A 72,089-nucleotide genomic window follows, 5' to 3' on the forward strand; every position below is an offset into this window, starting at 1 on the left:
GGTAGAACATCAACCCCACTTCCCTAAGGGCCTGCATGTAACTGGTAGAAGCATCAATTCAACTCTATTTCAAGGAAAGGGCCCTTAGAGAACAAGTGTTGTGTTATACAAGAGTAATTTGCTCAAGGCACATGAAGCACGTACATGTTCACACAGCTTCTCTCATTATAGAGCTTTCACATTCATACATAAGTAGCTACTTCAGTCATCCTTTGCTAATGCATACAGAATTTTTTTTATGCTTTTACATTTCAACTACACATTTTAGATTTATAAGTGGTTATGGGCTGTATGTTTCTCAATCTGTCGCTTCTGGTAGTTATGTCTGGCAACTGTACTTGTTTTGAAAATTTGAAAAGGAATATGAGGAATATGAGGCTTAACAAACCTAAATGATATTTTACCTGTTTATGCGCATGCATTTTCTCTTTTCCCCCCTTTTGGTTTTTATTTTGGAAAACCAAAAGTTAATAAATTCAAAGATACATACACAAGTTACTATCACAATATGCCAACACAGTTTGAAACTTAGCATTCCCCATAAGTAACCAGTCTAAGCTGTAATTATTCAGTTTTTGTCCATCCATTTCTGGTAGCTGCTTTTTGCCCTTAATAGCAAATTTAACAAACATGTTAATAGCAATTTAGACAGTCCTGGGTGGACAGTGTGGAAGAAACAGATGTGAAGGTTAGGCAAACGCAGTTTCTCTGCAGTTTTGTCCAGGAATGGCTTTTGGTAGCTAAAAGCTTGAAATAAAAAGCAAGAAGTCATTTTATGGCTTTTTAGTGTCTTTTTACTTCAAAGTTGAATGTTGAAAGGTGATATTTGAAGCAAAATCAATGTCATTTTAATGTCTTTTTAATGTCTTTTTACTTCAAAGTTGAATGCTGTATAATCTTCTCTTTCGCAGATCTGTTCTATTGTTGGGCTGATGAATTTTTTCTGGAGCATTTTGCAGTCCTACTTCTTGAATTATATTGGTTAGAGCAATTATAGTTAGCTTTAACTCAGTCTCTAAGCAGTTATGGTTCACAAGCAGCTATTTTTGCTGACATTATGCACACCCTTCTGGGACAATAACATCTGAATGTATTAATTAGCAAGGTATGGAGATGCTAAAGACTTTTTAAACACGTTAATTGAACTAAACTGTCACATTAACTGCTTCTATTCAGATGCATTTGAGAACTTAACAACTTAACTTTACAACCTTAACAATTTAAGCAAAGTCACTGGGGAACTAATGAAAGAGTAGGAAAAACCTTAAAGCTTCAATGTTCTTATCGAAGGTTTTCAAGACAACAACATACTATGTTAAATTAGTTCTGTATCTTTCTCGGGAAGCTCACAGCATGACACTGTAGCTGTGAGGTGTGCAGGAGGGAGCTTAGCTGTTTGCAGCTCAGCCTCTCTCCTTTCCAGCACAAGGCCCTGGCTTTTGCTGCTTATTTTCCACCGCGAGCTGCAGAAACCGACCCCTGCAGGGGGTCTCTTGTCAGCGCCAGTTAGTGGCTGTGCCGTCTCTCTCTCTCTGCCTGCAGCAGAATCCGTGCAGGGCTCTGCCGTTTGCTTACAGCTTGTGCTGTCCCAGCTTCACATAATTCCAGCACTCCACTGGGGAAGGGGAGGTAGTTTTTGCCCTGGTTTCGGGCGGCCCCGGTCCCGGCCCTGCTCGGCGGGGCTGCATACAGCCGCTGCCGCGGCCCTGGGCCGCCGCTCGTACGTCCCCCAGCATGGTGGGTTATTGGGGTGAGGCAAGACTCACTCCTGCCACCCGTCCCCCCCCCGCCAGGGCTCCGCACGGGCTGCAGCATCGCCGCTCCCCCGTGAATGCCCACACGCGCCACGAGCCTTGTGCACGATCTGTCCAGCCGTGGATGGCAGGGCAGTTTTCGACAGGGACCAGTGCGGCTCCGCTCCTCTCTTGGCCTCACCGCCGCCACGAGCCATTTCGGCATCCCTGCTACAGCGAGCCCTCGCCGTGAGCCTTTGCAAGCCCCGTGGTCGACTGCCCGTCTTTTTTTGGAGGAGGCAAAATTGACCCTCCCCCAGTGTCCTCTGTTGTTTTACTGTTTACCGGAATAACATGCTCTGAGCACGGTTCCTCAAGCTGGGACACTCGACAAGCTGGTTGTGGGCAAGATGGTAATTTCCAAACCGCGACGTGGCCGCCACGTGGCTGCAACTCGGCAGTGTTTCGTGGACCCAAGGTCTGTCTCTCCCCAACAACCACGCGGTCCGCACCACATGCTTGCTCCTGCCCGCGCAAAACCCAACTCAAGTCCTTTGTTAGGGTCTCTTCGGTTTGCACGCGGTTCTCTCCCACCCGGGCATCTGCTCTCGGTGTCTGGGGGAGTCCTTTGCCTGTTAGGGCTGGTGGGGGAAACAGGAGGTTTAAAGTTTTTCTCCGTGGACAAGTTTAAGTTTCTTTGTGAGATTTTTAAGGTGTCCACATCTTCTATCTCTGCTTTCTCTCAAGCTGTCTTTCCAAATTTTTTCCAAACACTCACACTAAGGATTCTGCTTAGGAGAAATCCTGCTACAGTTATTTCTATCATTTCCCTTGAATTTTAACTTCCCATGCCGGCTTCTTACCTTGGCTCTATTGTAGCTTTGCCTTTTCTTTCTTTCAAAGCTTTACTCTGTCAAGTCTCTTGTGTGCACAATACTTAGATTTTCGGAGCTCCCAGGCGGTCCCTATCACACGACATCCCAGTCCTTTTTGCACCGATATTAAATGTCCTCTCTTTAACGACGTTCTCTGCCCGCTTTTAGCTCGGTATGCGACGTCTGGCTTTTTTTTCTGGAGAGCGCTCCTGAGCTTTAAAACAAGCTCATTCGAACGCTACCGTAATTTTCCTTGGTGCAAGGCAGTTTCTAATCATCCCTGATACAGGGAAATGCCCCAGTTCAGGGAGCCAGATATAGCTTATTAATATAAGTAAATAAACCATAGGGACCTGGCTAGCTTGAGAGTTCACTGCCAAATTCTCTTAATTCAAATGAGACAACAGCTTATATATGGGTTTGAATAGTGACACATCACACCATGTGACCTTAACAACTAATCACCATGGATATCACTGCCCATGTGATAGAGTACTTCGGGACTTCATTTCCCAGGATGCTTCATCCAGCATCCTTCCTAAAACTGGACTCCTACAGGAGGGCACCTTTCTCAGTCAGCTCTCCTAGTACCTGCACCAAGAAGTGATCTACAATGTGCTTCAGAAATTTTCTGTACCTGTTTGTGTCTGCTGTATGATGTTCCCAGTTGATGTCCGGGAAGTTAAAATCACCCATTCTTTGATTTTTATTTTTACTACTCCTTGTTTATGTAGCTGCTTCCTTTCCCTTAAGGGTGGGTCGTCACAATGTCCTAGTAGAGTTTTTGCAACTGTAAGAAGGTACTTGTCATAAAAGTCTTATACACCTAAATATATCAGGCCAAAATGGGTAGTTTTCCTCCCTGGTTCAGAAAGCCAGGTCCCTAGTGAGAAAATGTCACTGACCTGAATGTGAATCTGTGGGCACAAATAATGGCGAGTAGGTCTGATGCAGCCATGATCCAGATGAGGAGAGCTGAACTGCTCCCCGACCCCGTATGTTGCACTGGACAATTAAAAGAGGCCTGCAGTCCACCTGAACCCTTCATCTTGGTGCTCTGTTTATTGGCATGATGTGATGCAATTTGCAAAACCTTCTTCCCCTGTTAGACTAGATTTAGCTGTAGCTCTAGTTCATCTTGGAGTCAGACAGTAATAGTGCCAGGATCAATGAATTAGGCTACCTTATTTAGCACTGGAAAACCAAGAGGCAATAAAGGGATTCTTCATTATTTTTTCACTCATGCTGCATTCACTTTGAAAGTTGTGAAATGTCTGTTGTTCCAGAAATTAACTGAATCCAAACATAAGCCCAGCACTGCATATGTAGCATCTCCTGTAGCTTCTTCTGTGCTTATGAGGGAGACAGTAATTTCACAGGTATCTAGATCTCAGAATCACAGAATCTGTTGAGTTGGAAGGGACCCACAAGGATCATCAAGTCCAACTCCTGGCCCTGTGCAGGACCATCCCCAAGAGTCACACCACATGCCTGAGAGTATCGTCCAAACACTTCTTGAACTCTGGCAGGCTTGGTGCTGTGACCACTGCCCTGGGGAGCCTGTTCCAGTGCCCAACCACCCTCTGGGGGAAGAACCTTTTTCTAATATCCAACCTAAACCTCCCCTGACACAACTTCAGGCCATTTCCTTGGGTCCTGTCACTGGTCACCACGGAGAAGAGATCAGTGTCTGCCCCTCCTCTTCCTCTCATGAGGAAATTGTAGACTGTGATGAGGTCTCCCCTCAGTCTCCTCTTCTTCAGGCTGAACAGACCAAGTGACCTCAGCCACTCCTCATACAGCTTCCCCCCAAGGCCCTTCACCATCTTCATTGCCCTCCTTTGGACGTTCTCTAATAGCTTAATATCTTTCTTATATTGTGGTGACCAAAATTGCACACAATATTCAAGGTGAGGCCTCACCAGTGCAGAGTAGAGTGGGACAATCACCTCCCTCGACTGACTGGCGATGCTTTGCCTGATGCACCCCAGGACATGGTTGACCCTCCTGGCTGCCAGGGCATTGCTGACTCATTCAACTTGCCATCAACCAGGACCCCCGGGTCCCTTTCTGTGGCACTGCTTTCCAGCATCTCATTCCCCAGTCTGTACAAACATCCAGGATTGCCCCATTCCAGGTGCAGAATTCGGCACTTCCCCTCGTTGAACTTCATATGGTTGGTGATTGCCCAGTCCTCTAATTTGTCAGGGTCTCTCTGCAGGGCCTCCTTGACTTTGAGGGAGTCAACAGCTCCTCCGATGTAGGACTCCTTCAAGACTTCAATCTCAAAATGTTCCATAGAATTAGTTCTTAACAAGCATTCTTGCCTACTCTCCATTTATAGGCTTAAAAATTTGCTTTCTGTTTGCTATCTGCCTGTTCAAACCAGAGAACAGATCATCACTTCCAAAATCCATCTGCCTTATTGGGTGCATTGTTTCTGCATTATATGAGGCTTTTATTTTCTGAAGGAATGATAACTGCCTTTTTGGAGTGAATTTATTCCTGTCTGACTTCATTAAATAATTCTGCAAGACAAGCCAGAAAAAATAGTACAGCCTTAAAGACTTGAAAAAACATTGAACGCCAATCAACCTGATCGTTTCTCTGCTTTAGTTCAACGGGTTATCAAGTCTCCTTTTTTTAAGGCTACTTCAAAATATCAAGGAATAATGTTTGACTCTTTCTGGATCCCTTTCCCCACCCTCGACGTGGGAGAGCCCAGTTGTGGTTCCTTCTCCATCTGAAGAACCATTCCGACGTCTTGAAAGGACGGGGAAAGGGGACTCCAGCGACAGGGTTTTTCAGGCCCCGAGCCTGGAGGGGAGAGGTGCTCCCCCCTCCCCCCACCACCCACGTGGCCCCATGGCAGGCACAGAGACAGCACACCGGGCGTGGAGAGGAGGCAAGAGCGTGTTTATTGTTGGGGATGTCACATTTATAGGGTTAGGGAGAATCACAGGTTAACCAATTAGAAGTCTCAAGGGGCTTACAGAAACACCCAATCACAGGAAGGGGTTAACAAGGACCAATGGGACACCTCAGGACACCTTTCCCAGGACATTCCTGCATGGGAGATAACAGTTGCTGTGGGGGGTGTTGGGAAGAAGAAACATGTGTTTACAAAGAGACCACAAAGAGCCATCCTAAGACATGTTCAAACAAGTTTCTCATCAGACTTAGTGCTACATCCCACCCTTTTTTATTCCTTAAAGATGAATATGTCTTTATTGGTATATGGATTTTAAATTTACCCCATTCTCTTAGTGTCTGAGGGTGTCCCTATAAAACAGAATTTAAAAAATGTTTTTATTGATGTATTCGTAAACAAGTTTTTCACTTACACAAACTTCCAATTTACTGCTGAACCAAACAAACTACTTATTGCTGTTAATTTTAGTTTCATTAGAGTCCAAATGGTTGTTTTCTTCTGTTTCTCGGAGGCAGTCCTGGTGTCCAGAGGGGCTGCGGCGGCGGCTGCTGCCTCGGCCACATGGCGGGACGGGGGGTGCTGTGTGCGGCAGGAGCAGGGCGCAGGCGGGATCGGCGGAGGCCAGGGCCGCCAGCAGCGCCGGGGTCTCGTCGGGGCGGCGGTACCGCGGGTGTCCGGTCCGGTCTGTCGTGGGGCGGGGTGCGCCCCGGGCGGCTCGGCAGGTGGGAGCTGGAGCGGCGGGAGCGGGGCCGGCTGATGTCGGGGCTTCCCCAGAGCCGCGGCACGGCGGGGCCGGCCCGGGGCCGGGAGCCGCGCAGGGGGATTGCTGCGGAGCTGTTTCTAGCAGCTTTAACCCTTTTTTCGCCATGCTGGCGTGGTCTAAGTCCCTTGTTAGAAACGGGACTATCTTTCAGGTTAGCAAAACAGTCTTATTAGATGACTTGCGGATGGAATTAGATATGTTCTTTAAGCTTTCTTTTTCTCTCTTAAAGAGGCATGCACGCTTCTTGTAGTTACAGGTTTACAGGGGGAGAGGTTTAGGGAGTATGCCGAAGTCTGCTTATAAGGGAATATGCCGGGTCTGCTCCTTACCTGAATGTCCTCAGGAAGGTTGAGGTATTCAAAACAGGCTGCTCTCTTGTGGTGATGCCGTCTGCTAATACCTTGACGCTTAGACTCCGGTCCACCGTTGAGCACGACTTCGCCCCAGTCTGTGCGTTAGGACTGCTCTAATCTTCACAGAAGAGTTCAAACAATCTTGGCCTTCACCACGTGGCACCAATTACGGCGGATTGAGGGGGATTGGGGAAGACTTCGGGGCGTCGGGGAACACAGATGTCGCATCTGCGCCTTAGGAATCACCTATCTTCATAGAAGAGTTCAGTAAATTCGTTTCTTCACACGGTGGCACCAGTTCTGGATCCCTTTCCCCACCCTCGACGTGGGGGAGCCCAGTTGTGGTTCCTTCTCCATCTGAAGAACCATTCCGACGTCTTGAGGGACAGGGAAAGGGAACTCCAGCGACAGGGTTTTTCAGGCCCCGAGCCTGGAGGGGAGAGGTGCTCCCCCCTCCCCCCACCACCCACGTGGCCCCATGGCAGGCACAGAGACAGCACACCGGGCGTGGAGAGGAGGCAAGAGCGTGTTTATTGTTGGGGATGTCACATTTATAGGGTTAGGGAGAATCACAGGTTAACCAATTAGAAGTCTCAAGGGGCTTACAGAAACACCCAATCACAGGAAGGGGTTAACAAGGACCAATGGGACACCTCAGGACACCTTTCCCAGGACATTCCTGCATGGGAGATAACAGTTGCTGTGGGGGGTGTTGGGAAGAAGAAACATGTGTTTACAAAGAGACCACAAAGAGCCATCCTAAGACATGTTCAAACAAGTTTCTCATCAGACTTAGTGCTACAACTCTTCTGCAGTTATCAGTTCTTGGCTTGAAGGTTGGACTGCTTTTTAGCCTTGTAATCAGTGACGAGGGTTGCTTGTTTTGAAACTTCACCTCAGTTCAGCTATTTGCTGTTTTTAGTTAAGCTTTTTAATATGCTTCCTCTTTCATTCTTGTTCATAGAAATATGTGTTGTTATCCTTTTAAATATATTTTATGCAATTTAAGAAGAAAAAGTCAGTCGTCAAGCATGAAAAACTGTGAATAAAACCAGTTTTGACCATCTAAATGTTCAGTGAGTGATGCTGTGCCAAGTGTCCTACTTGATCACATCACTAATACGTATTCAAAGGAAGAAATTTGTTTAGATATTGAGGTATATCCCCATAGATGTCTTTACTATTAATTCTACTGATGCCATGGGAGATGTAGGTGCTAAAAAATCCCTCCCAATTTAGCGTCATCAGCAAATTTGCTGATGATACACTCAATCCCCTCATCTAAATCATCAATAAAGATGTTAAACAGGACTGGGCCCAACACAGACCCCTGGGGAACACCACTAGTGACCGGCCGCCAGCTGGATGCAGCTCCATTCACCAGCACTCTCTGGGCCCGACCCTCCAGCCAGCTCCTAATCCAGGAGAGGGTACACTTGTCCAAGCCATGGGCTACCAGTTTTTCCAGGAGTATATTATGGGAGACAGTGTCAAAGGCCTTGCTGAAGTCTAGATAGACCACATCCACAGCCTTCTCCTCATCCACCAGGTGGGTCACCTGATCGTAAAAAGAGATCAGTTTGGTCAGACAGGACCTGCCCCTCCTAAACCCATGCTGGCTGGGTCTAATCCCTTGTCCATCCTGAAGGTGCTGTGTGATTGCACTCAGGATGATCTGCTCCATAACCCTGCCAGGCACCGAGGTCAGGCTGACAGGCCTGTAGTTGCCAGGGTCCTGCTTGCAGCCTTTTTTGTGGATTGGGGTGACATTCGCCAACCTCCAATCATTTGGGACCTTCCCAGAGAGCCAGGACTGTTGGAAGAAGAAAAAGCTTTATTCACTGGAAAAAACAGCATCAAGAGAGCACAGACAATCGATGATTATGAAATATTAACAGCATACTTCACAAACTTTGTGTTTCTCTGAAACACAACAAAGGAGTTTTGTTTCTTTTGGTATAAATACTTCGCAATATCCTACTTCTAGGATTGAAAGACCCCAACCCCGTGGCACACATTTGTTTATAGAGAGAAAAATTTTAAAGCCCCTCATCCAGGGTTCATAATGTTCTGAAATGTCAACCTGCTGATTTTGTTTGAGTGAACAATTTCCTTAGTCTCTGATGGCAGGGAGAAGACAAACATACTAGGAGCTACCTTTGAACCACACCCATGGATCTGAAGGCAGCACAGTGTTTTCTTGCCACAGCATGCCATGGGACCTGAGGAATTTGAAAATTCTGCAATCCAAATCTAATTCCAAGTCACTTCCCTCCGAGTCTTTTGACAAAAGCACTTACAGTGTAATTTCTTATGGGAGTGTTAATAAAATATTTTTACTCTTGAAGTTCAACAAAAGTATACCGTATTTCAGTGTTAGCAAACGAGTTGATTTTTCTGATTAACTAAATTATTTTTGCAAAATTGACTGTGCAGCATGTAATCACAGATGTCACAAACCAGCAAGTAGGCTAGAGGTGCACAAGAAATTGCGTGGGATACAGCTGGGAGAGCTGACTTCAACTGACCAAAGGGATATTCCAGCCCCTATAGCATTGTGCTCAGCAATAAAACTAGGGGGGAGGTTGGTGGGGGGACTGCTGCTCAGGGACTGGCTGGTCAGTTGGTGAACAATTGTTTTCATTTGCATCACCTGTCTTTCTTGGGTTTTAGTTTTCTCTCTGTTATTTTTTCCTTTTCCTTAATATTATTAAACTGTCTTTATCTCAACCCTCACGTTTTCTCACTTTTAGTCTTCTGATTCTCTCCCCTGTGAGATGGGGGAGGAGTGAGCAAGTGGCTGTGTGGGGCTTAGTTGCCAGCTGGGATTAAACCACAGCAGTCAGTCATGGAGTTAAATAAAAACTACAGAAGCAAGCAGCTCTGTTCATAGAAAGAAATAATATAGATGGGAAATAATTCTACCAAGGAGAAAACAAAACTTTATTCATCCACTTTCTAATTGCTCAAATTCTGCTTTCTCACAGCTAGGCAATGGCTGAGATAAAAACTGAACCAACAAAGACAACAGTGAAGAACCATAAATAGATTGTTAATATTTGATTAAAAGAAGTTAAGATGCTGTCTTTAAAGCAATTCTTAAGGAACATAACTTTAAATCTACACATTTCCATCCAGACAGGATTTAATCAAAGGGTCACAGGTCCTGCTAGTAAACCTGCTCCAGCACAGGCTTCTCTCTCCACAGGTCCTGCCAGGAGCCTGCTCCAGTGCGGGCTTCTCCCAGGGTCACAGCCTCCTTTGGGCAAGTGCACTTGCTTCAGGCATATGGTCCTTAATGGGCTGCAGATGGACAACCTGCTTCACCATGGGCTGCAGGGGAATCTCAGCTCTGGCACCTGAAACACCTCCTCCCCCTCCTTCTTCACTGACCTTGCTGTCTGCAGAGCTGTTTCTTTCATATATTCTCACTCCTCTCTCCTGGCTGCTGTTGCCCAGCTTTTCTCCTGCTCCCTTCTTAAAAATGTTATCCCAGAGGTGCTACCACCATCACTGATTGGCTTGGCCTTGGCCAGCAGCAGGCTTGGCCTTGGAGCCAGCTGGCATTGGCTCTATTGGACATAAGGGAAGTTTCTGGTGTCTTCTCACAGAAGTCACTCCTGCAGCCTCCCCATACTTGCCACGTAAACCCCCTGCAACCATAAAGCAGTTCTAGAATACAGGTCTACTTCTTAAATTCAGTAGATTACAAAGTATCTTAGGAACACAGTGTATGTGCTCTGACCCACAAACACTGGGAATTCACCAAATAAGTCTTAAATGCGCCATTATGCACTGAAAATTTTCCTAGAAGCCAGTTTTCTAACAGAGCAAAAAGGAGGATGCTCTGAAAAAAAAGCAAGACCTTTTATGATTGCTTAATAGTTAATGGTCAATTTTTTTTCTTGCTTTTCTGACAAAAAGCCACACCAGAAAGATCATTTTATATTTTTTATTGTATGCCAAAGTTCATTAAAGATGGGGCATTGCTTGTATACAAGTTACTCAAAATTTGTGTCTAGGCAGAGACTCATGAGATTCATTAGCAATCTGACATTTCAAAGCATAGGCTTGTTCAACTAGGCCACAAAAACAATACTGTGTACAAGCAATAACTGAAAAAGAGTTGCAGGTTCAGGAGTTTCCAAATATTACACATCTTGACATCTCATCAGGAAATAAAAATAAAATTGAATAAAAGCAGTCATAATATAAAATAGCAGCTTCATATAGCTTTTTCAAGTTTTAATTTTATTCAGAAACTGTCAGTTCAGTTTGCCTCATTCTTTGAAGCTTCATCAAAATTTTCAACAAGATCTAGAAAAAGAAAAATGTTAAAATTCAAGTCTGACCCACTTTGTCTTTGCAAATTTCCCCCCCCAAAAAAGTTCCAGTTCACATCGAGTGGTTACATAGCAAAAAAAAAAATAAAATCAGCATATAAAATACAGACCAAACATCTAAGAGCTTCATGGTTCATTCTTCTTGTTCAAACCAGTAAGTTTGAAATGGTTCATTATAAAGCACAATTCTAGGAGCATTTAACTTTACCATACCCACAACAGGGCAAAGTGATACTGAAAAGGCAGTTTCTTAGCACTCTTCTTACTGAATATTAAATAATTATCTTAGTCATAGCTATTATTCCTAAACAGGACAAAAATGCTAGCTCAAACCAGTGGTCCGTCTAAGTCTCATATGGTGTCTGAAAACAATGCCCACAGAAATTCTATAATAGAATCACAGAATGTCCTGGGTTGGAAGGGACCTTAAAGTTCATCTCATTCCAACCCCCTACTGTGGGCAGGGATACTTTCCACTAGACCAGGTTGCTCCAAACCCAGTCCAACCTGACTGAACACTTGCAGGGATTGGGCAGCCACAGCTTCTCTAGGCAACCTGTGCCAGTGCCTCACTATCCTCTGAGTAAAGAATTTCTTCCTAATCAAAGAATTACAGAATCATTTAGGTTGGAAAAGACTTCCAAGGTCATCGGGTCCAACCTTTGACCGAACACCACCTTGTCAACTAGACCATAGCACTAAGTGCCATGTCCAGTCATTTCCTGAACACCTCCAGGGACGGGGACTCCACCACTTCCTTGTGCAGCCTGTTCCAATGCTTAACCACTCTTTCAGTGAAGAAATTCTTCCTGATGTTCACTGTGAACCTCCCCTGGCACAGCTTGAGGCCGTTTCCTCTTGTCCTGTCACTAGTTGCCTGGGAGAAGAGGCTGACCCCCACCTCCTTTCAGGTAGTTGTAGAGAGTGAGAAGGTCTCCCCGAGCCTCCTTTTCTCCAGGCTGAGTCACCTCATCTCCTTCAGCTGCTCCTCATAGGACTTACTCTTCCAGACCTTTCCCAGCTCTGTTGCCCTTCTCTAGACACGCTCCGGCACTTCAATGTCTTTCTTGAAGTGAGGGGTCCAAAACTGGGCACAGTACTCAAGGTGCGGCCACACCAGTGCCCAGTACAGAGGGACAATAATTAATATCTAATGTATATCTACCCTCTTTCAGTTCAAAGCCATTCCCCCTTATCCTGTCACTCCATGCTCTTGTAAAAAGTCCTTCTCCAGCTTTCTTTCAGCCCCCCTTCAGGTACTGAAAGGAGTGACTAGTCAATACTCTTATCAGCCCAATCTTATACTGCACATATCTCTCAGCAAAATTAACTTTTCTTCCACTGCATGCTTGTTCTTACCTGGAACTTCATCATCATCATCATCACCACCAGTAGTAAGTGGTGCTTTTTCATCCACAGCTGCAAGAGCAAGTAGTTCAAAAGCATCAGTCAAGCTCACCATAAGCATCTTGATTACAAAGCTGCTTTGCTTTGTGTTTTTTGAAAATATTATCAAAGAGTCTGAGCTAAACTGCAATGCTTTATCCAGTTCCCCTGATGAATAAAAATCTACAACTAACTCTTTGTTACTAATAATGTTCAAACAGACTAGCAGAAAAATGAGAAGATTCATGCTAAACCAGTTTACTAGTCACCATCTTGGTTCTAGATATATAGAGTGCCTTGAGTGGTGTGGAATGATGGATAGGGTTAAAAATTAGAGGAGACTAAAAATTACAGGATAAAATGCAGCTGCTGTTCTTTGGATGGAATGCAGTTGACATGCCTGTAGTGGGTTGACCCTGGCTGGATGCCAGGTACCCACTAAAGCCACTCTGTCACTCCCCTCTGCAACTGGACAGAGGAGAGAAAAAAAAACAGCTAAGATTCATGAGTTAAGAGCTGGGAGAGGTCACTTACTGATCACCATCATGGGCAAAACAGACTCAAAGTGGGGATATTAATTGAATTTATTACTAACAGGATCAGAGCAAAAGAGTGAGAAGTAAAATAATCTTAAAAACACCTTCCCCCCACCCCTCCTTCCTTCCAAACTCTACTTCCTCCCCCCCAGCAGTGCAGGGGGATGGGGAATGGGGGTTACAGTCAGTTGTTTCTGCTGCTGCTCAGAGAGAGGAGTCCTTCCCCTGCTCCCATGGGGTCCCTCCCATGGGAGACAGTCCTTCACAAACCTCTTTGACATGAGTCTGTCCCACGGGCAACAGTTCTTCATGAAACTGCTGCCACATGGGTCACTTCTCCATGGGGTGCAGTCCTTCATGAATGAGCTGTACCAGCATGGGTCTCTCACAGGGGCCACAAGTCCTACCTGGGAAAAACCTGCTCCAGTGTGGGCTCCTCTCTCCACAGGCTGCAGGCCCCTGGCAGGACCCTGCTCCATCATGGGCCTCCCACGGCATCACAGCCTCCTTCAGATATCCATTTGCTCCAGTATGGCCTCCTCCATGGGCTGCAAGTGGGTCTCTGCACCCTGATGGTCCTCCATGGGCTGCAGGGGGACAGCTGCTCCACCATGGTCTTCACCACGGGTTGCAGGGGCCACAGCTCTGGCACCTGGAGCACCTCCTCCCCCTCCTTCTGCACTGACCTTGGTGTCTACATTGTTGTTCCTATGTTCTCACTCCGCTCCTCCCTGGCTGGAATTTTCACCTGCGCAACAACCTTCTGTTCTTAAATATGTTATCACAGAGGCGTTACTATCATTCCTAATTGGCTCAGCCTTGGCCAGTGGCAGGAAGCCCGTCCTGGAGCTGGCTGGCATTGGCTCCACCAGACAGGGGAAGCTTCTAGCAGCTTCTAACAGAAGTCACTCCTGTAGTCCCCCCCCACTACCAAAACCTAGCCACAGAAACACACTAAAATGCCCCACAAAGGTTCTCTAAACAATAATAAGCACCTGCTATGGGAGATGCAACAGAGGAGTGGAGTCGAGACGCCGCGGCCTCCCTCCATAGACATCCCTGCAGGGAGGGGAACATGGTGATACTTTGTAGTTCAAAGACACTACAGTATCTGACCACCAAGGGAGATAGATGCCAAGGATGACTACCCAATTAAGTACTTATGACTAGAGTCACTCAAGCTCCACCTAAACCTGAAGAGATAGTATAAAAGTAAGTTGGGAATAGGGGGAAATTGGAAGACTCCACTGAAACTGTTAGGATCAGTCAACAGGCTGAACATGTCTTCCCCCCCAGAGGGACACCTAGTGGGTAAGAAATTCATTCTATGTGCACTAAAAGCTGTTATTAGCACTAGAGCTTGTGCTTGTTTGTACTATTAGTACATTGCTTTAAATATGTTTTTGCAGTCAGACACTATCACTGATGACCTATAAACCTTATTGTCACAATTTGTATTAATAAAGAGTGTTATTCCATAAACTGTTAGAGTAAGTCCTTTATAAGGTGCTAGCAGTTGCCGGCAGCGGTTAGCTGTAGTAGGCAGCTTTGACCTTGAGCTACAGCTGTGGTCTGGTAAAGGAACAAGTAAAACATCATTAAGGAAGAAAGTGTGAGAAAGAGAAGAAAAACAGTTGCAAATAGAAGAAGTATTGAAGATGTAGCAAAGAAAAGGTCATCCAATCATGAACTGTTTGTCTTTGAGTGAACCAATTATGTATGGACACACATTCTTAAGAAAGATATAGAAAGGCTGGAAAAAACAATAAAGGAAGCTTTTTGGGCTTTTGGCTTGTGTGCACAATTCCTTGTGTGTTGTGCCCGTCTCAACAGCGACAGTTAGCCCCCCTGAAAAGGGCAGTCAAACCGCGCTCCGATCGGGTGAATCTGTTTGGTGAAGAGTCCCCCTTATGGGACACGTGACAGACTGGTCGGACATAAGGGTTTTCGCTTCCCTGGGGCATTGACAGACAAATAAAACACTAGGGGTCAAGAAAATCTCCCCTAAGGCAGACTCCCCCCTTTCTCATGACATTAAAATTGGTGCAGTAAAGCAGGGTCGTCATGGATAATCTGCCGCAAAAATACAAATGTGCCCTTTCCCAGGCTGGGAAGGAGTGGGTTCAAAGGTTTCAGAAAGTTAAAGTTGTGGAATGCATTCAACAATGTCGGGCTGAGCAGAAATGTAAGGAAGGAAAGGGTAAAGGTGCGATTTGTGCAGTTTTAAGAGCTTGTGTGCCTTGTGCACAACAAGAAGCTAAAAATTCACCTGCTTCTGAACAGATTTCTGATGTTGAGTACACTGTTTTTAAATCTGAATATGAGGTGTTGAAGTCATCGTTAACCTTTGAGAGGGAAACAGGAGAAAATTGGAAGCTCGAGTTGGTAAAATTGTTGCTGAAAATGAGCTGCTTAAAACTGAGGTTGACCACCTTAAAAGTCTGCTCGCTGCTGTGGACCACGAAAAGAAACTGCTGCTAGAAAAACAGCCTCCCACTTCAGTCAGGCAGTTTCATAAATCAGTGTCTTATCCTGACATCAAGACTTGGAAATGGGGATATTTGATGCCTTAAAACTTTTTGGATGTTTTTAGCTTTTTATAGATTTTAGAAGTAGTTGTGTAGTAAATGTAGATTTTAATGTAGCTGTATAATCCCTTACCCTTTAGCATAGTAGTTTACAAATACCCAACCCTATTACCCCATTTCATATCAAACCCCTCTAAATTCCTTTAGCATGTTTAGTCTTGTTTTCAAGGTAGAATTGTAGAAAAACACCTCTGTTTAAGAACATTGCACCCTAGGTCTGGACAACAAGATACAACAACAGACAAAAGCAACCTTCAAGCCCAGAACTTTGGAGGAGCTCCAAGGACTGTATGTGCTGTGAAGAAGATGAAGATGAGAAAAAAGGGGTCCCACATGCCCCCAGACCCAGTTCCTGAAGGGGCGTGTTGAAGGGGCAGAACTGGGCAGAACCGGGGGGTGGATAAATCTGGGATTGGACAGACCATATTATAAAATCATAGAACCACTGCTTGGGTGCGTGCGCATCGCGTGTATTCCTGTGGTCCTGAGGGCCTGATTACACGACCCGCTCTTTTTATCTTATACACTAAATTGGTCTGGAGTTTTTTTCTCCGCGATCTCTTTAGGTTACACTATGATTGTGATTATGATGCAACCACAGAGAACCCTAATTCTAAATCTGATGAGAGTAAGAAACTAGGAGACTCTAAAGTTGAAATTATGTTTATACAGACTCCCGAATCCCCTAACATTAATGATAATGAACTAAAGGAAAATTATTCCTTACCCCCCTCAAATTCTTTTGTGCATGAAACTGAATCCACTAAAAAAAACTCGGGGTGGACAGGAGAACCAGACCCAAAAAACAACTCAATCTGATTCAAGTGGCTGATTTGCAAAAGTATTATGGCAATAAGCCAAGCAAAATTAAAATCCAGCAAGAAGAATCCTATCAACACATACATAATAATGACACGTACATTGGGATTCCAGTTGGTTCTTGTCAGAAATTAATAAAATTTCTAATAGATACGGGACCACAATATTTAATATTAACACAGCAAAATGCTGAGAAGCTGGGATTACAACTCAGACAGCAAAGTGCTAAAATCACTGGAGTAAAAGAAGCAAGCAGTATCTGCCAAGCTGCTAAGATTAATTTATGGCCTCTAAGCAAGCAGTGGATGTTGACTACTCGCTTTGCAATTAAAGATCACGATGAAAACATTTTGGGCTTTGATGTTCTGAATGGTCGAACCTAGCATCTGCCAGATTGTGATGTGTGGTCTTTTGGTTCAAATGTCGACTCCAGCCCCAAAAGAAATCGGGAGGCTGTAGTGCAGTCACTTCACACTGCACCTGCATTCCTTGATACAAAAAATTCCTGCTGCAGCACAAAGCAGCACTTCTGTAGTTGATACTAACTTGGAAAAACAATCAATATTTACTCTTGATTACCAGCACTTAAATGTCAACACAGCCCCACTAACAGCTGCAGTGACCAATATTGCAAACCTAACAGCTACAATACAAGAAGCCGTGTGCTTGGGTATTGATGGGGTAGAAAAGAGAGATATTATCACTTGCTCACACTCTGCTAATTCTCCTGTCTGGCTGGAGAAAGAGCTGAACAGACAGCTGTGGTTTACAGTGTTGCAGGGGACTGCATGCCAATATTGGGCTTTTAACTCCTGATGTTCTAAATTTTGTGGAACTGATAAATCAAATTCAAAAACTGTACCAGTCATGGATGTCAGCCCTGAATCCAAAAGATATGGGTTTATAGAAGAGGCATGTCTTTTGCATCCAAGGTTTTCACTTCTGGAACACAACAAAGCACAATTCATGCCTGCCCAGAAAGGAGTGCAATCACCCATAACTGCACATGTTGTGCTTGCCAAAATCTTAAAAACAGTCTCACTCTCTCTGATCGGAGGAGACCCCCCCCAAAATTGTAGGTGAAGCTGCAACAGCTATGTGGCAAGCACTTTGTAAAGTAGAAGTTGAGATTCTGCTTGAATGTCAAACCCCTCTTTAAATTAACTCTGCCGGTTGCATTTTCAGCTGAGCATATTTCCTTTCTTTTCTGTTCCACAGGAACACCAAATGAACTACATGTGTATCAGGGATGTTGATACTTTTGGTCAGTGTTTGGTCCAGCCACCTGTAAGAGTTTATATTTTCCCTGCCAAGTTCACTGATAAAATGGGAACTTCGTCCTTGGAGAGAGAGCTTCTTGTATAAACTGTATTAATTGGTGTTCTGTGATTGGTTCATCGTCTGCCAAGGACATTCGAAGGAGAAACCGAAGGGGAGTTGATGAATTAATGCCCCCAGACTCAATTAGGAAAGATCCCCGAAGCATACTTGTGCATGTGGAAGGGAAATTCCAAAGTACTCACACATGCGCTGAAGTGATGCCCTTGCATAACCAAGGGGATGGGACTGAGAACCTCTGGCGGGGCGGTGCTGGCCACACCTGCCTAGGCAGACGTAATCAGTTGATTGTATAAAAGCAGACAGGCTGCTTTTTGGGTGAGCGTGCTCCACACAAAGGACCAAGTTGTCTTTAGCGGGGACGCCTGCTACGTGTGAGCCTCATAACCCTCCGAAAAACACAGCTGCTGCAGAGGATTTTATGGCATTTGGAGTTGGTAAGATACCCCCATAAATGACACCTGAGTGAGTAGGGTGTTGTATTTCCTCATTGTTTTCTCTTTCTCTCAGGTTCCTGTTTACTTCAGCCACTTCTTTGCAATAAATATTGTTTTTATGTTGAGCTTTCAATGGTATTATAGTTTTCAGTTTTCAGTATGTTCCGAACCCTCCCTAATACAACGTGGATGGATGAATTAACCCACACCAACTTTGAATACATACAAGGAATACTGGCATTAGTTTTGGATGCAATACTGTTTCTGCTGTGCATCATTATCTTGAAACCTGAAGTTTGAGGATGGCAAATCAACAGGTTGTATTTATGTACTTCTAAATATACCTATGTCTAACCTAGATTTGTCTGCAGTAGCACTGCACAACAACATCACCTTTTATAAGCAAGAGTGGACCATCACAGACAAGAGTGAAAATCAACACATTCCATCTCTAAAAGGAATTAAAGGAGACATCATTTCGATAGGATGCCAAATTCAAAATAACACTAAGTGCATGACGACAGTCTTAAAAAACAACAAACATACCTGCTCTTTTAAGCATGAGTGCTAGCACACCTTTAAAATATCTCATCCAATGATTGTAATGTGCCTTTGGACAGACCCCCAGCTCGAGTGAGCTTGGGCCTTCAATTCAAACTTGTTGAAGAAACATATTTAACATCTCAGTCTCCAACAACTCAGCATCCTATCAAACTGTGTCCTCACATCTATAATACTGGTCCTTACTTAGATAAAAATACAGGTCAACAACAAATGTTAGTTAACCCCACATGGTCCCTCAAACAAGTTAAGCTGTTGATGCAAAATAATGTTTCTACAATCCAACCAGCTTGCTCACCATTCCTGAAAACCTCTTATGCAGGATGGACAGCATGGTTGAATAAACTAACCCTCTCTTCCTCCAGGCGAACCAGGAAGGATGTGACTGGCATCCTGGGAACAGGATTGGGAGTTCTAAATAGCAAGGACTCTGAAGTATTAATGAACAAACCAGTCACAATTACCAGGGACCTAAATAAACTAGAATCATAGAATCATAGAATCATAGAATCAGTTGGGTTGGAAGGGACCTCCGAGATCATCAAGCCCAACCCTTGATCCACTACTGCTGTGGTTGCTAGACCATGGCACTAAGTGCCACATCCAGTCTCATCTTAAAAACTTCCAGGGACGGAGAATCCACCACCTCCCTGGGTAGCCCATTCCAATGCCTGATTACCCTCTCTGTAAAGAATTTCTTCCTAATATCCAACCTAAACCTCCCCTGGCAGAGTTTAAGACCATGCCCTCCTGTCTTGCTGATAGTTGCCTGGGAGAAGAGACCAACCCCCACCTGGCTACAACCTCCTTTCAGGTAGTTCTAGAGAGAGTGATGAGGTCTCCCCTGAGCCTCCTCTTCTCCAGGCTGAACAACCCCAGCTCCCTCAGCCTCTCCTCATAGGACTTGTGCTCAAGTCCCTTCACCAGCCTTGTTGCTCTTCTTTGGACCTACTCCAGCATCTCAATATCCTTCCTGAACTGAGGGGCCCAGAACTGGACACAGTACTCCAGGAGTGGCCTCACCAGCGCTGAGTACAGGGGAAGAATCAATTCCCTGGACCTGTTGGCCACACTGTTCCTGATACAGGACAGGATGCCATTGGCCTTCTTGGCCACCTGGGCACACTGCTGGCTCATGTTCAGCTTCCTGTCAATCCAAACTCCCAGGTCCCTCTCTGCCTGGCTGCTCTCCAGTCACTCTGTCCCCAGCCTGTAGTGCTGCATGGGGTTGTTGTGGCCAAAGTGCAGGACCTGGCACTTGGTCTTGTTGAACCTCATCCCGTCAGAATCAGCCCAACTCTCCAGCCTATCCAGGTCCCTCTGCAGAGCCCTCCTGCCTTCCAGCTGATCAACACTCCCCCCCAACTTAGTGTCATCTGCAAATTTGCTGATGGTGGACTCAATCCCCCCATCTAACTCATCAATAAAGATATTAAATAGAACTGGGCCCAACACTGATCCCTGGGAGACACCACTAGTGACCGGCCGCCAACTGGATGCAGCACCGTTCACCACCACTCTCTGGGCCCAGCCCTCCAGCCAGTTCCTAACCCAGCAGAGTGCTCCTGTCCAAGCCGTGGGCTGCCAGCTTTTCCAGGAGTATGGTGTGGGAGACGGTGTCAAAGGCTTTGCTGAAGTCCAGGTAATTACCTCAGTGGGAGGGAATTAATGAAAAAGACCATGAATTGATCACAAATGCACTTAACATCGTCCAAACCAATGGCTTATCCCCCTTGAAAAGGGCAGCTGAACCACCCTCCGATCTGGTGAATCTGTTCAGTGAAGGGGTCCCCTTATGGGACACTGACAGACTGGTCAGACATAAGGGTTTTGGCTTCCCTGGGGCACTGACAGACAAATAAAACACTAAAGGTTGAGAAAATCTCCCCTCTCTAAGGATTGGGAAAATCCCCCCTTTCTCGTGACACGTGGTAATCATTTTCAGCTAAAAGCACAGAGACTGATTTTACCCATTTCTGAAAAGCAGCTTGGTTTATTGATTACAAGCAGTTCTTGAGGCTTACATGTTTTACAACATTAGCAAGTTATAAGGAAATCTTGGGATCTTATGATCTTAGGCCTTCAAGAAAAACTAAGGTGTAATTGTGAAGCTGCAGGTAGACACATATAACTAGAAGCACTTAAAGATATTATTCTTCCCTGGCAAAGCCAGAGGAATGTGGAACTGGATACACAATTTTATACTTTGGTGGTTGAGGTAACCACATGTCCTGGTCCACATCTCTACTCAGTAATTTCTTAACTATTCCCATTATATTTGCCAGTGCTAGTGAGACAACAATGTCCATTGTAGCAGACCAATGAGCATCTGTAAGCAGTATAATGCTAAGAATAGATATCTCAAGTCCCTGGGTGCCTGTGCCACTACTTTTACTACTATTCTTAGGTGTACTACCTAGAGAGTATGAGACATCTTAGACCATGACCTCCATTTTATCCTAATTAATCCTTCTCAGTTTTCAAGAAAAGCATAAGCAAAGAGATGGGTTTATGCTAGACTTCTGAAATTGCTGTACCATGATTTCTAGAGAATCAAAATAAATTAATGCATAAACTTTGTTCAGAAAGGGTTTAAGGACAAGGTCACCACTGTCAGTGACCCATGGAGGCCCATGGTGGAGCAAAGATCCACCTGCAGCCTGTGGAGGACCCCATGCCAAAGCAGGTGGATGCCAACAGGAGGCTGTGACCCTGTGGAAAGCCCATGCTGGAGCAGGCTCCTGGCAGGACCTGCAGAGAGAGGACCCCACACTGGAGCAGGTTTGCTGGCAGGACCTGTGACCCTGTGGGGAAATCATGCTGAAGCAGCCTGTTCCTGAAAGACTGCACCCCATGGAAAGGGACCCACTCTGGAGCAGGAGAAGAGTGAGGAGAAAGGAGTGGTAGAGACAAAGCGTTGAGAACTGACCACAACCCCCATTCCCCGTTCCCCTATGCCACTCAGGGGTAGGAGGTAGAACAGTTCGGAGTGAAGTTAAGCCCAGGAAAAAGGGAGGGGTGGGGAGAAAGGGTTTTAAGATTTGTTCTTATTTATCATTATCCTACTCCAATGTGACTGGTAATACATTCAATTAATTTCCCCAAGTCAAGTCTGTTTTGCCCATGATGGTAACTGGTGAGTGATCTCTCCCTGTCCTTATCTCAACCCACAAGTCTTTTATTGTATCTTCTCCCCCTGTCTTGTTGATGGACGGGATAGAGAGCGTGGCTTGGTAGGTACGACGGATTAGTGGGAGGGGGAGACCTTCAGGCCCTGGGATCCAGCCCATCACCTGGAGGTGAATGCTCTTCCCCCCTGCCCCCCGCCACGTGGCCGGCCACCCCGTAAGGAGCCACACAGACCACCAGGGAGGGACGGACGAAAGAGGAAGTTTATTGTGGGGTAGGGGCTTATAAGGCTTTTAGGAGGGTCAAAGGGGAACCAATTACAAGTTCAGGGGCACAGAAAAAACCAATCAGGTAAAAGGTTAACAGCCAATAGGAAGGGGTTAACAAGGACCAATGAAAAACACCTCAGGACATCTTCTCAGGACATTCCTGTATGGGAGAAAATAGTCCTTCACAGGGGGTGTCGGGAACACGAGCAACGACTTTGCAGAAAAAGCAAAAGCCATTTTAAAACCTGTTTAAACCACATTAAAAACTTCTGTTTCTATAACATTTGAACTGTTTTCTTCTTTTTCTTCACTAGTCCATCTCTGACAGGACTTCTTCCATCCTACATATGGCAAATCCATTGCCACAGGTAGGCACCTGGCAGCCAGCCAAAGTCAACCCACCACAGCAATCTGCAGGCAAGTTTGATGTGCCAACATTTAACCAGGCTTCTAGCACAGTTGAAAAATGGGCAAGCTCTGGCTAAACCCTATAAATCCCTGCAACTGCATTTGTTGCCATTAAGATATACCTAGCTTATCTTAAGCATTATAGCCTAAAGGGTTCAAAGAGCAGTTGCTTCCAAAAATGCACCACAAAAGCAGCTTGCATAGCTACTCTGCATCTGTGGTATGATGTCTATCATTAACATTGCCATTGACAAAAAGGTTTTTGTTTAAAAGTGTTAAGCTTTTCTGCTCACATAAAATGACAAGGTTTCAAGTAGATCCACGTCCTCCTAGAAAATATACTGGCGCATTTTTTGTGCATTAATAGATATATTTTGAAGGCTCAAGTCCCCCTTGGAATTCAACTGACATATTTTATCAAATATACTAAATTTCCTAATGAGACTAGAGAGCTACAGAAGTGGTACATAACTGAAAAAGAAAAGGTAAAAGCCGTTCCATGTTTTGAAACAAATCAGTGCTTAATTTACAAGGTACAAATAATTAAAATGCTAAATATGAGGAGCAAATATAATGAGGGTCTATTCTACAAATGTGAGCAGGTTGACACACTAAAGCAGAATGATAATCTATCTAGTCTACAGTTCCTGACAGAGGTCAGCCTAGACACCAGTGTAGATGTGCATGAGGTCATATCTAAGGAAGTCTGAATCTTGTATGCTGGTGGAAGAAGAGGACTCAGTGAATCCTGGGACCTGTAAGCTACTCCAGCTTCTACCAACAGTAATGTGATGGTTTCAGTCTAGGCCTTCCTGGAAACCAGTTTGTAACCAGGAAGGAACTAGGAAGGTGACCAAGGAAGTATTCCATGCTATTCCTTTACGTAACCTAGGGTATAAATAAGGCATTGATAAGAGAGTTCACTCTCTTCTCTTCCGGCGAGGTTGGAGAACGGTGGTCCCTGTCTGGGCCTGGCTTATCTGGAGCTGAGGCCTACAGTAACTGCTGTTATCGGCCACGCGTGAGGGGGGAGTGCTGGGCCGTGTCCAGACGTACTGCTTTCTTTCAAGGGAAGTGGTGAGCTCTTGCCAATTCTTCAGCTTTGCTGGGTTTTTAGACTGTGTAGATCTGTTTTATTATTTGTCCCTTTTCACCCTATTTTATCCTTTTCCCTTCTCCCTTCCCCCCTCTTCCCTTCGACTTCGGGAAGCTATTTGGGGTCATAGATTCATATATATAATTCTCATTGTATATCTCTGTTTTATACATAATATATATATATATTTTTGCTAGAACTTTGGCTGCCTGGTTTTTCGTTTTTTTTTTCCTTCCCTCTCTGGGAAGGAGACCCTGTTGTCGAGTTTCGGAGATTTGGCAGGAAGCCAACTCCAAACTTGCACAAGTAAAAACACATACAAAATCTTCAAGACCATCATTCTTGGGTAGAATTACTGAAGCATGAAATGCTGCAGATGTGCATGGGGATTGTTTATCCAAATGCCATCGTCAACATACACTGCTGACAAACCCTGGCTGCATGAGCTAGCTATGATGGTTTCACACTATTCTGAAACTTCCCTAAACCAGAAAGAACTGCACCATCTCCTGATGCCTAATGTTAAGTGGTGTAAGGCAGCCACAGAAGGGGAATAAATGAATTTTCACAGGGCTCAAGTGACCAAGCAGGGCAAGAGTGTCCTGGACAATAAGCTGTCTGGATTTATAAACAGAGCTTTAAACTAGATTTATTGGGGGAAGGACATAGTGTTCTAAGCACTTGAAAAGAGCTGGGGCTGCCAAGGCATTAGGAAGCAACAGGAAACACCTGTGGATTGCCTGAAGGGAATTAGGGTGAACTCCTCTAAAAAGGAGATGTGGCTGATAGCCCAGCTAAAGTGCCTCTATACCAATGTATGCAGTATGAGAAACAAACAGGACGAGCTGGAAGCAGCTGCCCAGATGGAAAACCATGACCTGACTGCTATCACAGAAACTTGGTGGCATGAATTGCATGATTGGAGCGTTGCAATTGATGGCTAAACCATTCAGAAAGGACAGACAAGGAAGGAGAGGTGGGGGAGTTGCCATCTATGCCAAAACCAGGATTGATTGCATGAAGCTATCTTTGAAGAACAGCAATATGCAGGTTAAGAGCTTGAGTGAAAATTAGAGACCAAGCCAAGAAAGGAAACTTTGTGGTTCAACTGCAGGAAGCATTATGCTCGCATGCCCTGATCCTGATAGGGGACTTTAACCACACAGATATCTGTTGGAAAAACGGCACAGTGAATTGCAAGCAGTCCAGGAAACTAGTGGAGTGCTGTAGTGAGTTGACCTTGGCCAGATACCAGGTACCCACCAAGCTGCTCTATCACTCCCCTCTTCAGCAGGACCAGAGAGGGGAGAAAAAAAGATAGAACAAAACTCATGGGTCAAGATAAAGGCAGGTTAATAAAGCAAAAGCAAAGGCCACACATGGATACAAAGGAAGACAAAAGATTTATTCTCTACTTCCCATCAACATGTGATGTCTGACCACTTCATGGGACAAGGGCTTCAGTATGTGTAGCAGTTGCTTCAGAAGACAAACACCTTTATAATGAATGCCCTCCTCCCCTTCCTCCTCCTTTCCCTTAACTTTTATTGCTGAGGAGATGTTAATATCCCTTTTGTCAGCTGGGGTCAGTTGTCCTGGCTATGTCCCTTCCAAAGATATTTGCCCACCACCAGCCTACTGTCCTTGGGAGGGTGAAGGGGGATATTGTTGGAGAGACAGCCTTGATGCAAAAGCACTAGTATGTTATCAACACCTTTCTAGCTACCAATACACAGCACAGCACTGTGAGGGCTGCTATGGCAAAAGTTAACTCCACGTCAGCCAGACCCAATACAAGTGGCTTTAAGGACAACTTCCTAGTACAGGTGATGGAGAGCCCAACCAGAGGAGAGGCACTGCTGGACCTATTGCTCACTAATGCAGAAGAACTTATGGCCTTAAGCTGAGGCAGGAGAGATTCAGATTAGATATTAGAAAAAAATTTTCACTGTTGGAGTGGTCGGGCATTGGAATAGGTTGCCCAGGGAGGTGGTTGAGTCACCATCCCTGGGGGTGTTTAAGAGGCATCTGGATCTGGCACTGGGTGATATGGTTTAGTGGTTACCAGTGGTAGTGCTGGGTTGATGGTTGGACTTGATGATCTTAAAGGTCTCTTCCAACATTGATGATTCTATGATTCTAAAGTCTTTCTAACTTATTGGAGAGGTCAAGATTGGAGGCAGCCTGGGCTACAGCCATCATGCCTGGGTAGAATTCTCAATTTTGAGGGGTACTGGATGGGTAAAGCAGTAGTCAGGACCCTAAACCTCAGAAAGGCAAACTTTCAGCTGTTTAGAGCGCTACTGCGTGGGATCCCTTGGAAAACTGCCTTCAGAGATAAAAGAGCGAGGAGATATTTATGTTGTGCTTACATTAGCCTTAATTCAAACCACAGGAGTTGCATGACTTAAACAAGTTTCTCCACTCTTTCCCAAGAGCAATGACTTGCGCCATGACAAACATGCTTGTCAAGTCAGACACAACCCACCCTTTCCCAGACACAAGTACAACTTTGTCATAACTATAGCAAAGCTATTATTTGGAACAGTATTATTCCACATAAAAAAATGTGATGAAGTGAAAAAATATCGAACACTTGTAGCAGAAGAGTGGCAGGCACATTGATATGAGGCATCTGTTACAAGCATTTGTCCCTGGGACAGGTGGCATCCAAAACAACAGGGAGGAATTAACGTGAATCACAGAAACACAGAATAGTTTGAGTTGGAAGGGACCTTAAAGACCATCTCGTTCCACCCCCCTGCCATGGGCAGTGACACCTTCCACTAGACCAGGTTGCTCCAAGCCCTGTCCAACCTGGCCTTGGACACTTCCAGGGATGGGGCAGCCACAGCTTCTCTGGGCAACCCATGCCAGTGCCTCACCACTCTCTGAGTAAAGAATTTCTTCCTAATATCAAATCTAAACTTGCCCTCTGTCAGTTTAAAACTGTTACCCCTTGTCCTATTATACGCTCCCTGATAAATAGCTCCTCCCTTAAATAAATAGTTGACTCACCTTGTTATAAGAAGAGAGATCTTAAAAGGTTCATTTTAAATCCTTCAAGTTTTCTTTCTTTCAAGCCCCACTTCTACCATTAGGAAGCCACACAGCTGACACTAGGAAGGAGGGACCTGAGCTTCATTGGGAAAGCGGTTCACCTCCTGAAGGCTACTTCTAGCAGAATTTTTTTCAGTGGGAAGTTGACAGACAAGAAGCATCACCAGCTTCAGGAATTGAAATAGAGTCTATCTTTGCTGGCAGCAAAGCAGAGAAAGAAAAAATGTAACAATCAACTTTACACAAGTAGATAGGAAGACCCTACATGCAGGACATAAAGAATGGTCCCAGTGTTGACAAGCATGTCTTTCACTCCCAATTCTTACCCTGTAGCAGTAGCACCTTTTCCAAACACCACATACACTTGAGTCCCTCCTCTACTTTTCTTACATAGTTTTAGGGAGAACAAGTGTTCAGGTTCTTTTACCAATTTAAGGATAGAATATGAAGATGGTGTATCTAGCTTAATGGTCATGCCAGTCCTGTTCTCTACACTGTTCTACACACACAGATATTAATATATTTCCTTACAAATACTGTATAATTCCCTCTTAGCTATCAAAAAGCCCATGCAAGAAAAATTCCTTCACCACACCTGTGAGGGATCAAAGCAGTAGCAAGATGTCTGTCCTCAAGTCCCTCTCCCTATTGTTTATGTTTCCATTGAAAGTGTCAAAACAGACATACCTTTTTTTAAAACCTAACTCCCAGAGTAACTTTATCTAGCTTTAACGAACTAGGTATGCCAAAATATGGTAGCCACACCATGAAATCCAGTCTGGCTACAACTTTCTAGTCCTAGACCAGCTGCAAGATATGCTAAGAGACAGGTGCCTCTGCTTTATTCCATTATATTCACTGTTGGATTTGAGCTATAAATAAGATTTAAGTCTCATTTCTTTAGAAGCATTTTATAATATGTTTGCAGACAGTAAGAGAGCACTGAATTTCACTGCAGCTATATACAAATAAGCCACATGTCAGCTGCCAGCAGGAAATGCATTTAAGTTTTAACTTACATTGCTTGGGTAGGGCTTCTGCCAATCTCCTCAGGCTAGTCAAACTGTCAGCTCCAAGCTGATTTAAGATGCTAGGAAGCATTTCTGTCAGCTGCTTTGTCTCAGCGTGGCCAGTGATAGTGAAAGTATTAGCAGCCAGGGATGCCTGAACTTTAGGGTTATTGAAGTGAATGACTGCTCCTTGGTTGGTAAACATATTTACCTGCAAGAAAAAAAAGAACACACCACACCACCCCCCCAGTATTTCAGGTAGTTTAGAATGATTTTTCAATTTAACAGGAAACTAGCTAAAGTTCCTAAAGCTCAATTAAACATCTATAGATAATTTACAGGCAAATTTAAGATGTTAATTATCAGGAAATTAAGTTTAATACGTTTTATATTTCTATATAGAAAAGCATTTTTCCCTTTGAAGTAATTACCTCTTCAATTCCAGATATATTGTTGACACCCAGTTTCTTTAAAGAAAACTGAAGTTTCTTGTCATCTGCTGTAGTTGTTCTGTGGACAACCTTCTTCTTTCTGCGGGCAGTACCCTTTGCAAAAAAAAAAGTTGTGAATTAATATTTAATTAGTTCTTTGCAAACTCTAATCCTCGTGGCCATATAACTACTCTGCAGCCATCTACAAATCAACTTTGTAAACAAATTTCTACTTTTGTGTTACAGCACACACAACCCCACCCCTTCAACTGCACTGCAGCAGTCTTTCCCTTGCTATAAATAAAGCAAGCTTTGCACACTTGTGAGAAGTGGGAGATTTTAGGAAGCAATGCACCAGAGAAGCTTTACTTTCCAAGTCTCATGGGGATTCTGCAACATCCTACTTAGAAAAGAAAAACTGCAAGCTTATCCTTGTCTGTTACCATAGGCATAAAACTGAAAACTGATCATCCCCTGAAGACTGACATGCTCTACAGTCCTGTATGCCTAAAGAGTTGCTAGCTTAATTTGGTGACAAATCAACCTCTACGGAAAGATCTATTCAGACATCATTCCTAGGACTAACCCCTAAAAATATCTTTGATCTTTAAAGTTCCAAGTGACTGAATTCTTAATTCACCTGGTTATATATGCATTGTCAGACAGAGCAGCATACTTCCTGAAAGTGTATGTGCTGCACAGCAGGAGGCGTGTGCAAGTGTAACTGCTACAGCAATACTAATGATGATCAGTCTAGTGACAGGTCATGTCTGCACTCCAGTGATTTATACCACTGTAGTAAACGGAAAAAAAGAAAAAAAAAAAAGGTCTCCAACAGTCAGGAAAAACTCTGCTGGAATGCCCCTAACCATCAGCTTCCTAGTGAAAAACGCTCAACAGATTTTAGTCTATCATCCCAGTAAATACAAAGTCTCTTTTTTTTTTCTATCCCTTATCCTTTACAGTGTCAAGACAATACGGAGTTGCATCTGGTTTATGTTAGGGATTATCTAGAGCTGTGAATGTTAACTGTTTAGGTGGAACAAGTTACCTGGAATTAGGATAAACTTTCATGGTTGCTCTACTTCTGACATTTTTGTTCCAAGAAGTTATAAAACAGTTGTGAAAAGTAGAAGTTCTGGTCACAGTTTGCAACTGTCTTTTCAGGCTGCAACTTACATAACATCATCAGAGTTTAAAGAAATGAGCTTCAAGATTGCTTAAAGGTTACTGGAACAACGTAAGACTAAGGCATAATAAAACAGCTTTAAAAATCCAAAATTGGGGCATGACATGAGTAGAAGTTTGGCTATGTTGTTTCTCAGTTGTTGGGAGGAAAGGGTTAAAAGTGGAAGATTTGGTGAGGAGGATGATAGATTCGCTCAAAGTGACCTTGCAGCTGAACTGAAGAATATCAGTGTGGGAAACAATATATTATGCCTACTGCTGTTTATTCTCTGTCTGTTTTGAGAAGTAGAATTTTTGTGTAGAGATGACATAGGTGTTTACAGAGACTTGGAGGCACTCTCACGGACATGCTTGAGCTGTTGGGAGAGAGATCAAAGCACAGAGGAGACCACAGCACAGGCCCTTGATAAATTGGTGCAAACAGCAGGCCTTCTACCTGCTAGGGTAGACTAAGCGTAACAGTGCCTGCGTTCCTGCTTTTGTGGTTTGGTGGTCACCCTGGTTACCTGCATATATTTGGTTCTCATATCAGTCAAATAAGAATAATGCTGAACAGCTGATTCTGATACTGAAAAAGTCAGAGTTTGCCTCTAATACCACAGGGGAAACACTTCTGAGCAGTTTTCAGTAATTTATGAAGCCCATTAATTTTTCCTTAGACAATCTTTCTTAAGTTGTAGTCAAATTTTGACAATAAAGAGTCAGAGACCATAAAGCTATCAAAGTATAATTAACAAATGAAAATGAGAAAACGCAAAACCCAAAACACATCTCCATCTGATGGACTTACACATTTGTGCAAAATTTGAAGAACACTTATTTTCCCAAAATATTTTATGGACAGCATCTTAGAGGTATTTTCAAACCTAAATGATTTTATGAAATATATTCTTTAAAAAAATACTTCTACATAATATTCCAGACCACTCCTTTTTAGAAAGCAAAACAAGCAAAGGTTAAGCTTCCCTACAGACACAGAGTTCTAGATTTCTCTAGGAAAAAGGTTTGGAAGAAACGACATGACATTTAGCTGTATCGATATCCTACACAAAAGCATCAAATTTTACATAATGAAATACTACAATAGCCTTCAACCTAAATATAATATTTATCTTGTTTTTTAAGATCTACAGGCTTGCAGTGTTATGAAAATCTTCCAGTGGAGGCAATGTGCAACCTTTTCTCACAAGGAAGAAAAAAAGCCAAAACAATACAGTGATAAAGGTTAAAACCCTCTATAGTCAATTGCACACATGCTGGTAACATGCACATAATCATCAATATAATACAGCAGTTCTCTGCTTAACTAGTAAACCATACAAAGAATACACAAAATCCCAAAGCCAGTTAATTACTTGATTAATCCTGATTTAAGGCTGCCTAAATATCCATGTAAAGACAAAAAGCTTCAACAGGGGAATAAAAGCTATTGGAAACTGTAACAAGTTCTGTTGAATAGAATCACAGACTGATTTGAGTTGGAAGAGACCTCAAAGATCATTTAGTTTCAACCCCCTGCTGTGAGCAGGGACACCTTCCACTAGACCAGGTTGCTCAAAGGCCCATCCAACCTGGCCTTGAACACTTCCAGGGATGGGGCAGCCACAGATTCTCTGGGCAACCTGTGCCAGTGCTTCACCACCCTCTGAGTAAAAAGTTTCTTATGTCTAACCTAAATCTACCTTCTTTCAGTTTAAAACTGTTGCACCTTGTCCAATCACTCCATACCTTTGTAAAAAGTCCCTCTCCAGCTCTCTTGGAGTCCCTTTAGGCACTGGAAGGGGCTCTAAGGTCTCCCGAAGCCTTCTCTTCTCCAGGCTGAACAGCCTCAGCTCTCTTGGCCTGTCTCCATAACAGAGGTGCTCCAGCCTTGTGATCAACTTAGTGGCCTCCTCTGGACTCACTCCAACAGGTCCATTTCCTTCTTACGTTGGGGGCCCCAAGAGCTGGCTGCAGTATTCCAGGTGGGGTCTCACAAGAGTGGAGCAGGGGGCAGAATCACCTCCCTCGACCTACTGGTCACACTTCTTTTGATGCAGTCCAGGACGCGGTTGGCTTTCTGGGCTGCAAGTGCACATTGCCGGCTCATGTTGAGCTTTTCGTCCACAAACACCCCCAAGTCTTTCTCCCCAGGGCTAGTCTCTATCCATTCTCCACCCAGCCTGTACTTGTGCTTGGGATTGCCCTGACCCAGGCACAGGACCTTGCACTTGGCCTTGTTGAACTTCATGAGGTTCTCATGGGCCCACTTGTCAAGTTTGTCCAGGTCCTTTTGGATGGCATGCCTTCCCTCCAGCATGTTGACCGCATCACACAGCTTGGTGTCGGCAAACTTGCTAAGGGTGCACTCAATCCCACTGTCCATGTCGCCAATAAAGATGTTAAACAGTGCTGGTCCCAATACTGGACCCCTGAGGATGCCACTCATCACTGCTGTCCCCTTGGATATTGAGCTGTTGACCACAACTCTGAGTATGACCATCCAGCTGATTCCTTATCTACTGAGTGGTCCATCTGTCAAATCCATGCCTCTCCAGTTTAGAGACAAGGATGTCATGCGGGACAGTGTCAAATGCTTTGCACAAGTCCAGGTAGATGATATCGGTCACTCTTCCCTCATCCACCAACACTGTAACCCCACTGTAGAAGGACATCAAATTTGTTAGGCATGATTTGCCTTTAGTGAAGCCATGTTGGCTGTCACCAATCACCTCCTTATTTTCCATGTGCCTTAGCATAGTTACCAGGAGGATCTGTTCCATGATATTGCTGGGCACCAAGGTGAGACTGGTGGGTCTGAAATTCTTTATGTCTTCCTTATTTCCCTTTGCAAAAACATGGGTTATGTTTCCCCTTTTCCAGTCAGTGGAAACTTCACTGGACTGTCACAACTGCTCAAATATGATGGATAGTGGCTTAGCTACTTTCTCTGCCAGGTCCCTCAGAATCCATGGATGCATCTCATCAAGCCCCAGGGACTTGTGCACCCTCAGGTTCCTTAAATGGTCTTAAACCTGGTCTTCTCCTACAACTGGTAATTCTTTGTTTTCCCAATCCTTGCATTCACCTTCTACAACTCATGTGGTGTGGCTGGAGCACTTGCTGGTGAAGACTGAGGCAAAAAAGTCATTGAGTACCTCAACCTTCTCCATGTCCTGGGCAAACAGGTCTTCCGTTTCCTTCCAGAAAGGGCACACATTTTCCCTAGTCTTCCTTTTATCACTGATGTACCTATAGAAGATTTTCTTGTTACCCTTGACATCCCTGGCCAGATTTAATTCTATCAGGGCTTTAGCTTTCCCAACCTGATCTGTGGCTGCTTAGACAATCTCTATGTATTCCTCCCAAGCTACCTGTCCTTGCTTCCACCCTCTGTAGGCTTCCTTTTTGTGTTTGGGCTTGTCCAGGACCTCCTTGTTCATCCATGCAGGCCTCCCAGCATTTTTGCCTGACTTCCTCTTTGTTGGAATGCATTGCTCCTGAGTTTGGAGGAGGTGATCCTTGAATATCAACCAACTTTCTTGGGCCCCTCTTCCTTCCAGGGCTTCATCCCACGCTACTCTACCAAGCAGATCCCTGAAGAGGTGAAAGTCTGCTCTCCTGAAGTCCAGGGTAGTGAGCTTGCTGCATGCACTCCTCGCTGCCCTAAGGATCTCAAACTCCACCATTTCATGGTTACTGCAGCCCAGGCAGCCCTTGAACTTCACATTCCCCACCAGCCCCTCCTTGTTGGTGAGAATAAGGTCCAGCACAGAACCCCTTCTCATTGGCTCTTCTATCATTTGGAGAAGGAAGTTGTCATCAATGCATTCCAAGAACCTCCTGGATTGATTGTGCTCTGCTGTGTTGCCACTCCAACAGATATTAGGGTGGCTGTACTCTCCCATGAGGACCGGGGCTTCTGAATGTGAGGCCGCTTCTATCTGTCTGTAGAGGGCCTCATCCACTCAGTCTTCCTGGTCAGGCAGCCTGTAGCAGACCCCCACTATAACATCACTTGTCCCTGCCCTCCCTTTAATCCTGACCCATAAACTCTCAGTCAGCTCCTCATCCATCCCCAGGGGGAGCTCCATGCACTCCAACTGGTCACTGACAGAGTGCAACACCTCCTTGTCCTTCCTTGTCCTGCCTGTCCTTCCTAAAGAGCCTATATCCGTCCATTCCAACACTCCAGTCATAGGAGCCTCCCACCATGTCTCTGTGATGCCAATAAGGTTATAGCCCTGCGGGTGTGTGCATGTCCTGTTTATTCCTCATGCTGCGTGTGCTTGCATAGAGGCATTTAAGTTGGGCCCCCAATGAAGCTGACTTACTGACTGGAGTGGCTGGAATTCCTTGATGCTGCTCTTCCCTTGGTGCTCTCTTGCTGACCTGTGATCCCTCTCCAGGCTCTGGGCATCTCTCGCTGGCCCTGGCATCTAACTAGTAGGAGTGGGATGGATTGAGTTTCCCCTCTTGGCAACTTTAGTTTCAAGCCTTCTTCACCAGCTTGGCAAGCCTATGACTGAAGATGCTCTTCCCCTTCTCTGACAGATGGACCCATCAGCCCCCAGCAGACCAGGTTTCTCAAGGCAAGTCCCATGGTCTAAGTAGTCAAACCCCTGGCTGTGGCACCAGTCCTGTAACCATTTGCTGATTCACCAGATTCGACTGACCCTTTCAAATTCCTTCCTTTTGACCAGGATTGATGAGAAAACTACCTGCACTCCAGAGTCCCTTACCACTGCTCCCATTATCTTATTTTAGAACAGCTTGTATCCTAAAATATTGTGTGCATGTTTCCTCAGATGTAAAAAAAAAATAATTTACTAACAAATTCTTGTATTAAAACTGAAATTGTAATTAACATGTTTACTAGCATACAACTATACTCAACATACTTTTTTATTTTCAGATTATAAGTAATCACAAAGCTACATACATTCAGATGTTATAATAAAATAAAAAGGTCTTCTGAGCATGTTATTCTACAATGATAAGAGTATGACAAGTACAGAAACTCCAGCTTTGTTCTAAAAAGCAAGAAAACAGCCATAGGCATCTTAAAGATTTGTGATAAGAATTTGGAACATAGCACTCTAGTCTATTATGGAAACTATACCCATGATCACGTGCTGTAAGATCTAGTTACTTCAAATTCTAATCATAGAATATCCTGAGCTGGAAGGGACCCACAAGGATCATTGAGTCCAACTCCTGGCCCTGCACAGGATAACCCCAAGAATCACACCATGTGCCGAGAGCATTGTCCAAATGTTTCTTGAACTCTGGCAGGCTTGGTGCTGTGACCACTGCCCTGGGGAGCCTGTTCCAGTGCCCAACCACCCTCTGGGTGAAGAACCTTTTCCTAATATCTAACCTAAACCTCCCCTGACACAACTTCAGGCCATTCCCTCGGGTCCTGTCACTGGTCACCACGGAGAAGAGATCAGTGTCTGCACCTCCTCTTCCCCTCATGAGGAAGTTCTGAGGTCTCCCCTTCTCTAGGCTGAACAAACCAAGTGACCTCAGACAGTCTTCATATGGCTTCCCCTCTAGACCCTTCACCATCTTCATTGCCTTTGTTTGGACACACTCTAATAGCTTAATATCTTTCTTATATTGTGGTGACCAAAACTGCACACAATATTCAAGGTGAGGCTGCACCAGTGCAGAGCAGAGCAGGACAATCACCACTTTTGACCAGCTGGCGATGCTTTGCTTGATGCACCCCAGGACACGGTTGGCCCTCCTGGCTGCCAGGGCACTGCTGACTCATATTCAACTTGCCATTGACCAGGACCCCCCAGGTCCCTTTCTGCAGTGCTGCTCTGCAACATCTCATTCCCTGGTTTGTACATACATCCAGGGTTGTCCTGTCCCAAGGGCCTTTTAATATAGTCTATACAAGAATATAGGCTACAAGTCAGCTATAATATAACAAATCCAAACAGAAAAGGCTGCAGGTTCAACTCCTCCTACATTCTGCTTCTACTGAACTGACTAGAGACCCCTACAGCAGTGCAGCTTCCCCCAAGGACAGTCCAGCCAAGCCAAGAGTCCTTAGGGTTGCTCCCCACCCGAGTTTTCAGGATCCCATATCCATGGCCCCACATATGGACAGGGACTCACATTCCCGAGGGAAGGGATGGGAGACAATTCCTACCTTGCCACCAATGCGCACTTGGGCCTGGAGCTTGGCAAGCTTTTCTTGGTTCATGATCGTTTCTTTCATCTGTGGAAACAAGAGCACCCATGGAAAACAGGTCAGGAAGCGCCCGGCAGCACAGGCCACAACAACCCAGGCCCGACAGTAAGGTAGGTGGGCACGAGTGGTTCTGCAGCTACCCCTCTCCCCACACACACCGCAGGCGGGAGGACGTCCAAGTCCTGCTGGAGCGGGGGGGGGGGCGGTCTGCTCACGCACAGTGCCACCGAAGCTCAGCTCAGCTACCCTCAAGCCCTGCCCGTAACTGCCTTGCCTTGTTTTCCCTTCTCCCAGCCACGGCCGCCCACTGACCCACGGCCCTCGGTCGCGCAAGAAATTCCACCCTAGTCCCTCCCCACCGTCTCCTTTGTACCTTCTTAGGGCGGAAGCAGCGGCGCCAGAGCGTGGAAAAGGTGAGGGTTGTGGGCGCGGGACGAGGACGGAGCACAACACACGGGATAGAACGAGATGGCGGCCGGAAGGAAGGTGAGGCACACCGCGCTGTCGCTGCTTGGGTCAGGAGAGTGCGCCCTCCGCGGCGGCAAAATATGGAGTGGTGGAGCCACCACTGCGGGAGGAGTTAAAGGAATTGTTATAAGTAAAATCAGCACTAGGCTCAAATCTCGTAACAAAAAGTTTTATTATAGATTTATATAAAAATCAAATAAGCAAAAACAGCGCTGGATGACTGGATGAGCCTTCTTTTCTCATCCAAGGCACACTTTAATAATTGCTAATCTGTCTTTTATAGGTTTGTAGCTGCACGTCTCTTTCAAAATCCCCTCCTTTGTTCTGAGTCATCAGGTCTATCTGCGCAGGCTCTGTTCTGTTGCCAAGAGGCTTTACGCATGCGTTATCTTGTTGCTAGGAGACAAGCTCGGCTCTGTTCACTTCATCCTTTTGGCGTAGTCAGCTTTTCTGCGCATGTGCTATCCTGCCGCTGGGAAATAGTTGTTCTCTTTTTCGGTTCTTTTTCTTATTACATAACATAACAAAATATCACTAATTATGGTAACATAACATTATGGTTTGGGTGATATATAAATAATTGTGATTCGTGAAACAAATGGGTGACTACATTAAAACAGAACAAATAGATTCTAAAACTCAACTACACCCCCACAAGGAAACAAAACAGACTCTCACAAGGTCAAAAGGCCTAAAACTTTCTCACTATCCTAAGAATGAAATATAGTACAACTTTAAGTCTTTAGGCGCCTACTTGTCCAAGAATACATGAATTATGACTGGCTGCAGAGATAGCTCCTTTAGCCTTAGCTGTAAATATAATAGAACTTTAAATCTTTAGGCGCCTGTTCGTCTAAGAATACTGGTTGTAGAGATAACTCTCAGCTTCAGCTGTGAGAAAACTTACACATTAAACATTTAGCCAAAAACCCACAGAATATACATGTATATGATACAATCAATGTGCATGAGGTAGTCAAGACAAACACTAAATGAAATTATTACTTGAAACTTATAGAAACTTGAGACTTTGTTTATCGCAATTTGTAATCACAGTGTTGCAAATATAATTTGATAAGCAAATTATCTCTCCTTTGGTCTTTATTGGCTATCACAGTATGAAATGGGGAGTGGAAGTTGCCCCACTTGTAGAGTGTGATGGACTCTAGTAAGCATGCTGTGCTCCACAAAGTAAATTTATTTGTGTGGTTGAGCTGGTGTGCAAGGTAAAGCCCGCGCCTCTTCTTCACCTCCCCCCCTCTTTTCCTCCCCCCGCCCCTTCTCCTCCCCCCCCCCCCCTTCGGCCGTGTTCGTTTCTCTGCGATCTGGTTTGGTGTGTGGCCTGTCTCCATTCCCTCCCTGCTTTCCCCACCTTTTGTTGCTTGTAGCCTCACCTGGCAGTGTTTTTTGCTACGAATGGATCTGTCCTCGTTTTGGCTTTTTTTTTTTCCTAGAAGACATTTAAATGTTGTATTTTCTTTCTTGTTTATGTAACTCAAACCTTGTCCCCATATCTATGATTTTTCTTTTAGATCCAGTTCTTCATGAGCTGCTCTAGTGTGGGTCTCCCATGAGGTCACAAGTCATACCAGCAAATCTGCTCCAGCGTGGGCTCCTCTTTACACCTGTCCACAGATCCTGCCAGGAGCCTGTTCCAGTGTGGGCTTCCCATGGGGTCACAACCTCCTTCAGGCACATCCATCTGCTTCAGCCTGGGGTCCCCCACAGGCTGCAGGTGGATCTCTGCTTACTGTGGATCTCCATGGGCTGCAGGGGGACAGCCTGCTTCACCATGGTCTGCACCACAGGCTGCAGGGGAATCTGCTCTGGTGCCTGGAGCACCTCCTCCCCTCCCTTCTGCACTGACCTTGGTGTCTGCATAGTTGTTCCTTTCACATGCTCTCACTCCTCTCTTCTCTGGCTGCAATTGCTTTTGCGCAATAACTTCTTTACCTTCTTAAATATGTTGTCCCAGAGGTGCTACCACCATGGCTGATTGGCTCAGCCTTAGCCAGCAGCAGGTCTGTCTTGGAGCCAGCTGGCATTGGCTTTATCAGACATAGAGGATGCTTCTAGCAGCTTGTCACAGAAGCCCCCCTGCTACCAAAACCTTGCCACGCAAACCCAATACAATTCTTCAGATTCACAGTCTGACATCAATAGAAAAGAAAGATTTCAGAATTATAAGGTAAATTGATGATTACAAACATACAAACATACAAAATGTTTTAATATGCTGAAATACTGAAGTGAAAATGAATCACAAAAAGATTATTTCAAGATAGAAGTTGTAGAAAGTGCAGTCCCAGCTGTCAGCCTAGGATTCACTGGGCTGGAGGTATGATATAATATTCCCTCATGTGAGGTTTTGAAGACAAATTATGCTGAAAACCACATCACTGAGTTGTATCAGAAATCAGTTGAAGCAATTAAAGAACTACAGCTTAAGGGAGTCTGTAAGATTTGGTTACATTTCCTGTAACAAACAGCAGACCTTCAAAAAGCAAACTTTGCATCAGAGAAAAAACATTTTAGAATGCTACGATACTATTGGCTTCTTTTCTCCAGTCCTTTTTGTGTAATTGCATCATAGGAAACATAAACCTAAAACTGTTTTTACTTGTAGCCGAAGAACTTCTGTTGAGAAATGAAACAGATCTAAAGCCTGTAGTACTGAAACAGTATGAGCTCAGTGAGCATTTTTTCAGTTTTGAAAAAGGATGAAACTTAGGATCTCAAAATCATCAAAGAATATACATTGCTAAAGCAAAGTTCATTAGCTGCACAGAAGCAGCATAGAAATGGAAAAAGACCATTAAAATGGTTACTCATGAAAATTGTCCCCTAAATTATGTGAAAGGCAGAATAATGACAAAAGTTGCTGTTAAAGTGCCAGTGGAAAATCTCTCCTGAAAGACATGTCCAGTGCTGTGTAAGTAATAACAGGGTATGTTGAAAAGAGGTGTTAAGTTAGTATCATATTCAGGAAACAAATCACAGATCATAAACATAAGTGGTTGGGCTAAAGTGAAGTAATATTTGTCCTGATTGCCAGTGATCACAAAGAGCACATATTCAATGTATTTTCAGGCAGTGAAGGAAATCTGCCCAATATTCAGTCTCTAGGGAATATTTATTCAAAAGAATGCCGTATTCAACAATCAAGAAAGCAGAAGTATATGGTACATCAACAAGGCATCACAGGGAATAATAATAGTATCATTCCTAATGTAGATGCTCCAGGACATTAGGAGGGAACTGCTAAGTTTTTTTGAAAAATATGAATATATGTAAATAATCTAATGAAGGAAAATAGCAGCATTATGGGGTCCAGGAGCAAAGGTGTTGTGAGAGATATGAATGGAAAAGAAACCATCTCTGAAAGTCTAGACATAAGATTCACTAAAGAATTCTTAACTTTTGAAGAGATAATAAATATATAAACATTGAATGGGAGCCCAAGAAGAAGAAATTTAAGTACAGTGCTATTTTCATCTCATATATTACAGTGTTGTACTATGTACTGGTGAGTTGTATGGAGTAAGACTTCAGTGTCTAGGAAGAGATAGAGCTCCTCAATAAAGAAACAGTGCCCTTTTCTCACCATGCCTGTAACTCTTAAACTCAGCAACCCAAAATACCTGGCCTTCAAGCCACGTCACAAAGCCTTTCATGAGCTATGGGATGTCACTCTCTATAACACCCCACAGAGGCCGACCAGAGAGTAGTCAGAGAAATGCTGCATGAAGAATCCCCTGACTTCTTTACCAAATACTTCAGAGTTGATGTTAATCAGATTGGTAAAAGTTTGCCCAGAAAAGCTTTCATGTTAGTTGTGGGAACAAGTTAAGCCAGCAGCACCTGCATTCAGTTAATTAGAATCAAAAGGGAGTGTTTCAGCCTTGGAGCTGAGAAGGAGTATGTGAATCAAAACAGAGTTTGCAAAAAGTCCTGGGAATTCTAATTAACTGAATGACACCACCAGGTTCTGTTTACCAAAGAACCCTAATAAAGGGGAAATGCAGAGAGAGCTCTGTGGAGAATCACAAAAACTGAATCATGATGTGTACAACCTCATTTCTTCATTGTCTATATTTGGTGACCCCAATGTGATATGCGTTACAGGAGTTTTCAATGACCATGACCTGACGGGGGTAACGGAGTTAGTTATGCCTGTGTCCTGGGGTAAGCAGCCCCCCTCTGGGGGGCCTTGAGTTAGAAATGGTTAATTCCAGTTGAGATTCCGGCCAGGAGGACCAATAACAGCTGTTCTTTTTTGCTCCTGTGGAATTTGATATCACAACCGCCGGAAATGAGTTGGCAGAGTCAGTCTGCTGCTGTGTCTGAGTGAGTGTGTGAGAGAGAATAGCTGAGGGGTGGACGGAGGCCGCCCCCCCCACTCGGGGGGGCCCCGTGCCCCCACAGCTCTGGCCAAGCTAGGGCTGAAGGCAGGATGTAAGAATGAGTGTCTGTTGTGAGGGAAGGGACTCACAGCAGCTGAAGGTAAGTGGGAGAGAGAGGCAAGCTCCTTGCGAGGAGGCCAGGCCCTCTTCCCCCCCCCCTTCTAGCCAGACTGCAGAGCTTGGGACAGTTTATAACTGGACCGAACGCTTGTAGCAAAAAGCAGAGCAGGGGCTTTTTCCCCTCTCACTGTAAGTGGGAGTGGAGGGAAGGCCTAGTATTTTGAAGCTGAGCCAAAGGAGAGGGGCTGTTGACGAACGCAGCTCGGCGCCAGGGAGAAAAAAACCCCAGGCGAAATTGGAGACGGACCGAGGCAGGTTCGGCGGTGCCTACTAGACATGGCTACCGAAATGGAAAACTACAGCAGCTACGGAACAGAGAGAGAGAGAGTCACAGAGCAGAGATTGGCTTGGAACTAAGGAGCATGGACTCAAACTACTTTCTTGGACTTCAGTAAACAGCTAGAGGTTGGCGGAGAGTGGATTAGAGGAAACCCTTTTCCCTGAACACTCCAATGAGAGAAAGACTCTTTACCTATCAGCCTGAGGGCTTCTCCTGGACTGAATTAAGGGAGGGGCTTAGAGGGATGATAGAAGTGTGTAATATTGTATATATATAGTTGCTTTTAGCTTGTACAGTATTTATTTGTGTAGAATAAATGTATATATTTTCCCTTCCCCCTACAGAGGTGTGCTTGCCTGAAAGTTTCTCTTCAGTGTTGAGGTAAAATTGTGGGAAGGTGGGGGAAACTTGGAGATTGGATTTTTTTATTTTTGTGGGGGTCAAACCACCACAGCCTGGAAAAAGTCTGTCTCCTCTTGAATTCATTCATTGCAGTTAGTCTCTTGTCGTAGAGAGCAACAATGAAGATCTTGATAAAAGTCAGAAGTCATTGTATTTCTCACTGGCTGTATATGAAAAGGATGGTACCTTATATTTATGCACAGATGACAGGCTCAAGCAAACAGATTATTCCTGTAGACATCCTTTACCCGGAATTCAAGAAAACTTGATCATTTAAGCCATGATCACAGAAATGCTTTGACCCCTGCTGAGTTGCATGTCAAAAAAGTTAAGATGTGACCCCAAACCAGCATAGTCCTACCCAAGGATGGCACATTTATAGATTGAGATGAACCAGGACTAAATTTGCCACACTTTCAGATGTGTAGCTTTCAACATGCCACCTTTGACTAATGTCTTGGCAGCTGAATGCTTCAAGCAACAGCAGCTCTCGGCACCTGAGCTGCTGCTGCCCACCATGAACCCTGCCACCTTCCTCCCACAGCCCCCACCCCAGCCCCCACAGCAGCCACCCTGCTCCTATGGACCCTATTGCTGTGGCTACAGCCTCCAGCTTCAGCCCTACCACCCTCTTCGCCTTCCGCCTCTCCTCCATGCCAGCCTGCCAGCCCCTTGCCACCCCCAGCAGTGTCCCCAGATCAGCACTGCCTGCAGTTGCTGAGCTGCCAGGCCCCTTACTGCCAGTGGTGGAGCTGGCACAGACACCCTTCTGCAACATGCACATCACTAAGCCTGGCAGTGGCGTGGTCCTGTCCTGCTCGCCCTTCTCTATTGAGAGCATCATTGGGAGAGGGCCTGGCCCTGGCACAGGCAGGAGCTGTGCCTCACGGTTGGACACAGCACTGGACCTGGACCATTTGCTGGGGAGTGCCAGCGGTGGCCTGTCTCCCACCACTGCCCTCCCTGCCGCTCCAGCTTCATGGCCCAGATCTCTAGCTGTTAAGAATTTTGGGGTCTTTCTGAAGGTAGGAGCTGGGCTATCTTGTTTCTTCATCTCTCAGATTCCTGACAGACGCCATGAGCAGTGGAGATGAAGGGTTTGCACAGTGGGGCTTGGCGGCCATCTTCCATGACCAGTGGACTGCCTGGGGCCTATATTTATGCAAAGCCAGATCAAAATGATGCATGGGCAGATGGTCATGCTAATGGCAAGTTACTCATTACTCCTTAAAAAAAGAAACAAGAAAAAACCAACAAAAAACCACCTACGTGTATAACCTGTTAAATTTCAGAGATTCTCATGTCTATGAGTGTAAAAAGAGTAATGTACAGGAAAAAAATGCTTGATGGAGCACAGCAAAGCAATTCATTTTAGTACACTTGTCTCATGTACTTTATAAAAGAAAAGTTAAACATGTTTACACAGAAGGAAGTCAAGATCATAGTTTCTTATTTTAACCTTTGTTTTGTATTATAATACTTACAGAGCTTTTATTTTGTACTTTATGAGTATTCTTTACAAAGAATATTGTTTAAAAATTAGTGGTAAGTATTATTGTACCATTTTATTGTAAGATTTTTACACATATTCCAAAAATAAAAATTTTAATTAAAAAAAATCTCAAAGCAATGAAACCAAAAGACCAAAGGAACCCAGCCAAACAATTGACTTTGGACTGTTACCTCCTTAATACTTGTCCCTTTTTGACACTGATAGCACATTAGTCACGGAATTTTACAGCTTGAAATTTATTATGACTGGATTTGACCACAAGAAGATCAGAATATCATCTTCACAGTCAAAACATTGTTAGCCCTAGCAGAGAGTGCAAGACAAAAAAAACCTCCAAGGATAAAATAGGGAATAAAGACAAATAGGTCTCTCTCATGGGAGTAAAGCCCAGTTCTGTAAGGATCCAATCAGGGGATTGATTAAAAAGACTGTTTAAAACTATTTTTGTACTATTCGATGAATTCTAAATCACAACCGCATCACAGTTTTATTTCCAAGAGGCCCAAATGAAAATAATAATAAGGGGCATGTCTTGATGGAAGGGTACGGACAAACTGCTCTTAGACCAATGTGATCAGGCAAGACGTCGGGTTTATTAGGGAAAAGACAGATTATATAGTGCTAATGATGCTTAACTTCTTGTTCACACTACATTGGTTACATAAGGAAAACATGCTCTGCTGTCCACTGCTAATTGGACCACAACAGGTGGTCATAGGAGATGAGAAAACTTTATTCACCTGCCAAAACTCCTCCTTGGCATCTGGCATGAATCCACCTTTGTTCTAACTTTAACTCGAGTAGCCATCTTAGTGGCGCAGTATTTTTTACTATCTGCACCCAACCATGCCAGGGGAGAAATCACAGAAATGCAACAGAAACTGTTCACAGAATTTCTGTGCTACGACAAATCCCCTTTTTGGTTTTTGAACAGTTTATTTTGCATTTCTGTGTCACTCTTTATTGTACCAATAACATATCAATAAACAAGATTACATATAACAATAATAGTACATTAACAAACTTAACAACTTAATAACTTCAAGGTTTGTGCTCTTAAATTTTGCTTAACAGTGCTTCTAAATATAAAACTTATTCTTAAAACCTTTTATTCAATATAGAACACTTCTACAAATGGAGCTCCATTCAATATCACACACATACATACGTACACTTTCATCCATTCACTTTCATTCGGTGGTGTGGTGCTTTCACTCTAGGCCTTCCTGGAGACCAGCTTGTAACCAGGAAGGAACTAGAAAAGTGATCACGGAAGTATTCCATGCTATTCCTTTACATAACTTGAGGTATAAATAAAGCCAGCAGGAGGGATCTCGCTCTCTTCCTTTCCGGCGAGGTTCGAGAATGGTGGGTCCCTGTCTCGGTCTGGCTTATCTGGAGCCGAGGCCTACAGTGACTGCTGTTATCTGCCACGCGTGAGGGGGGAGCCCTGGGCCGTATCTAGCCATCCTGCCTGTTCGAAGGGAAGTGGTGAGATTTTTGCTAGTTTGCCTTCGGTTGGCTGGTTGACTTGCTCGGTCCTTGCCCCTTTTTGTCCTTCTCCCTTCTCCCTCCCCCTCTTCCCTGGAAGTGCTCCTGGTGTGTGGTATTCTCGTTTTGTGTATCTGTCTCATATGTAAAATATATATATATATATATATATATTTTTGCTATAACTTTGGCTGCTTGTTTTTTTTTCTTTTCTCTTCCCTCTCTGGGAGGCGGGTCCTTGTTGTCGGGTTTTGGGGGCTTGGCGGGAAGCCAGCTCGAAACTTGCACAACATTTTTGGTGTCAGGAGTGGGATATTTTGGTTAAGTTTGGCTTGTTTTGATAAACATTTTCCAGGAAGACAACCAAGCTCGGTGTTGTTTTGCAAACCAATCTATTGTTTTGGGAACAGGTCTGGGAACACTGCCAGAGTCTGGGAAAGCAGCCAAGAAAAACTTTGTTTATATAAACAAAGGTTTGTTTTGGTATCAAGAAGAAATAATAACAAAAACAATGGCTGTTTCATTAATTTGTCTTATAATTCTAGCCATCTTTATACCTGTTTTAGGCTACCCTATAGGGAGACGTCCAGACCTTGAGGATGGATGGAACTAATTGCTTCCATTCTTTAATTTTGACATCGAAGGTTTGATAAAGGAGATCCCCATGGTTAGAATCGACTCTAATTACTATATAAATTTTGTTGCAACAGTACTGTCATTGATAAAGGTACTGGAAGTGCTCCTTAAACTTGGAAGAATGGTGTTGTATTGCTTTCCCTCTTGTAGGAAAGATCACGCCTCAAAGGGATTCGCTGGAACTTTGGAAAGGGCTGCAGACAGGCCAGTCCCCGGATGGCATGGAGCTTGGGGAGATTTCGGTAGATTAGTAGGACATGTGTCACCCCCCATTAATTGGGAGTTCACACCAGAACAAATGTTTGATTCTGGTGAGATGACCCACTGTTTGGCAGAAGGGTGTTTTTCCTACAAAGATCCAAATATGCAATTCTCCGCTTTGTGCTGGGGCCTGGCTAATGCTTATTGAGCTGCCATAGACCACCTTCAAAAGGTTAAGGTTGACACAGAAACCCAAACCACACCACTTGAAACCAGTGATGTCCCTATTAGGTCCACAGAAGTTGGGGTCCAAACACAACTTGAAGTCAATGCCGTTTCTACTAAGTCCACTAGAACTGGGACTCAAGCTAAGAACCGGAAAGTCATCGTTACCCCTATTAAGAAGAAGAAGACGTGGGTAAGGGAGATCAAGGAACTTACGGACCCATCTCCGCAACCAGAACGCACAGAAGAAAGAGAAGAAGAAGAAGAAGAAGGAACAGAAGAACCCATCCAATCCACACAAGACGCAATGGACGAAGGAGCGGCAGCAACGGGCGAAGGAGCAACAGCAAGAGATGAAGACGCGACTGCGAGAGAGGAAGAAGTGGCTGTGACTGAGGAAGGAGCGATTGGAGGAGAAGAAGCAGCTGCCAGAGAGGAAGAAATGGCTACACAGGAAGGAGCACGTCCAAAAGAACTAGGGGCACGCCCAAAGGAATATAGAGCAGTATCGAGAAAAGAAAGCAACAGTACAAACGGCCGGTGGTATATTGTCGCTTGATGATTTATATCCTGACTACACATTCAGTGTTACAAAAGATGCAAAGAAGGAGCCAAAGCATCCCCCTCAATCGGAGGGAGAATTATTCCTACCCCTCCAGACCCAACCTTCTCTTGGAGGTGTAGATGATTGGAGGAGGAGGCCCTTATCTCAGCACGCGAAAGATTACTCACTACCTCCACCCGCTGGGTATCGCGAACGACGCAGGAGTCCATCCCCACGGCGTGAATGGCATAGAAGTCCATCTCCGCGGCGCGAATGGCGTAGAAGTCCATCTCCACGCCATGAACGATATAGAAGCTTATCCCCACGGCATGCCCAGTCCCCACCTCCACGTGAGTGATATAGGGAGGAGGTGGGAGCAGTCCCACGTAGGAGCGGAAGAGTAAAGAGAGAGGTGGAAAAGATTCTACGTGGGAGAGATGGACAAGAAATAATGCGAGAAAGTGAAATTACACAATCACTGACCACAAGAGAGCTTCGAGATTTACGGAGAGATTATATGCGCTTGCCTGGTGAAGAAGTCCTCACCTGGCTGGTGCGATGCTGGGACAAGGGAGCTGATAGTCATGTAATTGAAGGTGATGAAGCACGACAATTGGGATCCATTGCTCAAGACCCTGTGATAGAGCAAGAAATGGGAAGGGAGAAAATGGCGTCCAGTCTTTGGCTCCGAATCCTCCACGCGGTGAGAGTGAAATACCCATTTAAGGAGTCCCTGAAGAGTTCTTCAAGAAGGTGGAGGACTGCGGAAGAAGGCATCCAATACCTACGAGAATTGGCCATGTTGGAGATCATCTATTCTGATCCAGATTATTATGACATCCAAGTTCCTGAGAATGTTCCCTGCACACAACCAATGTGGAAAAAGGTAATTCAAGGTGCCCCTAAACCATATATTTCCTGCTTGATACCCATATATAATCCAAAGATGGAGGAACCAGTCGTGGACACCATGTGTGCTTGGATAAGAACCATAGAGGAAAATATGGAAGACTCCTTCGATCCCCTGTACCGATGCACCTACGATAGGGAAAGAATGGAGAGAGATTATGAATATTCCAGATATGAGGACGACCTTAGAGACAGAGAGGACAGAAGGTATAGAGATTACAGAGAAAGACCAATGGGAAGATCACGGCAGGATCGACAAAGACGACCTCGGCCTAGACCTCGATCCTGGTCTCGATCTTGCTCACGATCCCTGTCATTCACACGTCGAAGGAAAGAGAACTCTAAGCGTCGGTCACGTAACCAACTATGGGCATACCTTCGTAGTAAAGGAGAAAACATGAAGAAGTGGGATGGTGAACCTACTTCTAAGCTTGAAGCTAGAGTGAGGGAGCTGAAGCGAAAGGACACCGGCAAGAAAGTTGTCTATGTAGTAGATGGAGACTTCTTAGAAGAGAAACTGCGCTCGCCGAGGCACAAGGAGACGGAGGTCCACTTCGACAACGGCAAAAAGTCTAAGAAGTCAAAGTCAGACTCTGACGACGAATGCTCTGATCAAGACCAGTAGAGGGGCCCTGCCTTCTGCCAGGAGAAGGAAAGGGACCAAGAAGATAACCGAGTTCACTGGGCTGTGTGGGTTCGATGGCCTGGCACATCGGATCCTCAGAGATACCAGGCCTTGATAGATACTGGAGCCCAGTGTACTTTAATGCCTTCGGAGCATAAGAGTACCGAGACTGTTTCTATTTCTGGAGTTGACAGGAGGGTCTCAAGAATTGTCAGTAGTAGAGGCGGACATGAGCTTGACGGGAGACCAATGGGAAAAGCATCCCATTGTGACGGGGCCAGAGGCCCCTTGCATCCTTGGTATGGACTACCTAAGAAGAGGATACTTCAAGGACCCGAAAGGGTACCGGTGGGCTTTTGGTATAGCCACGGTGATTGAAGAGGAGTCCAAGCAATTGTCTGCCCTTCCTGGCCTTTCAGAAGACCCTTCCATTGTAGGACTACTGTGAGTTAAAGATCAGGAAGTGCCAATAGCCACAACAACTGTACACAGACGACAGTATCAGACAAACCGAGATACTGTGATCCCTATCCACAAAATGATCCGAAAGTTGGAGAGCCAAGGGGTGGTCAGCAGAACCCATTCACCCTTCAACAGCCCGATCTGGCCTGTGCGTAAATCCGATGGAGAGTGGAGACTGACTGTGGACTATCGTGGCTTAAATGAAGTTACGCCACCGTTGAGTGCTGCCGTGCCAGATATGTTGGAGCTCCAATACGAGTTGGAGTCCAAGACAGCAAAGTGGTACGCCACCATCGACATTGCCAACGCGTTTTTCTCCATTCCCTTAGCAGCGGAGTGCAGGCCACAGTTTGCTTTCACCTGGAGGGGCGTTCAATACACCTGGAATCGACTGCCCCAGGGGTGGAAACACAGTCCAACCATCTGTCATGGACTGATCCAGGTCACACTAGAGAAGGGTAAGGCTCCCGAACACATCCAGTACATCGATGACATCATTGTATGGGGGGATACAGCAGAAGAAGTTTTCAGGAAAGGACAGAAGATCATCCGGATTCTCCTCGAGGCCGGTTTCGCTATCAAGAGCAAAGTCAAGGGACCTGCCCGAGAGATCCAATTCCTAGGGGTGAAATGGCAAGATGGACGACGCCAGATACTGACAGACATAATCAACAAGATTGTAGCAATGATTCCACCCACAAACAAGAAAGAAACCCAAGCTTTTCTGGGAGCAATAGGTTTCTGGAGGATGCATATCCCAGAATACAGTCAGATTGTGAGCCCTCTTTACTTTGTGACCCGTAAAAAGAACAATTTCCAGTGGGGTCCTGAGCAACAACAAGCTTTCAGGCAGATCAAGCAAGAAATTGCACATGCCGTGGCTCTTGGACCAGTCAGAATGGGACCAGATGTAAAGAATGTACTCTACTCTGCAGCTGGAGATAAAGGTCCCTCCTGGAGCCTCTGGCAAAAGGTGCCTGGCGAGACGCGAGGGCGACCACTGGGTTTCTGGAGCCGAAGCTACAGAGGTTCTGAGGCCAATTACACCCCTGTGGAAAAGGAAATCTTAGCGGCGTATGAAGGTATACGAGCAGCTTCAGAGGTAATTGGTACAGAAGCACAGCTCTTCCTGGCACCCCGATTACCAGTCTTGAGCTGGATGTTCAAAGGGAAGGTGCCCCCTACACATCATGCCACGTGGAGCAAATGGATCGCTTTGATTACGCAACGTGTCCGAGTCGGGAACTCGAACCGCCCTGGCATTTTGGAAATCATAACCAATTGACCTGAAGGTGGGAACTTCAGTCTGGCAGAAGAAGAAGAAGAGCCAGTGAGCCGAGCCGAAGAAGCTCCGCCATTTGATCAGCTGCCAGATGAAGAAAGGCGTTATGCCCTTTTCACTGATGGTTCTTGCCGAATTGTAGGAAGGAACCGGAAGTGGAAAGCAGCCGTTTGGAATCCCACCCGACGAGTGGCAGAAGCCGCTGAGGGTCAAGGCGAGTCGAGTCAATTTGCGGAACTCAAAGCCATCCAATTGGCCCTGGACATTGCTGAACGAGAAGGTTGGCCGAGACTCTACCTCTACACAGACTTGTGGATGATAGCCAATGCCCTATGAGGATGGTTAGACCGATGGAAGAAGATGAACTGGAGGCGTGGAGGAAAACCCATCTGGGCTGCTGACTTGTGGCAGGACATCACTGCCAGAGCAAAGAGTCTGAATGTGAGAGCCCACCATGTAGATGCCCATGTGTCCAAGAAGCGAGCTAATGAAGAACATAATAACAACAGAGAAGCGGACCGAGCTGCACAGATAGGAGTGTCACAAGTAGACCTAGACTGGCAGCAGAAGGGAGAGCTGTTTCTGGTTCGATGGGCCCATGATGCTTCCAGTCATCAAGGCCGAGATGCCACCCACAGATGGGCACGAGACCGAGGGGTGGATTTAACCATGGATATCATTTCTGAAGTTATCCATGATTGTGAGACTTGTGCCGTTATTAAGCAGGCGAAAAGACTGAAGCCCCTGTGGTATGGTGGACGATGGGATAAGTATGGAGAGGCATGGCAGGTTGATTATATCAAACTGCCAGAGACCCGCCAAGGTAAGTGCTATGTACTTACCATGGTGGAAGCAACAACGGGATGGTTAGAGACTTTTTCAGTGCCCCACGCAATGGCCCGGAATACCATTCTGGGCCTTGAAAAGCAAGTCCTGTGGAGACATGGGACCCCAGAACGTATTGAGTCAGACAATGGGACTCATTTCAAAAATGAATTAGTCACCACTTGGGCGAGGGAACATGGTATCGAATGGGTGTACCACATTCCTTATCACGCACCAGCTGCTGGGAAGGTTGAGAGATATAACGGACTATTGAAGACCACTCTAAAGTCATTACGTGAAGGAACTTATAAAAACTGGGACAAAAACTTAGCCAAGGCTACCTGGTTAGTTAACACCAGGGGTTCTGTCAATCGAGCTGGCCCTGCACAAGCAGAATCCCTTCACATTGTCGATGGAGATAAAGTTCCAGCATTCCGTTTGAGGGGAATGCTAGGGAAAGCTGTTTGGGTTACCCCTGCCTCAGGTCAAGACAAACCCATTTGTGGGATTGTCTTTGCTCAAGGGCCAGGACATATGTGGTGGGTAATGAGGAAGGATGGAGTCATCCAGTGTGTGCCTCAAGGAAATTTAGCCTTGGGGAAAAACTAATTGTATGTCCTGAGATGTGTTTTTACAGGAAGCCAGTCACCAGATGAGAGAGAGAGAGAGACCTGAACTAAGCTGATGCTGGTATCCGGTGATGAGACAGTCCAGTGATGAAACAGCCATAAATCAGAACTGTAATTGTGACTGAGGAGACCAAAGATCTGGACTGAACTGAACTGACATCGGTATTGATTTTCCAACGACGAGACAACTGTGCCAAGAGACCAACAAGAACTATATATATATATATATATACGTATATGTGTATATATATGCGCGGGATGTAGGCGAACGTGAGACATAGGTGTTACGTAAAGAAATAGTATGGAATAAGGGGTGGAGAATGTGGTGGTTTCACTCTAGGCCTTCCTGGAGACCAACTTGTAACCAGGAAGGAACTAGAAAAGTGATCACGAAAGTATTCCATGCTATTCCTTTACGTAACTTGAGGTATAAATAAAGCCAGCAGGAGGGATCTCGCTCTCTTCCTTTCCGGCGAGGTTCGAGAATGGTGGGTCCCTGTCTCGGTCTGGCTTATCTGGAGCCGAGGCCTACAGTGACTGCTGTTATCTGCCACGCTTGAGGGGGGAACCCTGGGCCGTGTCTAGCCATCCTGCCTGTTCGAAGGGAAGTGGTGAGATTTTTGCTAGTTTGCCTTCGGTTGGCTGGTTGACTTGCTCGGTCCTTGCCCCTTTTTGTCCTTCTCCCTTCTCCCTCCCCCTCTTCCCTGGAAGTGCTCCTGGTGTGTGGTATTCTCGTTTTGTGTATCTGTCTCATATGTAAAATATATATATCTATCTATAATTATGTGCTTTTTAAACTTATGTGCCTTAAAAATACATAAAAAATTTGTGCTCATAATACTGAAAATTGTGCTCTTGTAATACTGAAAAACTATTATATACAACAGCTTCTGATAGTGCTACTGTTACCTACAGGAAGAGCATTAACCCTGTTCTGAAGAACCAGCTTCTTTCCAAGGTTTTACCCATCGTGCAGGTAGCCAGCGAACACCTGTATCTGTTAAGAGACAAGCATAGCCTCTTCCAGTCATCTTCACTTCTGCAGGCCCTTTCCATTCCCCTGTCTGTGGATCCTTATATTGCACCTTGATTATTGCTTGTTGACTTACCAGACCCGACTGCAAGGAAGTGTTATGAATAACAATGGGAGGGTCTGTTCTATTACCCGTCAACCGCAAGAAATTCAGCACATATAACACTTTTGCAAGTCGGTCATGTGGACTGGCTAGCTCTTCTCCCCCCTTCTGTTTTTGCAAAAGTGTTTTCAGAACTCTGCGAGCTTGTTCAATAATAGCTTGACCTGTAGGAGAGTGAGCTATACCAGTAACATGAGAAATACCCCAATTCATACAGAACCTTCGGAAACGTTGTGAGGTATAACCAGATCCATTATCAGTTTTAAGTTCTGTGGGGATCCCAAGGGCTGCTATGCATGCATACATATGACAAATGACACATTTGGCACCTTCCCCAGCCTGGGCAGAGGCCCACATGGCATGAGAAAAGGTATCAATGCATACATGCACATATTTCAACCTCCCAAACTCAGCAACATGAGTGACATCCATTTGCCAAAGTTGCAATGCTTGTAACCCCCGAGGATTGACTCCTAAGCCAATGCCCAGCCCGTTCTTGTGACAGGCTGAACAGACCTGTACAATCCCTCGTGCATCTGAGGAAGTGAGCCCAAACTGCCTGGCTAATACATCTGCAGACTGATGAAAAAATTCATGAGACAGAACTGCTTGCTGAAACTTATTTACTGCAGGACCAGTCCATGCAGGTGCTACTAATTTATCTGCTCTATCATTTCCAATTGCTAAACCACCATCTAGCTTCTGATGGCTTCTAATGTGAGTGATAAAATAGGGCTGTGTGCGCTGATCTAGCAAATGCAGCAACTGTGTCATGAGTGCTGCTAAGATCTTATTTTTCAGGGTTTTGACCATTGCCCGTTCGATTCACTGTACTGTATGTTGATGGAAGGGTATGGACAGATTGCTCCAGGATCAATATGATCAGGCAAATGTCGGATTTATTAGGAGAAAGACAGATTATATAGTGCTCATGACGCTCAGCTTCTTGTTCACACAACATTGGTTACATAAGGAAAACATGCTCTGCTGTTCCCTGCTAATTGGACCACAACAGGTGGTCATAGGAGATGAGAAAACTTTATTCACCTCCCAAAAACTCCTCCCTGGCATCTTGGCACAAGGACTGCAGCCATATTAGTGGCGCAGCATTTTTTACTATCTGCACCCAGCCATGCCAGGGGAGAAATCACAGAAATGCAACAGAAACTGTTCACACAATTTCTGACCTACGACAAATCCCCTTTTTTGTTTTTGAACAGTTTGATTTGCATTTCTATAATACTCCTTATTGTACCAATAACATATCAATAAAACATGATTACATATAACAATAATAGTACATTAACAAACTTAACAACTTAATAACTTCAAAGTTTGTGCTCTTAAATTTTCTTAAAAGTGCTTTTCTAAATATAGGGTTTATTCTTGAAAATCTTTATTCAGTATAAAACACTTCTGGACATGGAACTTTATTTATTTTTGTTATGTGTCTTCTGTGTTTATTTGGAGATGTTTGTGTATTTGTTGGATCAAAACACATTAATCATCATGCATTCACACACACATACAAACATACAAACTCTCACAGTGGCCACTGTCAACACTCACACAATCATACTTTTGAATTCCATATCAGTGTGTTTTATGAGCTAAAAAGTTATAATTCCGTAGTACTTTATGATGTTAAAGCTTCTTAACCAAATAGATAAACTTTCTTTTACTAATATATAGTGAATAATCTAAAGTTCACACAACACACTTTCTTAAATTCTAAACCTCTATAATTATGTACTTCTTCAAAAAACTGTGCTCATAATACCTAAAAATTGTGCATTTGTAATACTGAAAAAACTGTGCCCAAAAATTGTGCTCTCAATAAGACCAAACACTGTGTCCTCTTGGCAATTCACTGTCACCTGCAACAGCAACAACACTGATGTTGTTTTGAAGCTCTGTTTTGAAGAACCAGCTTCTTTCCAGGGTTTCATTTATGTGCAGATAATCAGAGAACACCTGTGGACAAAAAACTTAAAACATATGAAACACTTTTGCAAATCAATAGAAGAAAACTGATATCTCTCTTTCCCCCTTTTCTTTGTGCAAAAGTGTGTTAAAAATTCTTAAATCACTAATGTCTTTACTAAATACTCTTATGCTAATAAGTCTAGACTTATAACAGTTTTATTCTACAACAAACTCCACTATACTAATTCTATTATTCAATAATTCTGAAAAAATTCTGGGAATGTTGCTGACTTGTTCTAAACTCCAGTATTATTTTCTTCTTCATCATCATCAGAACTTATGTCTGAATCTGAAGTGTCAGTTTCTACAGACAAAAGGGGGTTTATAGCTGCAGTTGTAGCATCAGCTAAATAGGCTGCTTTCTCTTGTTGGATCATTTTTGCAGCAGCTTCTAAAAACCGGGCTGTAGTAGCACTCCTAGGTAGTGTATCCAAAACCTGTTTTGTATTTTCATTAGCATTATTATAGGCCAGCATGTTTAAGAATTTTGCTTTCATGTCATTATCTATGTCTGGATCTGAATTTATTGACTCATGTAAACGATCTACAAATTGATCGTATGGTTCCGTGGGTCCCTGCTTAATTGAAATACATGGGAGTCTTGACTTTGCATCTCTTATGAGAAGCAATGACTTATAAGCTAAAGCTTGACTAGTTTTTAATACCTCATCTGGAAACTGATTTTGCAAATATGCACTGTCATACTGACCGAAACCCATGAGCATGTCAGCAGAAACACCAAAGAGAGGGTGTCCTTCCTGCCTAGGTTGTGCAACCACTGCTGCACACCTGACACTCCATTCGGTGAAAAATTCTAGTTGCTGGAAAGGGGAAAGTAACATAGATATAATTTTACGAATATCATATGGTGTCAGCAGATGAGCAGTAAAAAGATACCATAATACTATTTGTGTATAATTACTCTTTAAACCATGCTGCATAACAGTCATTTTAACTTCTTTTAAAATTTTCCAGTCCAAAGCTTTCCAGGGTTCACTCTCAATTGAAGTTAAAACATTAGAGGGGGTTGTATTCAGCTGCACAAGCTGTCTCTCTTCTAATTTAGACTCAAGTTTTTGAAAGCAAAGCAATAAGGTGTCCTTAAGGTCTTTTATTGCAGGCATAATAGCTCTCTCGCTTCCATTGTCCAAGCTCTTGTCATGAGGAGACAAGCCTGAGGACGGAAATGATGAAAATAACTCTTGTGCATTATCACGATTAAGTTTCTCGTCCTCCTTCGGCAGCAGAACTGAGGGAGACTGAGGAGCTATGCTCGGTTCGGAGATGGCCCCGGTCCCCGTCGGAACGGTGGTGGCTTCTGCCGAAAGGGTAGCTCTCACTAGGATGGTAGCAGCCTCTGCCAAGGCGGCAGACCTTGCCGAAGTAGCTTCAGTTGCTACGGCAACACTTGAAGGGACAACTCCAGCTGCCGCGACCACAGTTTCCATGGTTTCACTTCCTGGTTCTGAAGAGACGACAGCTGATGACGTAACTTCAGGCGACATGATGAGTCCAGGTAGTGGCGATGTAGCGACATCTAGTGGCTCGGAGGCTTCTAGCAGCTCTGTTCCAGATGACGCATGCTCAGAAACAACTTCTGACTCTGCTGACCGCGCAGGCTCAGAAGAAGGTGGCAGTGCTGGCAACGCAGGCGCAGAGAAGGGCGGTGGCGCTGGCAGAGTGCCAGCGTCGCTCTGCACTGTTCCTATTTCTCTTACAGTCTCTGCTGGCACAAACGCGCTGCTAAACTGAGTGAGATCCGCTGCTTTTATTAGCGATCTCGGCTGTGTAGCTGCAGGCACTAGGACCTCCTCATAAACAGATCTGTCGGCTCGGAGACACGGCGCAGTCTCACTAAATCCCGGCAAAGTTCCCTGAGCAGTTACAAGTTTTCGCTGATCCGTAGTTAACTCTTTCAGCGATTCAACGACCAAGCGCCAAACTTTAGGGTATTTTCTATATCTTTTAACATTTTTAGACCCTCATTCCATTTCTTCCCATATTTGAGCCTTAATAGCACCCCAAATGGATACCTCAAAGGCTGCTTGAGCGGAGGGGAGTAGATTCTTTGCTCTCGCCCAGACAATTAACCCTTCAAGGGCTTTTTTATCATAATTTGGCTCTCTTAGAGAGACTATATTTTTGAGGAGCCTTCCCACGATTTCTTCATCTTTAGAATCAGTGGACCCCATACTCCCACCAGCTGACTCACCGGGCCAAGGCGAGCTTCCAATTTGACCGTGCACGGCTTTGATCACAGCACCGGGGTTCAGCGCTGTCTCTAACAGCTGCTTCCTTCGGCTCTCCGTTTGTCTTCTGTCCCGAAGAACTGACGAACTTTGAGTCCCTGTTCGGGCGCCAATTGTTGATGGAAGGGTATGGACAGATTGCTCCAGGATCAATATGATCAGGCAAATGTCGGATTTATTAGGAGAAAGACAGATTATATAGTGCTCATGACGCTCAGCTTCTTGTTCACACAACATTGGTTACATAAGGAAAACATGCTCTGCTGTTCCCTGCTAATTGGACCACAACAGGTGGTCATAGGAGATGAGAAAACTTTATTCACCTCCCAAAAACTCCTCCCTGGCATCTTGGCACAAGGACTGCAGCCATATTAGTGGCGCAGCATTTTTTACTATCTGCACCCAGCCATGCCAGGGGAGAAATCACAGAAATGCAACAGAAACTGTTCACACAATTTCTGACCTACGACAACTGTACCTACTACATAAAGTGAATCTGAAACTACATTAACAGGTTCTTCCTTCCAGAAGTTCAAGGCCCACACTACACCTCTCAATTCAAGGGTTTGCAGTGTGTCACCTGAAACACCTGGAAACAGTTTATGCTTCCACTCTGATCCTTCCTGCCAAGTAATTGCTGCACGCTGAGATTTTCTTCCAGCATCTGTAAAAACAGTAATCCCATCAACTGGATCATCTGATCGCAACACAAGCTGTTCAATTGTCTGATGTTGCAACAAAGGCAACAATTTGTCTGAGGGATAATGATTTGTGATCAGACCTTCAAAATCTGCCATGGCTATTTGGAATGGTTCTGATTTCTCAAGCAACCACTCCAAATAGTTCTGGGCGACTGGTACAAATATTACAGATGGATCTTTGCCAATTAAATCACAAATTCTCCGTCGCCCTTTTATGACAAGTTGTGCAAACAATTCAGGTTGTGTCATGATTGTCTTTTTGGGCTGATATGGTAAAAATACCCATTCCAAAATTCTTATGCTGGTTGCGATTTGACAGATGATACCCAATGGATGCTTTTTGCTTTCTCCAGAATTAACAATCAGGTACTGCACTGGCTGTTCCAGTATTATTCGACAGGCATATCCTGCAGCTATCTTTTCAGAGATCTTAACTATAGCTGTCTTTTGGTCTTCTGACAATTCTCTAGGAAGTCCTGCCTGGGCAACTGACCCTAGCAAAGGCATCAGAGGAGCTAGATCATCATTGGTTATTCCACACACAGGTCTGACCCACTGTATATCACCCATCAGCTTCTGTACATCAGTCAGGGTTTTTATGGCAGTGTTAATAACTAACTTCTGTGGTCTCACTATTCCTTTGGTGATGGTCCAACCAAGGTATTGCCATGGTTCCTGCTTCTGAATCTTTTCAGGGGCAATCTGTAGGCCTCGATGACTCAACTCTTGTTCTAACTGCTGTAACAGCATTGGCACATTCAGATTTTTTCCTGCTATCAGAACATCATCCATGTAATGATACACTAATAAGTCAGGGTGTTGAGTCCGGAATGACTGCAAGGTCCATGCAACATAGATCTGACACAAGGTGGGTGAATTTTTCATCCCCTGGGGAAGAGTTACCCAATGAAAACACTGTGCTGGTTCTGCTTTGTTAATTGAAGGCACTGTGAAGGCAAATCTGACAGCATCGTCTGGATGCAAAAGGATTGTGAAAAAACAGTCTTTTAAATCTATTACCAGTATGACCCAATCATGGGGGATCATCATAGGAGAAGGCAGACCAGGCTGCAAAGCCCCCATATCCTCCATGACTGCGTTGACAGCTCGCAGATCATGTAGTAATCTCCATTTTCCTGATTTTTTTGGAATAGCAAATATGGGAGTGTTCCATGGACTTGTAGATGGAACAATATGTCCTGCATCCAATTGCTCTTGAACTAATTGTTGTACTATTTGCAGCCTCTCCTCCTTCAGTAGCCACTGATCTACCCATACTGGTTTTTCTGTTTTCCATCACAGTTTTAGGGTTGGCTGCCTATCAATGGCCGCATCTGAAAAGGAGAAGTAACCAGACGTGCTCCCATTTGCCCCAACAGATCTCGACCTATCAGGCCTACTGGTAAAGACAACACATAAGGACAAGTTCCCACTATTGCCCCATCAGAGAACTGAAAAGTTATCACATCTTTGCTAATCCATGTCTGCTGTACATCACCTACACCTTTAACTCCTGTGGGTGCCATTTCCACAGGTCATGTTTGAGGCCATTTATGCCTGGGAATGATGGAAATATCAACTCCCGTATCAAGAAGCATAGTCATAGTGCTGGATTGTCCATTAGGATGACGTACAATTACGTTTTCCTCGGGTTTTTCCTGCTTTATATCTACTGCTAACAACACATCAGGGGAACCTGTTGAACCAAAGCCTCCATCTCCCCGTGTTACTGGTTCTGCATTAGGCACTTCTGCTTTAAAAGGCACCAACTGAGCTATTTTACTGTTAGCAGGAATGAAAACTGGTGGTGTTAGAGTGTATACCATGATTTTGATTACAGCCATAGAATCTGCATCTATGACTGCTGGCACCACAAAAATTCCCTGATGAGACAAAGATGATCGTCCTACCAAATGAGCACTCAATCCTCTACCTAAAGGTCCCTGCAATGTAGACTCAATCACGTACACTTCTTTGTAGAGGATTGGTTAGAAATGCGAGGACATATGAACATGGCTAAGGCTATGGATGAGCTGCTAAAGTATAAGACGCAGTCTGACTAGGCCCATGAGAAAGTCTGAGATAGCAGGGCCGTGAGAAAGCAGCAGCGTCCTTGGGTATTCTAAATTGAGCTGAAGAACAGGAGCTAGGCATTACCAAAACAGAGACACTTAACGAACCACCTGTGTAAACAATGAAAGACAGTTAAGATGATATCACCACCTAACTGAGCACCAATAATGAGCCTAATTTCTGTAATATTCATGAACCTATTATAGAGTGTATATTAAGCTGTTGTCAATCTACAATAAACGAAGTTCCTGGATTCTCACATTGAGGTGTCTAGAGCTTTCCGTCGCGACAAATTGGCGCCCGTGTGCAGGGACCAGAGGGGGTCCCTAGGGGATCAAGTCGGATCTCCTGGGTCGGAGTCAAGTCGGACTCGGAGTCAAGTTGGACTCCCGAGAGCCAAGTCGGGTTCTCGCAGCCGTGGTCGGACGTAGGAGTTTCGGTTGGTCTTGCCGTGCAGCACAAGAAGGCGAAAGGGCTGGACGAAAAAGAGTTCAACTTGTCGCCGCCGGACGCCTCCCTTTCGGGGATTTCGGACGGCGAAAGAGTTAAGTTCCGTGCTTCCAGGGCCCGGCGCCCGGGACGACTCCTGAAGAAGGAGGCCTGCCGACAAAGCCGCAAAGTCTCGTGGAAAGGGCTGCACAAAGCGTGGTAACATGTTTTTTAGGTAATGAAGGGACAGGCGGCACTATCATTGCTCCAATGCTTTCTGGGAAAGCGGGGAGTTAAGACGAACTGGCTTTGCGGCAGATGCTGCTTTCATGTAAGGGCCAGGGATATGAAGCGAACACTGTAACTGCCTTTACTATCTCTACTTGGAAAGAACTTAGTGATAAACTCTTTACTGCTGCCTATAAGGGAGAAAAAGTTGCTGCTTCCCTCCTTACAATTTGGCGATTGTTATCTGGAACAGTAGAAGGCATTAAAGCACAGTCTGAGGACATTAGGATGCTACTGGATACCATCATACGGAGAAATCGTGTAAAAAGGGAGTCGAGCGGAGTTGAAGGGAGCCGGAGCGGGACCAGAGATCGCGGAGCGGGTCCGGAGACAACGGAGCGGCCCTACCAACATGAACGCGGTGCTAGCACCTCGGCAGTGCGTATCCAGGACGATCGGAGACGACGGCTGCAGTGTGAAAGTACTGCTGATAGACCAGAGATAAACTTTACGAACACTATGACTGAGTTCCACCTTAAGACATTTCCAGCTTTTCATATGAACTGTGCAGCGGGGTTGCGCTGCGCATTTGTGGCTGTGTTCACGGCGCTGTGTGCTTATGCCGCCGTGTTGAGTGAACCCGTGCCGGCGTCGGGTCTGTCCGCCTGTGGCGGGTGCCTACGGGGCGGCGCCGGGCAACGGGGCAGTAGCGGTGGTCGCGCCGCCTGCGTGGCCCCGGCTCGGAGCGGTGCGCCCGCGTGCGTGCACGCCGGCGGCCCCGGGCGCGGCGGGCGGCGGGGGGGCTCTGTTTCCCCCGCACTGCTGACAGCCATGGTCCCGGGGGGTGTGCGTTCCCCTTCCCTTCTTTGCAGCGAGTGGTTTTTCCCTGGTGCTGCTCCTCTTCCTAGAGTTAATGATGGTAGCAAAAACATTGGGGGGTGCAGTCGGGGGAGGGGGAAAGCTGTTTCTCTTTTTCCCCCATTACACCAATCACCCCTTCTCTGAAACGTGCCTGTTTGCAGCTGTTCTCTCCCTCTCCTATGTTTTTGTCTTTTCTTAAGCAGACCCTATGATTAAGTTCCTTCTGCTGATCTCTCTGGGTGAGCCCAGCCCCTCCTTCCCCTCCTTCGTCCTTCGGCAATGAGGAGCGTGGGGGGAGGCAAAGACGGTAAAACACGGAAAAAAGGGAAAAGAGAAAAAACAACTTAAAATTAACAATATCCCAACTTATAAATCAAATAAGATTGCATTGTTTTTACAGCAATAGGTGTTAAGCATGCAGTGTGCTCGTGGCATTCTCAAATGTTTTCTTCAAAAACAGAAAGGGAGACTGACGAAAAATCCTTTGAAGTAAGATTAGAAATAACGCGACATCCGTGCTTAGCTTTTGCATATTGCAGAAGGTTGTTAAGAATTTCCTATAGTTTGCCATTTTGCTTCTCTTACATGAAATTTGGCTGTTTCCCCCAGGGGCAGGGTGCAGGTAGAAGATTTGGAGACGGAACGATGAGACAGAAGGGGATATAGTCTTGCCCCCTGCAAAAGTAGCTTTATTGCCTTTATGATAAAATAGCATTGCTCTATAAGAAGGGTTGAAGATTTCCAAGATAATATTCCGTTCTTTCTTGCTGTATTTGTCTTTTACATGGAGAGTTATGCAGGATTTGCAGATTGCTGATGGCGGCTATGCCATAAATTTCCTTTGAATTATGAAACAGACAAGAAGTGCACAGCCAATGACCACTTGAAAATGTGTGTGTGATTGAGGAGCGTGTCTGAGGTGGCCACCTGAATGTTGTGTGAAAGAAAAAAGCTACATGAATGTGTGAATGTGTAAACTTAAAAATACTTTCTGCCGGTGTCAAGATTTTAGAGATGTGTAACGTGATTCTGTTGAACCATAGTGATTCCTTATTCTGAATGGGCTCTAAGTTATATTAAGGAAGGCCTACGATAGATATTGACAGTTATTGTAATCTTAGTAATAGCTCGTGTTGCCTTTTCTTGTATTACTAGACGTGTAAATACTACGACAAAGAAAGCATTGTTGGCACAAAATAAAAACGGGGGAAATTGTAGAGGATTGGTTAGAAATGCGAGGACATATGAACATGGCTAAGGCTATGGATGAGCTGCTAAAGTATAAGACGCAGTCTGACTAGGCCCATGAGAAAGTCTGAGATAGCAGGGCCGTGAGAAAGCAGCAGCGTCCTTGGGTATTCTAAATTGAGCTGAAGAACAGGAGCTAGGCATTACCAAAACAGAGACACTTAACGAGCCACCTGTGTAAACAATGAAAGACAGTTAAGATGATATCACCACCTAACTGAGCACCAATAATGAGCCTAATTTCTGTAATATTCATGAACCTATTATAGAGTGTATATTAAGCTGTTGTCAATCTACAATAAACGAAGTTCCTGGATTCTCACATTGAGGTGTCTAGAGCTTTCCGTCGCAACACTTCTTGAGTCTCAAGCATAGTATCTACTGCTGTTGCCAGGTCCACGCCGACGCTTCCTGTGGTGGTTGCACGGCAGCATTCCAGGTACCCCGATTTGTTGTCATCGCGTGAGAGCGCATCGCGCTCCGCCTGAAGTTTCCCTGCCTTTTGCATTCATTTGTGTTATGATTATCCATTTGACAATTACTGCACCACTTTGAACCTCTTTCTGTAACAGGAGGTCCTGCTGTTATTGCAGGACGAGCAGGTCCTGGCAAAGGAAATGCTTGACACTCGGTCCTGACGTGTCCCTTCTGACCACAAGCAAGACACATCTTTCCTCTTCTTCCCTTAAAACTCCTTCCTCTCCTAGCCATTAGAGGTTTTACTACCGCACCCACTGCAGTAGCTAGATAGGCTGCGTCCTCCTGCTTAATCATCTTTGACACAGTTTCTAGGAGTTGAGCTGTACTAGCACCCCTTGGCATTGTGCTTAAAGCTTGCTTGGTCTTATCATTGGCATTATCATAGGCCAACAAGTCCAGGAATCTTGCCTTTAAAGTCTGATCCATATCTGGATCCGCATCTAGTGACTGATGCAGGCGATCTATGAACTGACTATAAGAGTCATTGGGCCCCTGTTTGACTGAAGTACATGGGGGTCCTGACTTTGCATCCCTTACTATAAGCAATGCCTTATAAACTAAATCCTGACTAGTTTGTAACACCTCATCTGGAAACTGTGCTTGTACATCTGTTTTTTCATACTGACCAAGACCCATGAGTGCATCAGAGGTAACACCGTAGAGAGGATGCCCTGGTTGCCTAGGCTGTGCAGCAGTCGCTGCACAGCTGGCATTCCATTTGCTAAAGAACTGTATCTGCTGAGATGGAGAGAGCAATGTGTTTTTAATCATACGAGTATCATATGGTGTCAACAAATGTGCAGAAAAAAGATGTTGTATTATTGATTGTGAATAACTGCTTTTTAAACCATATTGTGAAACAACTGCCTTTGCCTCTTTTATGATCTTCCAATCTACAGCTTCCCAGGAATTATTTCCTGCATTATCTACAAATACAGGAAAGGCACTAGATTCTAAGAGCTTAAAATCCCCTTCAGAGGCAGCAGCCTGTAAAATGTTTCTCCAGTTCTGTGCTAGATTAACTCTCACCCCCCCTTTCCTCCTCCCTCCACCCGGCAAGGCTGGAACCCCTAAACCAGAAGTTTCCACCCCGGGCATCCCAGGAGAGGGGTTTAGAGGAGGCAATGCTGGCACTGCAGGCAAAGCTGGAACCTGGGAAAAACCTGGATTTTGTGGCGCGAACTGTGTCTCTGTGAAATGAGACTTAAGCTCTTCGAAACAGCGTAACAAATTGTTCACTTGATCTTTTGTTGCAAGCATAACAATCCTGTCGCTTTCATCTTCCGAGCTCTCCTCATCAGAGGATGAACTGGGTGACGGGAGTGGAGGCAGTCGCCAATCCACGTTGTCACGATACAGTGTTTTTTTCTTCCTTTGCTGGAGCGTTGGTACGAAGCTGGCAATTTCTCCCGCGGCAGCTTCAATTGGTGTAGCAGCAGCTTTTTTCAAAATAGACCCGGTTGCCATAGTAGCAAAACTCTGAGGGCGACTTCTGTGTTCAGAGGCGTCAGCTCTTGATGACATAAAATCAGGCGACATGGTGCTTCCAGGCGGCAGCGGTGCAGCGACATCTAGCAGCGCGGAGGCTCCTAACAGTTCTGTTCCGGCCGGTGCATGTGCAAAAGCAGTTGATGACTCCATGCCCACAGCAGGCGCAGCTGAAGGAGGGGCTGCTGGCTGCGCAGGCTCAATAGAAGATGGTAGTGCTGGCAGAGCAGGCGCAGTAGAAGGGTGTGCCGATGGCACAGCACCAGCGTGTCTCTCCGTGGGCTCCGCTTTTTCTGCCAGCGCTGGCGCGCTGCTGAATCGAGACAAACCCGCGGCTTTTAAAACTTTTACCGAGCGCGTCTTTGCAGGCGCAGGCGCTGAAACCTCCCCGAAAACAAACTGCTCTACGCACCTTTGCTCCGCGATCTCGCTGTTTCCCTGGAGAGTTGCTTTTACAGCTGCCTTTGCTGCTGCAGATGCTCGCTTCATAGCATTATGCTTTTCCAGTGAATCGACTACCAGACGTCAAGTTGCAGGGTGTTTTTTAGGGTGTTTTTTAACGTCCTTTGATCCCTTAGAGATCTCATCCCATAATTGTTCTTTTATAGTATCCCACGTAGATACCTCAAAGGCGGCTTGAGCGGATGGGATTAGCTTCTTCTCTCTCTCCCAATCAATCAACCCTTTCAGGGCTTTTTCATCATGATTTGGCTCTCCTAGAAAGACTATAGATTGCAAGAGCCTTTCCACTGCTGCTTCATCTTTGGAGAGGGTGGGCCCCATGCTCCTGCCAGCTACTCGCTTGGCCAAAGCGAGATTCCAATTTTGACTGTGCACGGATTTGTTCACAGCACCGGGGACAGTGCTACCTGTAACAGCTGCTTCCTTCGGCTCTCCTGCTCGCCTTACGTCCCAGAGAACTGACGAACTTTGAGTCCCTGCTTCTCAGGCACCAATTCTTGATGGAAGGGTACGGACAAACTGCTCTTAGACCAATGTGATCAGGCAAAATGTCGGGTTTATTAGGGAAAAGACAGATTATATAGTGCTAATGACGCTCAGCTTCTTGTTCACACTACATTGGTTACATAAGGAAAACATGCTCTGCTGTCCACTGCTAATTGGACCACAACAGGTGGTCATAGGAGATGAGAAAACTTTATTCACCTGCCAAAACTCCTCCTTGGCATCTGGCATGAATCCACCTTTGTTCTAACTTTAACTCGAGTAGCCATCTTAGTGGCGCAGTATTTTTTACTATCTGCACCCAGCCATGCCAGGGGAGAAATCACAGAAATGCAACAGAAACTGTTCACACAATTTCTGACCTACGACAAAAGCTGTTTGGGTTACCCCTGCCTCAGGCCAAGACAAACCCATTCGTGGGATTGTCTTTGCTCAAGGGCCAGGATATACCTGGTGGGTAATGAGGAAGGATGGAGAGGTCCAGTGTGTGCCTCAAGGAAATTTAACCTTGAGGAAAAGCTAATTGTGCGTTCTGAGTTGTGTTTTACAGGAAACCAGTCACCAGATGAGAAAGACCTGAACTAAGCTGATGCTGATATCCAATGATGAGACAGCCCAGAATGATGAACCAGCCCTAAAACCAGAATTGTGATTGTGACCGAGGAGGCCAAAGATCCGAACTGAACTGATGTTGGTGTTGATTTTCAATGACAAGCCAAATGCTCGGAAAGACAAAAAAGGACTACATATATATATATATATGTATGTGCGGGATATAGGCGAACGTGAGATACAGGTGTTACGTAAAGAAATAGTATGGAATAAGGGGTGGAGAATGCAATGGTTTTGAGTTTAGACCCTCCTTCCCGGTCACCAGGAAGGAAGGAAGGAAGTATTCCATCCTATTCCTTTATGTAACCCAGCGTATAAATAAACGGAGAGAGAAGCCTCTTCCTCTCTTCCCTTCCAGCGAGGTTTGGAGACAACAGATTCCCCGCAGCCAGTCTTGCTTCTATGGGGGAGCTGAGGCCTTGCTGGACCTACAGGGCTTGTTGTTTCTGCTGATCTGGAGTCTGGTAGCGTGGTGGCGGCGTTTGGGCGATTGTGCTATCCCAAGGAAAGTAGTAAGATATTCTTTTGCTAATTCTTTGGTTTGTTAGATCCTGAGTTGTTTTTGATTGTGTATATCGGTTTTGTCCTTTTTTCCCCCCTTCCCTTTCTCTTCCCCTTTTGGGATTGTATATAGTATTTCAACTGTATATAACTGTAATATAAGTAAATACATATATTTTAATATAGTTTGTCTAGTCTGGATCTTTTCATAGTTTCTTTTTTTCTCTTTTGTTCTTTGCCAGAGGTTTTTGTGCTGGGTCTCAGGGACTTGGCGGGGAGCCAAATCAAACTTAGACAGCAATTTAAACACCTATTGCCTGTATTTCACTTAACTTTGGTTTGGTGTTTGCCTATTAACTTGCTATTAGGTGCAATGTTTCTGTGAATTGAGTTCTTTGCACTGGGTGTTGGAGTGAAATGCTTTTCCTTGGCTTGCATGTTATCTCTGTACAACCCTTTTTGCCAAAATGCCTTTTTTCTCATCAAATTAAAAGAAATCTCTTAGAGAAAAAGTCTGTGGCTTTTTCTCCAGATGTGAACTCAAGGTATCAAGGAATCAAAAGGCTTTGCAAGAGTTTGGGTAGGCAAAATCTCTTGAAACCTGAAATTAAAGTGTAACACCTGGTAAAGTTTGGAGCTTCTGGACCAGGGTGTAACAGACCGCAATATAAGAAAGATATAAGGCTATTAGAGAGCGTCCAAAGGAGGGCAACGAAGATGGTGAAGGATCTTGAAGGGAAGTCGTATGAGAAGCGGCTGAGGTCACTTGGTCTGTTCAGCATGGAGGAGACTGAGTGGAGACCTTATCACAGTCCACAACTTCCTCATGAGGGGAAAAAGGGTAGACACTGATGTCTTCTCTGTGGTGACCAGTGACAGGACCAAAGGGAATGGCTTGAAGTTGTGTCAGGGGAGTTTTAGGTTGGATATTAGAAAGAGGTTCTTCACCCAGAGGTTGGTTGGATGCCTGAATAGACTCTTCAGGGAAGTGGTCACAGCACCAAGCCTGACAGAGTTCAAGAAGCATTTGGACGATATTCACGAGCACATGGTGTGACTCTTGGGAATGGGTGCAGGGCTAGGAGTTGGACTCCATGATCCTTGTGGGTCCCTTCCAACTAGGCCTATTCGGTGATTCTGTGAAATAATGCTCGCAGTGACCTAAGAGTTAGAGCAGCAGCAGGTGCCATCTGACAACCTGCTCTGCAGCTGAAAAGCAATAAATTTATATACGTATCACATGTAATTATTTTTAGAACCTCTCAATAGCTACGGCAGCAGGAATCTTTAGATACACAAATGTATTGCCAGAACAGCAGTTTTATCAGGGAGGGGAAAATAATAAAATAAATAAATAGAATTTTCGAAACACACCACCTCTATCACCCCATGAGCCTTCGGTGCTCTCCCTTGCACAAAGAAGGGAGGCTGCCATGGGGAAGGGGCTGGTTTGGGACCCCCAGCCCAACCTCCCCTGTTTCTTCCAGGAGATTGCAAGAGATAAAACACCCCTGCAGTATGGCCAGGAACCCTATCTTTGGCTGGACCATCAAAGAAGGAGTAGGTGCAGCTGGTGAGATGGAGATGCATCACTTAGCTTTCTTCACCCCAGTTTCTCCGGGCTCCAAGACTACTGGAAGGGTTTTACAGACCATTGCTGCAGCTCTCATCCCTCCTGCAAAGCACCTTACCTGACTTTTCATCCTCACCACTGTGATTTTATCTGGTGCCAGGTCTCTCCTGGCAGAAAAAAAGATCAAACATGCTCTAGAAATGCATGAAATTGTCAAGGATCAGGATGTACCTGGCTCAAGGCAGCATCAAAACCAAGATGTTGCTGACCTTGACTGGAGTTCTGCAAATTCTCCGCCTGTGCACAGGGCTGGGTTGAGCCATGGACCTGCATGGACAGACTGATGCAGAGAGGGGCACATTGACACCAAAGCAACTTCAAAACCATGGTGGGGCTTGTGGATGAAATTTGGGTCCATCTCCAGTAGCAGTAAGAGGTCACATCAGCCCTTCTCAGCAATTCATCACCATCCATAGCCAGGAGTCATCCAAGAGACAGGTGAGATACAAGGCTCTGAACCCCTATTGGAGGATAGCAGCTCTCAGCATCCACTGCCCGAGGATGGACTTATAACCTGGTGGTGAAAGACTTCAAGCCCCATCAGCCACTCTGACTACAAAACTACAGAATTTTAATAATAAAACAAATTTTCCAAGATTTCACGTATACACACACATGCAGGGGATCATGCAGAACCAAAGGCAATAGGATATAGCTGTTTTTGAGGTCTCAGAAGCCCTGGGGGCAACTTGTTCCCTGGCTGAGAGATCCCAAGCACAATCAAGCACTCCTGGCATCAAGTGCTTCCCATCCTGCCAAATATCAGCAGATTGTTAGAATAGGCTGTTATGAATGCATTTCCCCAAGCATTTTTAATGCTGTCCTCTTGTGTGTGCATGCACAGAAACATCCAAAAGGGGACCACCATTTTTTTTAATGTTGTGCACTCTCTTCCTGTTCCTGGTCAGAGTATTCACTGTCTGTGATGCCAGACCAGAGGTCCCCTCACCAGGATCAAAGGAGTGTCTCAGTTTAATGAGACTGAAAATGTTTTGCTAAGGAGGGTGAGTTATGAGGTAGACCAAACTCCTCCCTCTCAGCAATCGTAAATCCGAAATTAAGAGGCTCCAATAACAAGCCTTTATTAAAGGATATATGTGTATTGGCAAAAACAGCAAAAGAACACAAAAACAACTAAACAATAATCCTGTACCTAAAAAGTCCTCTTCAAAAAAGGAAACAGTTTGATACTTCTCTGTCCTCTAGCACGATTCTAATCACGGTTGGCAGGGGGCACTGTTGGATCACTGGAGGCCCAGAGACTGCAGTGCTCGGTGTTGGTTGGCAGGGGGCACTGGATGGCTCCGGCGGTCGCCAAGTGAGGCCCCGGATAGCAGGTGTCATAGTTTGAAATTGACCCCCCTGAGAGGCTGGGGGGGCTCAGAGGTGATTGGGTGCCAGGGCAGTGTTCCCTGGAAAGTCAATCACTGTCCATGTTGTTCGCTTCTGCTCAAAATCATATATCACAGCACCGGAAACGGTTGGCAGTTCTGTCTTGGTTGTTTTGCTGCTGGTGTCTGCTGCGTGTAGGTGGACAAGGCCAGGGGGTGGTTGGGCTCCCTCTCTTCCCCTCTGGGGGGGAGAAGGGAGCCCTGCGACCTCCCAGTTCAGCCTTTGGCTAGAGTTAGAGTCAGCATTTGGAGTGTCTGCTGTGAAAGAAGAATTTCACAGCACCTGAGGTAAAAGGGAGGAGGTTAGGCCTTCTTTCCCCCCCACAACTGCGGGACGCTTGGGACAGTGCATAACGGAACCGAGCTGCCTGTGGTCAAGGTTAGGGGGCTTTTTCCCCCCACTGCTCGGGAGCTACCTGCTGAAGCTGACAGGGGGCAGCTGAGAACTGACGTGGAGGAATGAAAATTCCAGGACACAGATGCTTGATAAACTACACTGCAGAAGCCTACGAACTGAGGTAAGACACCGAGGGGGAGAAATTACCAGTAGCAGAAGAGCAAGGACTCAAAACTATCTTCTTGGACTTCATGAGGAAACTTCAACAAACAACTGAAACTTGGTGAGGAGGGAGTGTTCAGGAGCCCAGAACACTCCCACAGCAGACTATGTTACGTATGTCATGGTTTGAGATAGCCCCAAAATCCAATTCCCTAGCTCCATCCCCCCTCCCACATCTCAACCTAATGTGAGATGGGTTTTTCCAGACAAAACACACCAGACTCAAAGTGGGGGAAAGGGAATATATTACAATGACTGTACAAATAAATATTATAACACATTATACACACAATCACAACTATCTCTACCATGACATATAGTATTTACAATGGATCAGATCTCTTCTCCCCTCCAAATAAAAGTCCAGGAGGGAAAGAAGGGTAGATCCCTTCCAGTCTCAAATCAGGAGAATCTTCCAAGGCAGCAGGTTTCTCCTCATCTCATGCATGCAGCAGCTGTAACTGGATTGTTGTAGCTGGATCCCTTTTCAATATACACAAGGGGGTCTCCAAGCCCCTCGGCTCTCCTTCGGTCCAAGCGAAAGCCTCACCTGTGGACTGCCAGCAGGGACAAGACTCGCATCACCACAGGTATATCACGAAATGCAGAGGCATCTTCGTAAAAGTCCCTTCCTCAGGGGATTCACCCCTGAGTCAGAACATCTTGGGCAGCATTCAGTTTCAAGCCTTTGCCTCAAGAGTTCTACCAGAGCTCCTGTGCTCTGTCTCAGGCTGCTAGGCTTGTCAGCAGCAGCGAGGGGGGCCAAGGTCAACCCCCCCCCGCATTCCATCTGACCGTCCCGGTCCAGCTCCAGGACGTCTTTTGAGCTTCTTAGCTCCTCTCTCTCTCTCCGGTGCTGCATGTCCAAAACTCTTCTCCAAAATAGGAGTCCATCTATTCCTACTTTCTCGGAGGTCTCAAAGGAGTTTTGGGGGGTCTGGTATCAGTCTTACCCTCAGAACTCTGTCTCTCAGCTACTGGCTCTCCTTTTTCCTGGCTTTCCTTCCAGGAGTTCTTTCTGCAGTGCTGCATGTCTCTGTTGCTTCTTGGTCTTATCTCTCCTGGCTCTCTGCCACCTTCTCTGGTCAGTGTTGGTCTGTCGCTACTCCTGCCTCTGCCAGTGAAGAAACATCTCCTGGCTCACAGCTACAGACACATAGTGCAGTCTAACACTGTTCCAAGTTTTTGCAGTCCCCCCCCAACCAGGGGCTGGGAGGGCCCAGAGGCCCCGAGGGGCTCAGAGCCCCTTCCTCGTGGCTCTACAACATGGCCACCACTCCTCAACAACCAAAACTACAACTCATCTCTTCCACTGAGCTTGTGGGATGTTGACATTTTTGCAGGAGCGCCCATTGGGCAGAACTTCAAAACTTCCAGGGGTTTCCACCCCTTGGGGTCTACCACTTTTCTTAACCTCTGGGGGAAAACAAAGTCCAAACCACTACACGTATCAGCCTGAAAAGCTGCTCCTGGACTAAAGTTAAAGGAGGGGCTTGAGAGGACTGACTAATAGAAATGTAATATATATATAGTTGCCTTTATTTTGTATAGTATTTATTTGTGTAAATAAATGTATATACTTCCCTCTTCCCCTACAGAAGCCTCTGACCTGAAAGTTTCTCTCCAGTGTTAGGATAAATTGTGGGAAGGGATGGGGGGAAGCCTGAAAATTGGATTTTAGATTTCTAATGTGGTTCAAACTGCCACAGCAGGAGAAGCCGAAAAATGGAGATTTACCCCCCCCCAAGGAGGGGAAGGGGAAAAGGGGAGAGAAGGGCGGTTTCCTTCCCACTAAACTCACGTTGGCTGCAGTTGGCTGTGGTCAGGACTCCCCCTTTTTCGTCAATGAGCACAAACTCTCTGATGAATTCTGAGCAGATTTGGGCTGGAGACAGGGCAGCATGCAGGCCGGAGAGCAGTCAGATGACCAGGTCGAGAGCAAAACGGCCTCAACTTTTTCCAACACACACACACATGCCTTGCCTCCGTTAAGGCAGAAAGTGAAGTGCCTCTTTCCAGAGAGAGGAGGGGAGAAAAACTGCTCCCCCCCACCCCCTCCACACACACCCCCCAGCCTTAGAGAAAGCTATCAGCCTGGAATGCAGATCTGCCAGCTAGTTCTTTTGTATAGGCAATTGCCCCTTCCTCCTCCCTTGTTCAACACCTTCTTTTACAGGGGAAAGAAAAATTTCTGCTTGGATTTTTATGACAAGGAGTTATCTCAGTCCTTTTATGTCTGAGAAGTCGCTGATTTCTTTCTTGGGTCTATGCAGCAACTACATGGACAACTTTCTTGGGTGACCCCTTCTTAACAGTTCTCTTCCCTCTCAATTCATATACCCAGGCTTCCGGCTTAGAGGTGGGTTCACCATCCCACTTCTTCATGTCTTGCCTCTGGTCACACAGAAAGAACCAGAGTTCACCACGAGGCCTGCACTTGGGGCTTCCTTTCCCTCTGACTGGGGCAGCAGGGGACCTATCTCTTGGGCTGCCCCTGAGAGCTGAGGTGCTGGCCCATGGGAATGAGGAAGTGCCCAGAGTTCCTTCTACATTTTGGAGCCAGGAGGACATCACCTTTACAGTTGGTGGATCCATCTTCTGGTAATATAATGCTACCAGGCTGTTGGAATAAGATGCAGGGGCTCTTTGAACCACCGTCCTCCACATGGCCATTGTGCAAGGAACATCCTCTAGATCTTTGGGGGTGTCATCCCTTCTTAAGTTACTATAGATGATTTCCAGCACTGTTAATTCTCTCAAGTACTGGATGCCTTCATCTGCAGTGGCCCACTTTCCTAGGGAGTTCAGTAGATCTTCCTTGAATGGATACCTTTCCCTCACGCTTGAGAGGAGCAGTCTCCAAAGACTGCAAATTGTTCTCTCTTTTCCAATTCCTCTTTCAATTTCGTGATCTCTGGCAAGGGATCTGTCTTGTTCTAAAAAAACCAAGTGGGAATATTTTTTTTCTCTTTCCCCTGCATCATTATGAAAGAGGGATTTTGAACGAGGGAGGGGGAGGATGGTTCTTTTTGCTGGGGTGATTCACACACACAGAAGAACTGGCTGCAGTCTGCATTCCAGACTGATGGCC

The 72,089-nt window shown here is 45.2% G+C and overlaps 1 protein-coding gene and 1 long non-coding RNA gene across 2 annotated transcripts; one reads left to right on the top strand and one right to left on the bottom strand.

Annotated features, from left to right (window-relative positions):
* Positions 1 to 10,926: 10,926 nt before the first annotated feature.
* LOC135405073 (transcription factor BTF3-like) lies at positions 10,927 to 37,704 on the bottom strand. The gene is given in 8 exon segments (XM_064639790.1): positions 10,927 to 10,973; positions 12,359 to 12,418; positions 27,646 to 27,847; positions 28,068 to 28,181; positions 35,401 to 35,469; positions 35,816 to 35,896; positions 35,898 to 36,052; positions 37,662 to 37,704. Coding segments are annotated over 8 exon segments (771 nt in total).
* A 17,227-nt stretch (positions 37,705 to 54,931) lies between these two features.
* Positions 54,932 to 56,146, top strand: LOC135404367 (uncharacterized). Its single transcript, XR_010425633.1, has 2 exons — positions 54,932 to 55,528; positions 55,756 to 56,146. It is a non-coding gene; the product is annotated as an uncharacterized LOC135404367 (long non-coding RNA).
* The last annotated feature ends 15,943 nt before the right edge of the window (positions 56,147 to 72,089 follow it).

The sequence above is a fragment of the Pseudopipra pipra genome, chromosome W, assembly GCF_036250125.1.
Source record: "Pseudopipra pipra isolate bDixPip1 chromosome W, bDixPip1.hap1, whole genome shotgun sequence".
In the NCBI taxonomy this organism is placed as follows: Eukaryota; Metazoa; Chordata; class Aves; order Passeriformes; family Pipridae; genus Pseudopipra; species Pseudopipra pipra.